The following is a 67122-nucleotide window of genomic DNA, read 5'->3' on the forward strand; positions in this document are numbered from 1 at the left end:
TTCTGTAGCAGAGCATCACCAAGATCTGAACCTGGATCTTCTTTTCTCCTTCTTTGATGCAGAAATTCCATAGTCTTCCATACTATGATTGAGATACCACTTGATGTGTGTGGGCACTACTCATCTCACAAGGATTTCGAAATTTCTCTCTTGATTTCGTGGCTTATAGTCCATGCAAGAGAAGAGAACAAGGTTGCTTTATATAGGGAAAAGGGAGAGCACAACTTTCCAAACAAAACAGTTTCCTTAATTACTGTGTAATCAATTAACTGCCTTATTTAGTTTGATCCACCACTTTCCTATTTTTGCTAGGCTTTGATTAGCAATTACATGGCAATTAAAAAATAAAAATAATAATTGGGAAACACAAAGGGAGTGCTCGGCCATAGAGAGAAATGGGCCTCACTTGGATTTTGCAGTTTCCTCAATTTTATTTCTATTTCTCCAAAAATGCCATTTTTCCAATTCTAATCATTTAAATGCCAAAACTAATTATTTAATAACTAAAATAGATTATTAAATAATATTGTCATTTAAAATAATTATTAATTAGACATACAAAGTCTCTTAATTAATAATTAAACCTAGAAACCCTTTTCTTTACGATTTCATCCTTAAACTGTGAGAATTCATAAAGTAGACATAGTCTAACTTTTAGAATTATAATTGATTAATTAAAATCAATTAACTGAGTCTTACAAGCAGTATGGTCTCAACTAGTATGGGGACCATGGGTCTATATAACCGAGCTTCCAATAAGTCGAACCGAATTTACCAAGTAAATTCCCTAACTTATTAATTCCTCATTGAATCCACACTTAGAACTTGGAATTGCACTCTCAGTCATATAGAAACGCTCTATATGTTCCACGATATAGACACGTCATTAGTTATCCATTGTTATAACCCTAATGTGATCAATGATCCTCTATATAGATGATTTACACTGTACAGGATTAAATTACCGTAACACCCTACAATGTATTTTATCCTTAAAACACTTAACCCTGTATAAATGATATTTCACCTAAGTGAAATGAGATCTCCACCATTTATCTTCGTTTGGTTAAGCTCGAAGGAAATCATCCTTTACTTCTATTTGCCAAATAGAAGCTATAGATTCCATATTTATGTTAGCGCTCCCCCACTCAATTGTATTACCGTGTTCCCAAAATGTACGTATTACCCTGATACAAAACTAGGCTTAACTAACAAATCAAAGAACACGAATAACACTCTTGAGATTGAGCCTAACCATATCTGGATTTCGATCATGTGATCTAGGATCAACTTATGATATTGAATTGAATAGATATTTACGGTAAGTTTCAAAATCTAATTCAAAGTTCAATATCGGTCCATTCCAATGTATACTCCATACATCCGATACTGGTAAACTTTGCCAATGTCCTGGAAAGGACATAACACTTTTCCAAGGTGTAAGAATACCTATCGCTGATTATACCATGTCAGTCTAAATCCAGTGTTCTGACAAATCAGGGAATCTACTTTTGAACATATAATAAAGATTATATTCCACTGTGCTGACAACACTATAATCTTTAAACCAACCCATATGTTCTGGACTTAAAAAGAATTCATACATTATATACACATATAATCATGAAATAAATCATGTGAACCATGCAACATAAAATGTTATTTCTGATCTTTATTAATAAGTAAATCTGATTATATGAAATGAGTTTTATTTAGGGCATAAAACCCAACACTATGTCACGACAAATAAATTTGATAAACGAGTTATCCATATTCCAAACAAACTCTAGCTCCATAACTGGACAAATTTCTAACTCTCCACTGGTTTAAAATAACTCAATCGTCATTAAAATATCCTATTCTTAGTTCTGGGAAACACCCCGAACAAAAACTGGTTTCGAAGCCTAAAACCAGGATTTCCCCTACTGGCAAAATCGGTTGACTGGTTTCACTATGCTTGTGAAACTGGTTAACCAGTTTTCCCTGCTGCAGAAACGGGAAAACTCTGGTTTGTTGCTCCAAAACTCCACCAATTCTTCACCAAACCTGCTCAAACCTTCCAGAGTAATTCCATATCATAAAAACATTGTAAGCAATCAATCAATACCCAGAAATTCATCAAAATAAACAAAACACCATGATTGAGCAAACTTAAGTTGTTAAACATCAATTCCTTCATTTCTAACTTTAACAGCCATGGTAATCATTCAATTCACAACTAAGCAAGCCTAATTTAAACCCAAAATCATGCTCTGAACTTAACTCAACACCACTGACCCGAAACCCCAAGAACCCTAACCAAAACTCAATTTAAACCTTGAAAATTCAAAGAGAAGGATCTTACCTCCAAGCTTGAACAACTTTTAGACCTCACTACTTCAGTCAAATTTTGTTTGAAATGGAGCTAAAATCCTTGGTTTATGCTGGGTTTCTAGGGCTGTCGAAAGAAGAAGGGAAGAAGAGAAAGTTATAGGCTTCCTTTTTAGGTTATCTCCTTATTTCTAAATAATTAACTAAATAAGGTAAAATAAAATAAATAATAAGAAACCTAATATTAATCTAGAATTCAGCCTAAATAAAAAAAAAAACACTAGAAGACAAAATAATTCAACATTACAAAATGACTAATCTGCCCCCTCCCTTAAAACTTAGACTATAATATCACCTAGAGGTATTTTGATCATTTTCTAACTAATCTCACCAAACCGACAATTTAGAATTCTAAACTAGTTCAGTATAATTCCAATACAATTCATCTTATATGGTCGTGACATTTCTAATCACTCTGTCGAGTTTCCACGGCCGCTGCACCTGAAAAATATTTTATTTTGAAAATGGTATCTACAATACCCCCATAATCTAATAAAATCTCTGTAATTCATAAATTATGCTTTATTTATTCGTTTATTCATATTTTACTAATTAACTCGTAATTAGCTTAAGTAAGATTATAATCCTACTCAAATGCCCACATAATCACATATTTAATAAAATATGTCATTATATTTTCAAGGATATTACACCTCTACCAGACTTTGAATTTTCCTTGCAAATTCTCTCCCTCGTTGTTCTTTCGCTAGTGAATGTAAGAAGAGTGTGAGCATTTGATTCAATTACTGCTAAATCTTTGCATGAGGCTTTTTCCAGATATAAAACCTCTTCAAATTGACCACCTGAACCCCTTGCCAAACGAAGGCTTCGACTTCCAGACTAGTTGAAATAGTTTAATTGACTGGGTTCGAAGGCTCCAGACGAGATTTTACAACAGCAATCCATCTTCTTTCTACTCAACACGTAAGTACTCTAACTCTTTGTTGAATTTTTATTATTTTGTATCTTTGATAGAAATTTCTTGTTCAAGCTAGGATTAGGACTTATTTACATGTTGAATAGTGAAAAAGACTTTGTGAAAATTTTTCATATCTTAGGGGTAGATCTGTCTGAGAATCGCCTTGCCATAAAAAAGGAGGCTAAAACTATCTGGGTGTTTTTTTGGTTACTTGAGGTTCATAGGTGCATGTATATATACCTTAGGGATTTGTCGATTGGAGTGCAACTCTGGCAATTTTTTCGTTTTGAGTTATTTGCTGGTTACTTCAAAAAGCTTGGTTTCTCTTAGTTTTTATGTTGGTAGAGATGGACCTGAACTAGGATTTTAAATTGGGCATCGTGAAAGCCATTGAAGGTGTGGTTGCTGGCCTTGTAGGGGAAGCACTCGTGGGAGGAATCGAAGCTCTGGTTCTTGCTAAAAGGTCCCAACAAGGGATGGTTCTTGAGACTATCCAACCCATCGTAGAGGAAGGACCCTCTGTGAAATCCAAAGAAAAAAGGAAGGCCAAGACCCCCTGCTGAACAGACCTTCAATGACTCCATCTGTGAGATGGATCGAAAGGCCAATTGCTTCCACTCCTATGGAATGTTGACAACATATGCTGATGGTGCTGGTCTTTACAATATTCTAGGATTGATGTGGCACAAGCTGTCTACCATGAGAGAGTCTACATCCACGAGTGTGGAGGGATTCAGTGCTTGGAGCTAGTTCCACATCTCTAATGGAGCACATCTTCGATTAAGGACCTATTTTGTGACTTTGATGGCTAAGATCAAGATAGCCCCTTTCCAGTTAATCCCCTCGTCGTATAGGCTCCTGGTTGGGTGGTGTGTTTTTTGGAAGATGAACAAGTTGGAAGTACCTTCCCCATAGGAGATTATTTACTTTTACAGTGTAAAGGCTAACCCTATGAGTACAAACAAAAAGAAGTTTGGCTTCTTTAGGTTAGACAAGTGTCCTGACTCTTACTACCAAATTAGCCACATTGATCGAACCCATGACCTCCGAGAGTACTGGTTCTTTTCCTCTAGATTCCATGTGAAAAGGGTGCCCTCACTCCAGCTACACTTCTAGTTGCCAGGTATTGTTGACACACATCCTTAATCTCCCATTCTTAAATTAACTTTGTTTTGGTTGTTTTACTGATGGTTTCCTTGTAAATGCTTGACTTTCGCCAGAACTTCCATCTCAGCGTATTAAAACTGTAGAGATAGCCATATAAGAGGTTCAGTACAAGGTCTTTACTTGAGGAGCAATTAAAGGTCAAGGAATTGGTCATGACCGATTACTTCGTAGGCCTGGCCTCATTGCAAAGTTTCAGAACATTGATCTTATTAACCTACGGGGGCAGTGCCAGGCTTTAAAAGAGGTGAAAGAAGCCATTGCAACTGACTTAGTTGTTTTCATAACTCAGGCGGCTAAAGAGAACAAACTCCTAGAGCTTGATTGGTTGGCCCGTCACTCAAATCCCTTATCTGATGAGGAGGAAATTTTAGAAAGATTCATTGTAGTGTACCCAAACGTGGGGACTCCGAGAGCTAGTACTTTGGGAAGAGGTAATAGACCCTTTTGCATCTTCCGTACCCCCAGCCTCTACTGCATGTCTTGGGAGGATCAAGGGGATTCGATAAATATTTTCTGAGCTTAGACCACCATAGATATGTGGGGTCATGTGCCCTAAATAAAACCCATTTCAATATAATCAGATTTACTAATTAATAAAGATCAGAAATCGTTTTTATGTTGCATGATTCACATAATTTATTTCATGATTATGTTTAATGTATAAATTCTATTAAGTCCAAAACATATATAAATATGTATATATTTTTTCATGCTTATACTATCGTCAGCATAGTGGAATATAATCATGATTATATGTTCAAAAGTTTAATTCCCATGATTTGTCAGTTCACTAGATTTAGACTGGCATAATAATCAGTGATAAAGTATACTTACACCTTGGGTAAGTGTTATGTCCTTTCCAGGATATTAGCAAAGTTTACCAATATCGAATGTATGGAGTATACATTGGAAGGGACCGAGATTGATCTTAGATAAGATATCATAAACTTACCGTTATATCTTTCTAAGTCAATATCAATGGTTCATCTTAGGTCTATGGATCTTAATCCCGATATGGTTAGGTTCAACTTAGTTGTATTATTTATGTTTTTCAATTTGTTCGTTAAAGTCGACCAATTGGATCTTCTCGTGACATACAGATTAAGGACATGGTAGTTCAATTGAGTGGGAGCGCTAAACATAGATATGGAATCTATAGCTTCTATAAGTATTTAGAAGTGAAACGATGATCTCCTTCGAGCTTGGTTGAATAGAGATAAATGATTGAGGCCTCATTTCAGTAATTATATTAGTTTACTAAAATATCATTTATAGGTTGCTAAGTGTTTTAAGGATAAAACACATTGAAGGGTAGAACGATAATTTTTTCCTTATTCAGTGTAGATCATCTATAGAGGATCCTTGACTATTAGGATTGTAACAATGGATAATCATAACGTATCTATATCATGGTACATATAGAGCATTCTATATAAGTGAGAGTGCTATTCAATTCCAAATCTATAGTGGTGCAATGCGGAATTAATAAGTTGTGAATTTACTTGGTGAATTCTAGATCTACTTATTGAAATCTCGGTTATATAGGCCCATGGTCCCCTCACTAGTTGAGATAATACTGCTTGCAGACTCAGTTAATTGATTTTAATTAATCAATTATAATTCTAAAATTAGACTATGTATTATTTATGAATTTTCACTAAGCAAGGGCTTAATTGTGAAGAAAAGAGGTTTTAGGGTCTATTATTAATTAAGAGACTTTGTATGGTCTAATTAATAAAGTACATAAATGATAATTTTATTTAGTGATTAATTATAATTATTAAAAAAATAATTTTGGCATTTATAGGATAGAATTGGAAAATATGGTATTATTGAAAGAAGAATAAGTGGTTGAAAAAAAAAGTGGCAAAATTCTAACTAGAAACTGGTCCATTATTGTGTACGGCCATAAGTGATTTTTGCCCAATATTTTATTCGTTTTAATCCATATAATTCAGCCCTAAGCACTAGTTAAAACACCATAAAAGGAATATGATGCTCTCACTCATCCACTTGATGCCTTCAACCAAATCAAACCTAGTTTTCTATGTCAGACAACTAGTTGATGAGAGAGTTCCTTCCTTAGTGATTTAAGCCTCCTTTATTGTTCTTCACATTCAAAACCTATAGTGAATGAGTGTCGTGCCCACACATAGCAAGTCAAGTACTCAATCATAGTGAGTAAGACAATGATAACCAAACCCGAAGGAGAGAAAGAGATCTAGGTTCTGATCTTGATAATGCTCTGCGACAGAAAGGAATCAAGGGCTAGAGATCTTGAACGGGAGGAGTCATTATATTCCCTGCAATCAATGTAAGGTTTTCTTAAACCCTTATGTGTTTATTTTCATTGTTTTAGAGAATTCATATTTAGGATGTTAATTCAACATACTTGTTAGTAAATCTAGATCTTGGTAAAAAACATTCCCAACAGTAGGAGCTATAACAACTTAATTGAATATGGAATTTGGGATACCAACTGTCAAACCTATGAGCTATGTGATCTATGCAATTCCAGATATAAAAGTTATACTGGCTATCCTTAAACCTAACTAACTTGGTAAGATTGGCTCTAAACATAGCAGGAGACCATCCGCAATTATTACCTCGAGATGCTTCTTCTTTAGCTTCTCGAGGGGATACTTTCTTCAAGTAGTGGATCTGTGCCACATAATCCCTGTCTTCCTCGTCAACAAGGACTGAAACCTATTGCCACTTGGAGTATTTTGGATTTTAATGTCACAAGTAGATTGCTAGCTGCCAAGGAGATTGCATGTCTTCAGGTTGGCCTCGTTTAGTAAAAAATTACTTGATCGTAGTCCGAACAGAAGACCTAAGAGAGTTCTGTGTCGTTCTTCCATCTCAGGAGTTGGGATAGGTCTTTTCGAAATTGATGTCAATACAATAAGAAAAATAAGCAAATGTCAACAGTTACTAAATTGAAAACTCAAAACCAAGTGTTGAGACAGAAATACTTACATATGATGCAAAATGCGGTTATATTAATTGGGGCGAGGCCAGACGTCTAGAAGAAATCATCTTTGAACTCAGTTTTGTTGGGCTGCCTCACTATGATCCTATGATCATTCGTGTGGGTCTCGAGATAATAAAATCCACATGCCCCTCGCTTCCTTGCGGGGTGGGCCTTTATTGAGTAGAAGTATAAAATTTCAAATGGAGTTGGGCACTCTCACCCCAAAATGTGGTATAAGACCTTCAGACATGCCAAAATTCTATAGGAGGTTGGAATTAATTGGACAGGGGCAATTTCAAGGTAATTGTAGAATTCCTTATAGTAATCTTTGAGAGGAAGTAATGCTCCAGCCTTTATATGCTCTACGCTCTAAGTGCCTATACTAGATGGTTCGCTGGTGCTACACCCTTCTTCTCGAATTATCCTTTCAGGGGGAAAACAACTAAATTCCCCTTTAGCAACGGACCTAACTCGGCATCCTCATTCATATTTGATGACACAAGATTTTAATACCTCCCCCACGTAAGCTCCTATTGACCTAACTTTGGATTCAATAAGTTCTGCCTCAAAGGTGACTGTGGGATTTTGAGGGGTCTTTGATTTTTCGAACTTGTGAAGTCATGATTTCGAAATCTAAGTCACCTGGTGAAAAATTAATAGTGACTCGAGGTAAAAGCAAAGGTCTCGCTAAAGGAATAGAAGATTAATTTTGGGGTTCAGGCCAAGCTGCATCTCGTAGAAAATGACGTTTACCCTCAGTTATTTTCTACAAAAATTTCCTTTAGCGACTTGAAGACTCATCCTGATTGGTTTTTATTAGATGATCCCTAATTTTGGCATCGTTTATCTCAAGAATGGTTTTAAGTACATAAGTTTGGATTCGAGTGGAAGGGCAAAATTTTTAGGACAATCAATTTCTAAGAAGTATGGGGTTTTAATTTCTCGAATAAATTGGGTCATACTTTTGAACAAGTGTAATCCCAATTTTCGGAATATTAAATACAACCTAACCCAAAAATCTATGAATCTAATAACCTAAGAATTTTCCTTAACCCTAAAATTGTCCAGACAAATAAAATAAAAATTACCTAAAAAATAATCAAACAAAGCAGATAAAGGAAACAATCAATCATGAAGATAAAACTACAAATACATAAAAGCGAAATAATGGGAAGGAGGGATTGAGCCACTTACTGTCTTGATGAAGATTTCTAGGCAATGAAGGACTTCGCAATTGAGATGTTGATGATTGAAATGATGGGTTCTAAAAGTTTTTGAGGTTGAAAATGTAATCTGATGAAATACGCAAGAAATAAGTCAATGACATTGAGGGCATGCAAGTTGAAATGGGAGATAATCGCAATTTGCAGAAGAAATTTGAAGATCTAAAGTGCAAAAATGGCAAAATGAACTGATACTTTTAATTTTTATACCCTGTTATAGATCAGCATTAGATCAAAAGAAATCTAATCTAATGGATGGAAACATTGCAAAAGAGAACAGTCAGAGCATTTAATGCTAATGATATGCCTCGGAGTTCCAAACCACTAAAAACCCAAAACATGCAATTTTTAAAAGATGGGTTAAGACAAAAATACCTTTGTAATCATTTAAAAAGTTCTGTTTATTTTTTTTTTAAAAAAAAAAAGTACTCTTTAAGGGGCAATTGTTATACCCAAAATTCGGCTATGCTTCAGAAGTTGACACGTGTCCTACAAAAGGAATATGAATCAACTCTAAAGATATAATAATGGTATATCAATAAATGCATATTAAATAACTCATTATTATTAAATACAAGTTTGATAGATAATATTCAAAACTCGCTTAGTCATGAGCGAGATAAGAATAATAACTATTAGACTGGGATTGACGAGACATATGCCTACCTCGAAATATACAGACAAGAAGGAGATATTCACCCACTCGAGCAGAATAAATGTAACAACATAACTACATCGCATTACACATAGCGAGAGGATCACCTCGCACTACTAATGCCAATAAATAATATGACGAGACAAACTACTTCTCAACACTTAGTATGTTTCCTTATTAAGATGGACAAGGAGGATAACTCATATCAAGCGAGATGTAACCTTCCAAGTCAACAATAAGTGTCTAAAGGATAAATACAAAGAGCAGTTGGGCAGTTATTAGGTACTATCCCACATGTGATTAAATGAAACGTGGAGATTATCTACGTTTCATGAACAGTTATATTTGAATCAATCCTAAAAAAGGGTAACTGCCAACCTATATTCCTATAAATAAGGGTAAATTCCATGGAAAAGGGATGACAAAATTGAGAGAGAAATATTATTATTCAAATCCTAATATTGTATTCTATACTCAATAAATATCCCTAATAAGGACTTGTGGAGTATGTAGATTTTAACTACAGAACAATATTTATTACGAATAGGTCATTTAATTTAGTTAAGGAAAATCTGCGTTAACAGAAACATATTCTCTCTCCTTGTGAGGCGTCGGCGATAGACCAGGAGCACCTTGCTCCGGCCCTCCCCTCTCACCTCAAGTGGACCTTGGGTCCCTTTTCCTGAAACCCAAAACCTCGAAAACCCTAAACCCACCCTCCACCTTTCCCTCTCGGACCTTAGTTCAAAAATAACCCCTTTTGAGGTATTTTGCCACTTGAATTATTGTATGAAGATCAAAACTCACCATTACAGGAAATTTGCCTAATGTTTTTGGGACCTTTCCAGATAAATGATTAAAAGAGAGATTTAGAGTAACCGTAAATGACATGATCTCGCCTATATCTTTTGGGATCAGACCTATTAACTTGTTCGAAGAGAGGTCGAGTTGGATAAATCTTCCATTCTTCACCAAATCCCCGACAGAATTTTACTAGAGATTTTGTTCCAGGTGAGTATCAGTCCAAGAAAACTTTTCCCAATTAGAGGAAATGCCAAACTAGTAGCAAGGTGTTGGGTCATCTGCGTTCTAGTTGAAGAAAGCTTCACTGATCGATTGTTGATCAAGGATGGATTTGAGGGAGAGAAGAGCGAGTTCGTCTAGGGTTAGAGAGAGAGTGAGTTTCAGAGGGTGTGAGATGGAGAAGAAAAAAAGAAAAAGAAAGGAAAAAAGAAAGAAAAAAGAAAAAAGAAAAAAGAGAAAACAAAAAACAGAAAAGAAAAAAACAATTAATTATTTTTCTAATTTTAATAATTTTTTATTTTTTAATTATTTTTTAAAATATTTAAATAATTAATGTATATTTGTGTACAATGACAGTCTACATTTATACTTAACAAATCAAAGTTGATGAAAAAGTGAAAACCAAAATGGTATTAAAATTCTCAGGGTTTTACCCTTAAAATTTGGAGTTGATTGTACAAACCCAAATGCTCAAATCGTCTAACCCTAAATTACTTATTTTTTAACGTATATCCCATCTTAATGTAAAGTAGGATATATAAAAGAAATTTTTACATGAAAAATCACTTTTGCACAATTTATTACCAAAATACTCACACACGCCTATATCAACTTATTTACTTACAATGTTGGTTTTATTACACAAATACCACTTAGTCATCATTCCATCCATCATCAATCAAATCCTACTCTCTTCCCTCTCTTTTTTTTATTTTCTATCAATCAATCCATCATTTCACTCTCTTTTTTTCTTCTTTTCTTTTTATTTTTAATTTTATTTCAGTTTTTAATTTTTTATTTTTAATTTTATTTCAGTTTTTAATTTTTTATTTTTAATTTTATTTTCAGTTTTTAATTTTTAATTTTTTTTCCATAACAATTCTTTTTTTTTATTATTTTTAATTTTTAATTGTAAAGCTAGTTTCTTATATATTGTTGCTTAGGTCTAGGATTGACTTCTATCAATCAATCCATCATTTCACTCTCTTTTTTTCTTCTTTTCTTTTTATTTTTAATTTTATTTCAGTTTTTAATTTTTAATTTTATTTCAGTTTTTAATTTTTAATTTTTTTACATAACAATTCTTCTTTTCTTTTTATTTTTAATTTTTAATTGTAAAGCTAGTTTCTTATATATTCTTACGATGAAACGGACCTTGATAACATATGGAGCTACTGTGTAGAGAATAAAGCCAGAAAGAGTATAGACAACAAAAGCTAATACCTGAAGACAAAATCAAATAATAAAGAATAGTCGAAGTCAAGGAATGTGTTCTGAGAAATGAAAAATATTTTCACTGGTTTTAGGCACAATCTTAGGAAATCATTGTGCTTCTTATGTATGTTTGCTCAACAAATAATGCAGAGATTTCATTGTCAACGTTTCTGGGAAAAAAGCTAATGTTGGTGCTGATGTTCGAACCGAGGTTTGTTTTCAGTTTCTTTTTGGTTTTCTTCCATATTTGAAATTTTACACCTTCTGTATGTATTTTTTTAATATGTTTTTTATCTAGTTGTTTCCTGTCCATTTTTATATCATCAATGGGTAACAATGAGATTTATCATGGATGTTGATGTTCAAAGAGTTTTCCCTGTATTTTAGTTTGTATACAGTTGTTTTGTAGTTTTATTATAGTTTTGCTACTTGCATATGTTATTTCACTATAAAATTAATATGCAACTATTTGCACAAAACTTACTATGTATAACTACTATTTCTTAGTCCCCATCAAATTAAATTCTTGCATAATATATAAACTATCATAAAACGTTAATGCAACTATAAGGCAACTATTTGCACTTGCATACAGTTGTTTTGTAGTTTTATTATAGTTTTGCTACTTGCATATGTTATTTCACTATAAAATTAATATGCAACTATTTTGCACAAAACTTACTATGTATAACTACTATTTCTTAGTCCCCATCAAATTAAATTCTTGCATAATATATAAACTATCATAAAACGATAATGCAACTATAAGGCAACCAAAACAAAAAATAAATCAAAATGTAACTGTATATAACGTAGATGTATTATTCATGAGGTTTTTTTAAAAAATTTCACATCATACATTGTTTTGAATTTGGTGGGAGGTCCAGATCTATTTGTTACAGATCTACATTTCATGAATCTGGATTTCGATATTAGGGGGAGTTGTTTTGATCGAATAAAACAGAAAACAAATGTGTAATTTCAGTTTCTTCACAGTTTTTCTGATTTTTTTTTTCGTCATTTTCAGTTTAGATCATTGCAGGTATTCTTTTCCAGTTGATTTTGCCAGAATTAATAGTTGTATTTTTCTCGTTTTGGTTTCATTTTGGTTGTTTTGCGGTTTTGAAACGAGCGCGTATTTTCATCTTCATGGTTCGCTCTGTACAGCTGAAGGCTTAGTGCATGTGGTATTTTTGTAAATATTTGTATGTGGACTATATAAATGTTTAATGGGCCGGCCCAAAGTATTTTTGTAATTTTTTTTCCTTTTTTGTATTTTTTTGTTTTTTTCCCTATATAAAATTTGTCAAATTTAATTAGAAACTTAATTTTGCTTTTATAAAAAAAAAATAATTACCGTGAAAATTTCAAATAATAATAAATTATATTATTTTAATTTAAAATAATATACTAATATTTATATCGAAAATTTTTATAAAATATGCAAAAACTCTCTACAAATTTCAAAAATAAAAAATTGTATATATTAATAAAAGAATGTTAATTATAATTTCCTATTACAATATTTTTTTAATCTCGCATTCAAAAATACATGTCAAAATATTTTTTTCTTATTTTTTTTTATTATCAATGTTCATTACACTTACAATAGTATCTCTATACATTTTTAAAAAATTCTAAATAATTTACAGCAATAAAAACATGAAGAAACTACATTAAATACCCATATTATTTTACTTGTTTTAATTTTTACCTCTATTTTTATATCCTTTAAGATGTACCCACTTTTATAGATGATGTCTCCATTAGACCCCTTAGGTTAATGTAAATTATAGGCTAGACTTAAGTAGAGAGTGGGAGTATATTGGACAACCCACTCAAAAAAATAGGTATATATAATAAAATATAATATGAGGATATTTTTGATTAAAGAATACTATAAATAGATATTTTTCAACTTATCCCTAAAAATATAGTTAAAGTTTTTTAAACACACTTGATAAACCAAAACATTAAGTACTTCGTTTTCCTGTAAATTATTAAAAAAAATAATTGTAATACTTCCAAATTTGATATTGTAACTAAAATATTTAAACTTCCATAAAAGTTGAAAAAAAAAAAGTTAAAATAAAGGCTACTCATATTAATAATAACACAATTGAGTTTAAATGCTACTTAGGGGCTCAAACTTTTCTTAATGACATCTGGTTTGTTCCCAAATGCAACCAAATCTGCTATATACTGCAGTAATATGCCTGATAGGGATCTAAAGAGAATTATTGCTGCTTCTGGCTTTTCCAAACAGGAGCTGCCTTTCACATACGTAGGGGTTCCCATTGGTGCTAAAAAGATCTCTAGTAAAGACTGTGCAATACTAGCTGAGAAGATGACAGGGAGAGTCGGAACCTAGAGTCAGGGGCGGACCCACATTGTAGCGAGGGGGGGCAGTCGCCCCCCCTGAAAAAAAAAATCGAGAAAAAAATGTATATGTATTTTAATTAGTTACAACATATATATGTATTAAAAGATGATATTTATTGACATAATAGTAACCTTGGTGTAATGGTTAAGGTGGTTAGTAAATAGGTTAGAGGGTAAAGGTTCAAACCCCACTAACTACACTTTATATTTTCTTTTTAAATTTATTTACGCCCCCCCTCACTTTAAATTCTGGGTTCGCCACTGCCTAGAGTACTTAACATCTCTCTTTTGCAGGAAGAGTAGTATTGATCAACTCAGTTCTAATGTCTATCCATTCTCATTGGAGCCAGGTGATGCTATTGCCTAGCAAAGTGATCAAGGAAATAGAATCTATATGCAGGGCTTTTCTATGGAAAGCGCAACACATGTTTCAGGGGCTGGTGCCATTGCTTGGGACACAGTGTGTCAAAGCAAGAAAGCTGGAGGTATTGGCTTTAAAAAAGTGAAAGAATGGAACATGGCGGCAATGGTGAAGTACATTTGGGCTGTAGCTAAAAAGGAAGAAAGCTTGTGGGTTAAATGGGTGCACACAGTCTATATCAAAGAAACAAATTGGTGGTCCTACTCAATTCCCATACATGGGAGCTGGTACTGGAGAAGAATAGTGGCACTGAAGAATCAAATTAGCTCTCTGGTGGACACTCATCAATTCGAGACAGGTACTTACAACATAGCAACTGGTTATGATTTATTTTGTCCTGCTCAGGAGAAGCTGAGGTGGAGTGAACTGGTTTGAGGTAGATTTAATCTACTTAAGCATAGTGTCATCCTATGGATTGCTATGCATGGAAAATTGAGATCTAAGAACAGGTTGCATAGATTTGGCATTATTGATAATGTCGATTGTGTTTTCTACTGCAATCATGAGGAATCAAAGGAGCATCTATTTTTTACTTGTAGCTGGGCATTCCAGTGTTTTACAGGTGTGGCACACTAGCTACAGTGGAGGAGTTCAACTCAAGAATTATCAAGTATAACCAGGTGGATTCAGAGGGTTCGAATGAGTAGATTCAGAAGGAGAGTGATGGCAGTTGCCCTTGCCAGTCTTGTTTACCATATTTGGAGAAGTAGGAATGAATTGATATGGCAAAATAAAACCCCGAATGTTGATCACGTGGTGAATCAAATCAAAAGAAATGTCAAACAAAAAATCCTTCTTATTTGACCAAGAAAAGTAAGCAAGGAAGATGTAATGTGGTTTAATACATTGTAATTTTGTATAGATACATACCGAGGCCTCCCTTATTGGATGTGGTGCTCTTAGTTTGTAAAGGAAATTGAGTTTGTGCAATGAATTTCTCAAAAAAAAAAAAAATAATAACACAATTCATAAATAATATATAAAACCATAAATTTATTTAGTGTCTCGGCAGTAGAAGTACTCCTGCAATGTTCCTCTACCCAATCTTTTTAAAGTCGATATATAATCATTTGAAAGAGTGATATAAATGTATACAACATAGCTTAAGATACGGATCTTCGTTAAACGAGTTTGTTCCATACAGGTTGGCTACAGGTGTGGATAAGAAGGAATGGCGAAACAAAAACATAACCTTAAATATGTTTCACTAATACCAAATTCATTACATATTAAAATTTATGCATTTGAGAAATTTCGACAGTTTGTCAGTAAGAATGGGAAGAAGTAGAAGAACCATCTACTAGATTTGATTTTTAAACAACGATTTGATTCAGAGCAAACTGCTTGCAATTGCAGCGTGGACGATTTCTGAATCATACAATATTTTGCATAAATATTTGGTTCGAGAACTCTCACCTGGTGCCAACTTAAGTATCCCAACATTTGATTTCCTTCATTTGCTTCCAAATTCATCTATCTGTGTTCCCTCTCAATGATGCATTCCCCTAAATTCATGCCCCACCATTCCCAGCGAGCAGGTAAAGATGCAAAAATTCCACAAGATAATTTAAACAAGAGAAAAGGAAGTATCGCATCTTATGACATAGAAGCATCCTCCCTCGACCAGCAACTTGATATCAGTATCCAGAACCACCTTCTTCGGGTGTAGAATCCATAGATGCAAGTGGCTCATCATCCTCTTCATCTTCTTCATATTCAGCAGCACCAGGTTGGCCATTAAGATCCACATTTACACCATTAACCTTCCTCACAAACTGGCCCCGAACACGAGGCCTTCTTTCAGCAAGACGTTTTCGATTAACATACCTTATCTTTTTATCAAAACAGCGCTCCTTCCTTTTTTGCCTAAATTTTATCAATGCAGCCTCTCTTCTATCAACCTTATTTAATTTCACTTCAGGGGAAGATGAATTTCCAAAAGAGGGCCATGAATGATTTGTAGGCATCTGACCCGGTTGTAAGCAAACACTGACTGGGTAATAGGGGAATGATGTCATCCCAGCAGCTAGATGAGGAGGACATTGTTGAAGATGATTGTACTGCGGCATCATTACTGTAGTAGCATGATTCTGCAACTCATGGGGATTTTTTTGACATATTTGAGCTGATGATGAAATCATAACTTGATTAACAACCCCTGACATACAATATGGATACGCAGCTTGAGCAGGTACGTTAGAGTCCTCGTGTCGAGGACCATTTCTTTGATGCATTTGTACTCCATTTTCATGATGCACTTGCACTCCATTTTCATGATGCACTTGCACTTTGGAAAATCTCTCTTTCAAAATGTTATTTTCATTTGGAAGTTCCATCTGCGTAGGGGGGGTACAAGATCTCTCCAATGAATGAGAATCGGGGAAACTAGTGCTGCTTGGCATGTCATCTCCCTGTGAATAACTCTCCCATGCTTCTCCATTTTCATGTGCTTGGGTATCAACTACCTCTGTGTTATCACACGCTTGACGTTTCTCCCCAAATCTCAATTGTTGGGCAGCATGGGCTTCAGCATGGGCAACTGCTTGAGAGTTGTTCTTGATTATGCTAGATTTCACATAGGTAAAAAAAGCAGATGACTCTCCAATCTTTAATTCGCTTTTCTTTGGGCCACCAGTTGAAAATTTCCCTGCAAGATATATTATCAAAACAACATTATAAATATAATGCACGTATTGTATGACATATAGGTAAACCTGCAAATTAATGAATACCAACAATTGAAAAACGTACACATAAATCATTTGAAGAACAGAAAAGAAAGTAATTATTTCTAAGACATTTTTTGAGCTACAATAGACGATGTCAAATGAGTGAAATTTTATATCTGTGCTCATGGTAGCTGATGTTAACCGCGGAAAATCTTCAATCAGGATGAATGTTTCAATTAGACTGTTAAGTAACGTTTGGTTGGAAGGAATGAAAATATATGAATAGGAATGAGAATTGGAATAAGAATGGAATAAAATTTAAAATACATAACAATATTGATAAAAAAAATTATTAAATTTTTTCAAATCTTGCATTGAAATAATCTTTCCTTCTATTTCAAAATAGAATAATCATTCCACCAAAATAGTAGAAAGGTCATTCCATTAGAATGATATTCCAATACCTTAAATTGCAACTAAACAAAAGAATGGAATGAACATTGTTTCCTTTCCTTTCCTTTCCTTTCCTTTCCATTCCCTTCTATTTCATTACCTCCAACCAAACATCACTCAAGTATAGCATAAACAAATATCAGCAATTCTCTACACGTATTCCAGTCACCAAGAGGGTGTGTTAATTTGGCAAGATATAAACAGAATGGAAAGGAAGTACATTTTCATTCCGTTCCATTCCTTTGTTTTGTTAGGATCTAAAGTTGGAACTATTCCATATTCCAAATAAAATGGCTTTATACTTTAGTTCAATGGGAATTCCTTTCAGAAATGGGAGGAAAAACAATTCTAATTCATAATAAAATATTATTATTATTATTATGAAAGAGAATAGGTAACATCTATATCTATATATAAAGGAAAACTTTCAAGAACTGATGTAGCATTCTCTCCTAATGTTCCACATTCTCTAATGTTTAGTTTTTCTAAATTTTCTTATTAACATTAATTAAAAAGAACAATTAATTAAAAAAGAAAAGAATCCTAATCACCATATTAGAATTTTTAAGAAAAAATAAGTGGCTTTTCATTTTATAACTCCAATTTAAAAATATATATTATTATGTGTGCATTAATGTTTTATTAATATTACTATAATCTCTTTATATTCCATAACGTTTTCTACAAAATAAATAAATAATTAAATATTTGAATTCTTATATTACCCATGTCTATATATACTAGCTATTGCCAAATTATTTTGAGTAACAAAAAACATATTATGGCTAGCTACGTTTAGAGTCATAGATTTTACTATTGAAAAGTTATACTCTAGCGACAGTGGCGGACCCAAGATTGAATTTTAGGGTGCGCTTAGTTATACATTTAATATAATCTAAAATAATAAATAACTAGCTAAATTTAAGTAGAATGATGGTTTAGCAGCATTCCCTTATTCTAGTGGTTTAATAAATAAAATGTAGATACACGTAGAAAAAAAATAAGCAAAAAAATTAAAAACATGGTCTTTCATGTAAATTTGAAGTATCTTAACCAATTGTTCTATTTAACTGCTATGTATATATAAAAATAACAATTATATATTAATATATTTTTAAATCTCAGGGTGGGCTTTAGCCCTCTCTGAAGACCCCTAGGTCTAGCGACTATTGTGATATGTTTCTCATATTTCTCCATTTCTAACCTCTGTTGCGATCTCCATCATCACCATCCGTTCAACTCAGTCTTTATAATGTAATCAAGTTGGTTTTTCTATTTATGTTTGAGTTTTTGTGGTTCATTAATACAGTCAAATGACACCTGTTACAAGATCAGTAACACCCAATTGAATAAACAGAAAGTATAATAAATGAAAATTATTAATCATCTTTTTTCCTATATTTTAAATTTTATTCCATTTTTAATTTTATTTCTATTTTCTATTATACACTCCATTTCCTTTGTTTCCATTAGTCTCAACCAAACAACACCTAACTAAATAAATAGGAAGTATAATGGAAATATAAGAAAAAGAAAAGGTCTAAGATATAATACTACAACATAAAGAAAACCACAATTTATTAGATATTGAAAGTTGAAGCAAGCTTGGCGGTTTTATAAGTTTCTTGAATCTCAGACTGGCCGGGTTATGAAAGGTCTTTCTAGCTTGTTTGATATTGCGAAGGAAGGCTCTACATCTATTTATTTGGAAGTGTTTTGTGGGGCAAGGAGCTTATTGATCAAGGTACTAGATAACTCATTGGGAATGGAGTGAACACTTCTACTTATGTGGATAAATGGTTTTTTTTTTTTTTTTTTTGGGGGGGGGGGGGGGGGGTGTTAAGAGTTTCTGCCCTAAAAGGACCTGATGGTCAATGGAATGTTTCAATTGATTTGTAACCACTTCATCCTTCAAAAAGCTGAAGCCATCTTGTTTGTCCCTGGGGGGACTGTTGACCATAAACTCATTAGGCACAGTTGATTCCCTATCCCCTTGGTGGAAAAAACTATGTAGTAAAGTTCCTCAAAAGAGTGAGGATTTTTCGTTGGAAAGCTTCCTTAGATTGGATCCCAACTGTTAAAAATCTTATAAGACATGGCACGAGCATTAATACTACTTGTTCTTTATGCAATATGGAAGAAGAATCGAGTCTCCATGCTTTGTGGAGTTGTAGTGCTCTTAAAGAGGTGTGTAAAGAGAGAGGAAGATGGTTTGGGGTGCGGGCTTCTAGTCATGATTCTTTCTAATTGTTCATGCTTCATATTATCTCGTGTCATTCCCATAAGGAATTTGACCAAATGGTGATTGTTTTGTGACGAATTTGGTTTACTAGGAATAAATTTATTCATGAACAAACTAAATCGAAAGTTGAGCTCATTGTTCAATGGGCTATTGATTATCAGGCTCAGTTTGGTAGTGCCTACGAGAAGCGGTTGAGTTCTTCGCCTCACATGAACACCCAATGTGGATGTTGCGTTAAAGACTGAGAGGAAGTATATGGGAGAATGGGGTGGTCCTTTGTGATCCTGACAGGGTGGTTCTCGCCTCTGGTTTGGTTTACTCCATGGTGGTCACTGAAATTGTTAACGCTGTTTTAATTCTCAAATGGATACAGCTGTGTAAGCGTTTGAGATATTTGAGTTTCAGTTTAGAGTCTGATTACTTTCTGCTTTTAATGCTTTGAAAGCTCATCGCTGTGATGATTCTCATCTAGGATCTACTGTTAGCTAAAGCTAGCTTTGGTGGAGGAAGAGCAAAAGGTGTGGTGGTCTAGCTACCCTCTAGAAAACATACGAGATGCCATACAGGACTAAAAAATTAAGAATGACACTACTTGTGAACATTAATGCTCGTGTACCTATTAAACATGCTAAACAAATCGAGGGGTGATTAGTGTTACAGATAAGAACCAGTTATAAAAGTGCAATTGAGAGTTATAATTCTGGAAAGGGCATTTAGCATCCCTAATCTCGTTTAACTCTAGCAATTAAACCACTACATGTGATTTTTCTTCTAATTGTTGATGGAAAAGCTGATGTAGCATCGCCAATATGACAATATGGAATTACATAAATGTAAAATCCATTGCTCCAACTAAATAACATCCGAAACTATCTCTTCTTACCCTCTTTCTTTCTCTAAAAAGCGAAAAAAAAAATACAAAGAAACTAAAATACTACTGTTTACAATATTCAGGACTATTGCTGTATTTTTAAGTTTAGGGACCACTTAGCAAAACAGCGAATAGTTCAGAGAGCTATCATGCTAAAAGCCCTTCTGGAAAAGAGCCAACACAAAGCTAACCAAGATGCTCAGCTTGGCCTCACCATAGAATTGACAACCAAAACACCCAATATACCCTCCTTAGAAATCTCTCTCTACATATTCCTTCACTCACACACACTGCCTAACAGAAACTAACCAAACCCCATGGGAAATGCCCTTATACATAAGGCAGCTACTGTCAAGCCCACTAATAGATCTCCAATCTGATTATTCGTAAAATATATATAGGTGAACACCTCTTCCTTGCCCAAAGTTGTCAGAAATATTCGTTATAAGATATTTGTCAAGAACTATTTCTCGATTAAGAAATTAGTATTCAACACAAAACCTCCAACTTCAATCCTTATTCTTGGAAAGAAATACGAACGGTAGTAGGACTAGCACTCAAGCATGTTATGCCTACTACTAACATCTCAACTACAAATTCTCGACTCTTTTTCAAAAAAGAAAAACTACAAATTCTCTTGACTCTTGCTCTTGGGGTTGCAATAGACATAACATCTCGTGGTGGAGCTCCTTCTTCAAGTGCAGCGGCATGTGAAAAGTGACTTGAACCATTATAAATCGTTGTAGCTGCCTACAGTATCCACTAATGTAGTTGATTTATTTAATGTGAGGTTGCTTAATTTCTAGAGCACGTTGTGTTCCTCATGCTTAAAGGTTGTCTTGAGACCTGCACAACTAAGAATACCTTACAGGGTTGTCACCACCTCACCATGAGTGATTTTATACATCTTCCAACATACATTAAGAATTCCAACCACTACATTCTAAATATGGCATCTAAGCTAAAAAGGTGCCAGGATAGAAATTTGATTAAGGCAATAACTTCAACTTCATTGTATGTGGGTTAGTCAAATAAACACAATTCATATTTGACTCTTGTCACTTTTAAAATATTTAACCTATATTACTCATTGTAAAGAATTAACCCTTTCATTATTTTTGCACCAGTGCCCCACTGTGTATTTTTTGTTGCAAGGATACCAAAGGCATTTCCCACTGCGCACCAACAACTTGGAATTCTACTTATTACCGAAATATCAATGTATTGACGCGCTGCCTAGGTGATTTTGAATTGGAAAGCCTAAGCATGGACCAACTATAATATAACTATTAGAATTTAGGAAGTGTATGGTTAAGGTGCGGGGTTCCATCTCAAAACCAATTGGCAATGAGAGTAGTTCATTCATCTTATATATGACATTTTATTTCCACGCATTAGTAATGGAGGACTAACTCTAATACACCCTCTTCACATTTGGACCTGGAAAGTGTGGGTATAACGAACGACCTTTAAGAGACCACAGGCCCAAACCTGACATTTGAAAGAATCCCACATGGCCAAATCGAGAATTTGTGGGTGTACACACCAAGAAATTTGTGGATTTTTGAAACAGGTCAAAGACCCCAACACTGGAAACTGGTACACATTGGTCGAAAGGTCCTAAATGGAGGTTTAAGGGGGAGACAGCAGAAGTTTTTTGTTTGGCTCTAATGCCATCTTAGAATTTAGGAAGAGTATGGTTAAGGTGCATAGAGTTCCATCTCAAAACCAATTGGCAATGAGAGGAGTAGCTCATTCATCTTATATATGACATTTTATTTCCACACATTAGCAATGTGAGACTAACTCTAATAATGACAAAGGAAAAAAAACTAAGAGGAAGGTAACTTTTTCTGTTGCTAGAACATGGACACACTGTGCCACTAGATTGTTGAAGGAGGAAGTTTATGTCCATATGATGAAACCCAACTGGCTTCATCGCACAATTCGACCCAAACTATTGTTCATAGCCCATTGATAAAAGTACGACCTAGGATATGTTTAAGAATTTCATTCTACAAAAAGGCTAATGTTACTAAGTAACAATGATATTCTTGAATATTAGCTTCCTAACCAAGAACTAAGAAATTTTCATGAAATCCTTGTTGAGAGAAAAAAAAACACGCCAAGAAGAGGTTCTTGAAATTGATAAATTCGAATTGGGTCGTGGCCATTTTCCCACTAAGGCATCATTATCCATGCTCACATTTTTCTCTTCATCCACCATGTTCAATAACAACATACCTCTCAACATAGAAAATTTTAATAGCCAAATTTCTCCACATCCAACATAAGTACATCGAGGTGTTTCCAAATCTCACTTCAATAAGTAGTCATTGTTATAAAGCATTTGGAAGGATCCTCCATGGGAATTGTCTGTTGATGCTATCCGTTGTCCATTGTGCCAAGAACATCTACTATAATCTTTTCCCCATAGTAATTGTTATAGCTTTCTTAGTATAGAATCCACATTCATTTCCAAAGTCATGATGCTCTTCAAATCATCCTTGATAATGTTGACTTTCATTCCATGTCCCACTAAATGACCAACATGCATTCATCAACCAAGTCTAAACTGGTGCCAATTTTATATTATTTTTAATACTGAGCCATGGTCAAAATCAGAGCTCTCATGAAATGGAGACTTGTATTAAATAGGATAACAGCAAATTCTAAGCCACATTTATGTGAATCATATAGGAAGCTTATCATACACATCACACAAATATAAAAAAATTCATGCTACATACTAACTCTCTTTTTTCCTTCTTAACACAAGCAAAGATAAACATAGTAACAATTGACTTACCTGTTTGGATGTTAGTAATTCCTTGAACATCGAATCGATATTCCAATATATTGGTGCGAGGCTCTATAGAAGCAGTAGCAGCAGTCTGGGAAAAAATAACATATCAATACATAAAGATTAAAGGAAAATGATGATTTCCTCAAAATATGCAACATGTAACAAAAAGAAAGAAAAATAATATTAATTATATAACCAATACAATTCCCCAGGTAGCTTTGGTAATCTACTTCTCATAACATAAAAAGTAAGACAAAAACAAAATAGACTTGAAATCAAGAGGAAAAGTAACAACTCAAAAACTACATAAACAGTAGGGCAATAGACCTACATAAAAACATGTTTACATGTGTCCAAAGATATTAAGATTTGTTTCCTTCCAAGAAACCACCTAAGAAGTGGTATACACTAAGTAATAATCAGATGACTAAGTAGATTAAGTGTGTGTAATGCATTACAATGCAAAGTCAGAGCTTATGTTATTCATGATCTAAGTAAACACAAATCAAACTTTAAACACATATATCACATATTTAAAATTAAAGAAACAATTCAATTCACGTATCCAGTGGTCAATTCATTAACAGAATTTTCAACAACAAACAGTATCAGGAAGGCCAATGATCCTGTGATGAATCAATTTGATACAATAGATTTGAATTAGGAGATCCTCTTTATTGTAAACTTACTTCTCCATCCTCCTGATGAGAAGATATTCCTATGTCTGCATTGGTGTTTTTGCGTGACTTGTCATCTGTGTCATCTGAGAACAAAGTAGTACTGTTGGTATTTGCATCACTAGGGTCTGATGCCACCAGATCAAATTCATAGCTCAAGATGTTTTTCTCAGCAAGTCCAAGCTGCCAAAGAATTATACAAGTATATCAATACTGATTCTACAAACAAAGGCTGTGGATAACAAGAAAACTCCATAGCTTAACACGTATTTTTATCAGATGATGGCACCTGTTGGAAGTTATGAACAAAAAATGTGAGATGGCGACCCCTAGAATTAGCAAGGACCACTTTAAGCTTCATGCTAAATAGATGTAGTACTACAAATCAGTAATATGAATTACAGTCCTCATAGTACCCACATGATAATATTCAGGGGATAAATACGGAATATTGGAGGTAAAACACATCTAATCCCACCACCTTTTGCAAGGATTGCTACTTCATCTTCCATGAATCAGTATGATGCATGTTTTGGATAAAAAACTAAAAGTACAATAAATAGAAGATATAATAACAGATTAAAAAAACCACATTAGATAACATAAACAGACCATGCGCCTTCGCCTCCACATGTGTGTCCACAAGTTCAAAAGTTCATTAGTTCGTAAAGGCTTTACAAGATAGTCTGCAGCTCCAAGCCTCAAGCACTTCACAACAACAGAGATCTCATCTTGTGCTGACATCACTAAAAGAAGCATAAAAGTACTATGTTGAGGATATATATACATGAAAAATATACGATGATGAAAGAAATTTCAATGAATCAAAAAGAGGATATGCTGAGAGCAAGATATCTTACTGATCACAGGAATGCGTCGCAAGTCTTTATCCCGAGTGATGTACTTCAGCATTTTCATGCCTTTAGCCATAGGAAGGTCGAGATCAGCAAGTATGATGTCTATATCAGGTCCCTCTGCATTCAGTGCATCAATTACCTGTCTAGCAGTCCTCACAGAAATCACTGTAGAGCAAACAATTAAAAGTTGTAATGTAATAGATAAATCATCTTAGAAAAGCATAACCAAAGAGGATAAAGATTGAAGTAAACGCAATCGTCAAAAACATTGCTATTGCAAATGTTACAAGACAAAATAATATATTTTCTTTGAACAGAACACAGATCTTTAACAATTCCATATTTTTAAAACAGAAAAAGAAAAGGGACCACTTGTCTTAGACTGATCCCCACTCGAATTTATTGAAAACCCTCACTTATGGCGGAGGAAAACCGTGGTAACAAAAGATAGGGCACAAACACAAGAAAACAAAACCGAAAACAGTTACAGCAAAACGACATCAATGTTTTCCACTCTCTACACAAATCTAAGAAAATATGCCAGCAATAACTATCTATTCGAGGATGAAACAAAAATACTAAGTATGCCAACAAAAATACTAAATATGCCACTCTTTAACAATTCCATATGCCAACAAATCAGTTGATTTTGCTAAAAAATAGAAAATAACCATACATAAATACGCTTGTATCTTTCAATAAGATGCAATTAGCTATAACTATCTATTCGAGGACGAAACAAAAATACTAAGTATGAGCCCTGCTAACAAGCATGACAAATATTTTCTTTCCCAATTTGAAAATAATAATCTATTAGCATCAATGATCCTCCACAGAAGGCAAACATATAGTAATTGCAACTAAATAAGTAGAGCTTGTCAATAATTTCCTACATAGATTCTAATAATTACAAATTTAATTTTCTTACTTCATAACGGCCAGGCAATCAAAGAGTAAACTTTTCTTGTTCAGAGAGAAGAAAAAAAAGAGTAAAATTGATATATACCCTGATAAGAGCATTTCAAAAGAAGTGGTAAGACCTCTTTTGAACTATTTGTCTCACTATCGCAAAGCAATATCCTCACTTTACTCCTATCGATAAATCCATCACCAGGGCCAGCACCACCACCGAGGCCATCGCCGCCGCCAACAACATCACAGTCTTTGTTCAAATTCAGCTGCTTACGCTCCATATCAACTCAATAAACAACACCAATACTGCTCCAATTCACACGATCAACAATATATAACTCTCCTCGATTGCAAACACTGAACTACGAACCAGAACCTCCATTAAAGATCCAAAATCCGTCTTCTCTTCCCGCTCTCATCATCTGTGGCCCTCCAACTCATGATTAGGGTTTTCAAAACTGAGCTACGAAACAGAACCTCCATTAAAGAAGACCAAATACGTCCTAGCACTCACTCACACTCCAAACCATTTCCAGCCCCATTAAGCTCCATGCTCACTCCCTTACCCCAATCCATTCGCCCTTCCAGTAAATGAAAAACTAAATATATTATTTATAGAGCAATTAAATAAACTCGAACTCCTCTATCGATCGAAACTGTCCACAAAAGAGAGACCTCAATCGAAGATTCGACGGCCGGAGACAGATCGCTCTCCGGCGAGCGGCGCAGGTTAGCAGTGAGCGAATCCCTCCGACACAGCGCAAAACATTCGGGCCATCCAACCAATCCTACGAAGTCTTTTCCTCCGAAGAAAATATATATGTACAAGCTTTACAAATATCAAGCAACCCGATGATAAAGTTAGTTGTTTATTGATATTTTGAGATATTTGTGTTTTGTTATTTTAAATAATTTTTATTTTTCTACGAGTAAATAAATGCGATACCGACCCTCGCTAATGTGCGCCTTGGAAAGGAGGGATGGTGATTGGATGAAGGGCATAGACAAAGAGGGTGCGTAGTGTTTCCGCAGTGCATTTTAGTAAAAGTGAAGAGGTGGTGGATGTGGTGAGGAGAGAACGGAGAAAAAGGCCATAAGGAGAGAGAAAAAGTGCAAGAGGGAAGAGAGAGAGGCGCTCTGGCTAGATTGTCTGGATAGTTTGGTATTGATGGGAAAAAGGCCACGTCACTCTGAGATCTTTTCTCATTAAGGAAAAACAAATGTGATCCAAATACCCCATTTGTAATTTTTATTTTTTAAATCATCAATAATAATATTAATATGTATTCAAATTTATACAAAGAAACAGAAAAAAAAAATCTCTTTTTTTCGACAAAAGAAAATAAAAATAAAAATCTTTTCAGTGTAGATTAGAAAGAGATGTAAACACCAAACGTGGCATGCCAGCTGGTCAAGTAATTAGACCAATAGATCTTTTTCTTTTTTTTTTATGGAATTGCACCAATAGATTAGGCACACATAACTTTAAAACAAAATAGATTAGGCACATATAGAAAAGTGATTATTCAGGAAAAAAAAAAATTTGGAAACTGACCAGACCAAACCAAACATCTTCTTTCATCCTTATTACTTTCAAACATAATTTATCATTATCTTACATAATAGAAATATTGGCGGCTAAACCACATGAATTTTACGGTTTATAACACTTAACCACTAAAACCAAAATTTTGGCGGCTAAACTACCTAAACTCTGGTTCCGTTTTGCTCTGCACACCTCCATCCAAAAATCACAATTAAGTACCACTGTGGACTGTCCACGTGTACACACTTGTACACGTAGCAAATTTTTAGTGGTCCACGTAATATTAATTTTAAAAAATAATTATAAATATTAAAAAAAATTAAAAAATGAGAAAAAATTAAAAATATTTTTTTTTACTTTTTTTTCTTTTTCTTTTTCCTTTTCTTTTCTTTTTTTTTTCTTCTTCGTTTTTCTACAGAACTCCCAGCCTGTTTTGAGATTCGACGAAACCAGTGGCGAGCCCGAATCGGTTGACGGCCAACTCAGTGCCAACGACCTCATCCGCTCTTAGATGTTCCTTCACAAACCGTTCTACAAAAATCATCGGCGTCTTGGTCACAACAACCCTCTTGTCGTAAGAACTTAACACTTTCCAAGCCTCCATGTCCAAGTCATCCATGTTAAACTTGGGCAAAACGGCTCTAGCCACCGACACAATCTCTGACTCCCTAACTCCAGCAACCGCCACGAATATCATTAGCTTAAGTCTCGCTTCGCCCATCCCCGTCACCTCCATCAACCGAATCAACGGCCATAGTAGCAGCAACAAGGCGAACCGGACCAAACCTGAGGCTTCAAACGCTACTAACATGAAGTAAGCAAAGGGATCCGGGTCTTTAAGAAGGGCTCGCCACTGGTTTCGTCGGATCTCAAAACGAGCTGGGAGTTCTGTAGAAAAACGAAGAAGAAAGAAGAAGAAAAAGAAAAAGAAAGGAAAAAGAAAAAAAAAAAAGTAAAAAAATATTTTTAATTTTTTTTTCTAATTTTTTAATTTTTATAATTATTTTTTAAAATTAATATTACGTGGAGCACTAAAAATTTGCCACGTGGACAGTCCACCGTGGCACTTAGTGGTGATTTTTGGACGGAGGTGTGCAGAGCAAAACGGAACCAAGGTTTAGGTAGTTTAGCCGCCAAAATTTCGGTTTTTGTGGTTAAGTGTTACAAACCGTAAAGTTCAGGTGGTTTAGTCGACAATATCCCTACATAATATAACTTTTATCCGATGAAATTATTTTCTTTAAAAAAAATTGTCTCGGATAACATTTTTCAGCAAGTCATGAAACTTACATACTTTAAGAAGGCACGAACATAACACCGAGCATAACAAAGTATGGAAAATATGAGCTTAAATTTAGCATAAAAAAAATAGGGGAATTACCTTATATACTAATTTTTTAACTTTTTTTTTAATTTACGGTTTGGGTTTCTAAAGTAGTTGCAGCACTAGTTGCAGTAGGGGTTTCTATATAATTTTTTGTTGCAATTTAGGTTGCAGTGCCCGTTGCAATATGGTTTTCTATGTAGAATTTCGTAAAAATGCAAAAAAAAAAAAATTGTTTTGAAGTATAAAAATGAAAAAGACCCAAAAAAATATAGATTTAGGCATGCTACAAAAAATATGAAAACACACCGTGACAAATATAAAAACTTGACAAGCACGCTACGAATGTAATAATATAAAAAACACTAATTAATTCCTAATATAACTTTGATTTTTAAATTATATATTTCTTTAAAAGATAAATTATTTTTAAATGTATTTGTCAATTTAATATATTATCATTTATGTTTTTCTAAACAAAATTTTTTTTTTAATAAATGAAATTTCATTGAAAAACAAAAGTACCATAAGAAACGCCTTGAAGCTACAATCAAAAAACTAATGTAGGATGCATGAAGATAGGCCAAGCCACCAAACTCTAGCTGAAGAGTTAGCTAACTTAATAAGGGAATGAGCAAGAGTATTCGCTAATCTATTACAATGCGCAATCGAAAGATTAGTTGAACTCTTGAGCAAGTGTGTTATGTCTTCCAACACAAGACCAAATCTGAAAAACTCCATTGCCTTGTTCTTAACAGCATCAGAATGACAAAAAGATACCATAACTGCATGCAAAGGAGAAGACCCTATCGAGCAGCTAAGGCTTCTGTCGCATGAGGTTGAGGTGTCAAATTAAAGGGGACCACTAAAAAGGCCAACACTATGCTCGAAGTGTCTCAAATGACTACCCCAACACACTTCTTAAAATAGGTTAAATTAATGCATGGATCAACATTAACGTTAAGCACACCAATCGGAGGTGGCTACTATTTCGAAGAGATAAGTGGAGAAATAAGATTCATGCATTGCACTTATAAGAGTCAAGATATCCCAAAGTACTACTAACCACATAAATTATCTAAAAAAAAATAAACCATAAAAAACAATATTATTTCTTCTATTCCAAATTTACCAACCGAGAGTAACAAACTTTTCCATTTCTTATTTTGACGAAACATCAACAATGTCAATAAGAAACTCATAAAAGGACATTGATGGATGGTACTTCATACCATTAAGTTTTGGGCAACCCTATAAGTCATAAATTGTCGTCTTTTCATTGGACTCACACGTCGAACAAGTCTTGTCAAGTTTCAAACTATGATCAGCAAGGTTATAAATCGTTGGAATCTAGATCAAAGAAACCTTCCACAAAAAAGGGCTTGATTTTTGGGGGTAAGCTGCAAGACCATAAAAATTTACACCATTCAAAAGGACCTGGAGAGGAAGAGGCTTGTCGAAGACCTTTGTTGCGCACCACAACCCAATAATCATTTCTAACTAAATACCTCCCGGTCTTATCCAAACACCAAATCAATTGATCATAAATTCTGTACAAGCCACTCGAGATAGAGTGGATAGATATTACCTCATCTGGACTGAAACATTACATCCCTCATCAAAAGTTCTAAGGCATATTATGTAATACCCTACTAGTTCAGGCGTGTTGACGTGATTTTTAACTTAATTGTGCAGCTCGTTGCTTATCAACGAGTTTATTAAAAATCGTGAGTAATTAAAACTTTAATAAACTAATTACAAATACCAAAATAACATACTTAGATTAAACTGGGATCCCGTTTACAAAAATATTTACAAAAGTTTTATTATGCATATTACAAAAGTTTGTCGCCCAGTGACTATACAAAATGAGCCCAGCTGCCCCAAAGACTATACGCTCCAGGCCTAATCGCTCCGACATGCACAATCTCCATCTGCTCGCTCTCACAGCTGCTCAACCTTAGCCTTGCCCTTACCTACACATGCAAACAATATCTGTGAGTCGACAGACTCGGTAAGAAAAGCATAAACAATAACATAGCAATAACTACAATTATAATTAGGTGCCCATGCACCCAACCATAACCCTATCTCCGTGTCCAATACAGTACTGAGTCTAGAACGTTCGTACGACATTACAATTGACCATAATGTCAGCCTATACTCAATATGTTGGTCATACTCCAGCCATACTAATGTGACAGCATCAATCAGTATCTGAGCCAAACATACATCTATCGGTATTCAATATATCTCTACGTATACTGATATATTGTATTTATTCAAAAGAGATCTTGTGGCTTGTTTAAATCAAAGATGATCAATCTCGTTCCTGACAATCACCTTAGAATATTAAGTTACTCTTATCTAGTCATATTATAATATTTGTGTGTCTATAGTTGATTGTACTCATTGTCTCGATCTATGTGTGCCAATTTTTGCACCTATTTACACCATTGATTATATAATTAACTAAAAGGAATACTATGTTATGAATATGTGTTTTGAGAAGTAGATTAATACAACCTCATGGACTAAAAAATAAATAAATGTTAAGTTACTATTACCTAGTAATATTACTATATATGTTAGTTTATACTTGTTGCCCTCATTTATTTGTGCAAATTCTTGCATTGCTTTACAACATGGTTCATTGTAGCACAAAAGATGAGTGATCAAGATCAGGAGATTTTAATTCAAAGTAAGATATCTGTTGGAAATATTTTACCAGGATCTAGATTTACTACCAAGTATGTTTCATTAACATCCTAATATGAATTCTAAAACAATGAAATAAACACATAAGAGTTTAAGAAAACCTTACATTGAGTGCAGCGGAATATTATGACTCCTTCCATTCAGATCTCTAGCCCTTGATTCCTTTCTGTAGCAGAGCATAATCAAGATCTGAATCTGGATCTCTTTCTCTCCTTCTTTGATGCTGATTTTGTTGAATTTTATGCCCTAAATAAAACTCATTTCAATATAATCAGATTTACTTATTAATATAAATCAGAAATAACATTTAATGTTGCATGGTTCACATGATTATTTCATGATTATATGTACATAATGTATAAATTCATCTGAAACCCATTTCACATACTTGATCATGTTTATTGTGTCGTCAACACATTGGAAAGTAAACATGACTATGTGAATAAAGTTTCCTAGATTTATCAGACATAGGGTTTTACTGATATGATAATCTACAACAGAGTTTACTTGCATTTGGAGAAGTGCTATGTTCTTTCCAGAGCATTGGTTAAAGTAAAGCTCAGGTTGGATGCATGGAGTATGCATCGGAAGGGACCGATATTGAACTTTGACTTAGATTTATTAAACTTACCGTACTATCTATTCAAGTCAATATTGCCTAGTTGATCCTAGATCAAATGATCTTAATCCTATTATGATTAGGCTCAATCTCGAGAGGCTATTCGTGTTCTTTGATTTGTTAGTTAAGCCTACTTTTGGGTCAGGGTGATACGTACATTTTGGGAACACGGTAGTGCAATTGAGTGGGAGCGCTAGCATAAACATGGAATCTATAGCTTCTATCTGGCGAATAGTAAGCAAAGGATGATCTCCTTCGAGCTTGACCAAACGAACATAAATGGTGGAGTACTCATTTCACATAAGCTGAAATATCATTTATACAGGGTCAAGTGTTTTAAGGAATGAATACATTGTTGGGTGGAACATATAGAGCATTCTATATACTGAGAGTGTAATTCTAAGTTCTATGCTTGGATTCAACGAAGAATTAATAAGTTAGTGAATTTTAGTAATAAATTCTTGATCTACTTATTGGAAGCTCGGTTATATAGACCCATGGTCCCCGCACTAGTTGAGATAATATTGCTTGTAAGACTCATATAATTGGTTTTGATTAATCAATTATAATTCTCAAATTAGACTATGTCTATTTGTGAATTTTTCACTAAGTAAGGGCGAAATTGTAAAGAAAGAGTTTATAGGGGCATATTTGTTAATTATGATACTTTGTATGGTTCAATTAATAAATATGATAAATGACAATATTATTTAATAATTATTTATAGTTATTAAATAATTAGAATTGGCATTTAAATGGTTGAATTAGAAAATTAGCATTTTTGAGAAAATTAGATGCAGAAAAGATAAAACTGCAAAATTGCAAAAAGTGAGGCCCAAATCCACTAAGCATGGCCAACCACTTTTGTAGGCAATTTAAACTGATATTTTCATTATTTTAATGCCAAATAATTCAAACCTAACCCTAGTGAAATGCTATAAATAGATAGTGAAGGCTTCAGGAAAATTACACTTTTCTTCTGACACTTCTGATTCAGAAAAACCTGAGCCTTCTCTCTCCCTATCTGGCCGACCACTCCCTCTCTCTTTCTTCCCTCTCAAATTTTGAAATTCTTAGTGTATGCGTAGTGCCCACACACAGCAAGTGATACCTCAACCATAGTGAGGAAGATCGTGAAGAAAGACTTTCAGCAAGAAGGAGTTTCAGCATCAAAGATTCAGAGAAAGAGATCCAGGTTCAGATATTGATAATGCTCTGCTACAGAAAGGAATCAAGGGCTAGATATCTGAACGGAAGGAGTCATATTATTTCGCTGCACCCAATGTAAGGTTTCCTAAACTTTATATGTGTTTATTTCATCGTTTTAGAAAGTTCATATTTAGGGTGTTAATAAACATACTTGTGAGTAGATCTAAGATCCTGGTAAAATAATTTCCAACAACTGGCCTCAGAGCCATGGTAATTGATTTACTTGCAAGAAATTTGGACTTTAAAATGATTGCCTGTTTGTTTTTGGATGGTATCATGTTGTATTGAGTGTTATTTGATGATTGATTGGTATTTGTGAATTTTCGTGAAAAATAATTGAATATCTGTTTCTGGAATTATTTTTATTGGATAGTATGGAAAAAATTAAGCAAGTTACTTTTTTATAGAACTCAATTTCAATTTAATTTGAATTAGTTATGATTTTTTGAAGTTTCGAAAAATATCGGGATGGTGTCACTGCCCCTCGCGCGCGAAAACTGTCCGTACAGCTCGCATTTTTTTCGTTTTTCTTCGATTTTTCATGCTTTTTCATGGATTTAACTTCCGATTTTTTGTGTAGTTCTGTATTTATACTATTACTATTCCTAATTCAATTCTAATTATCATTATGAATTAATTTAATATTTTTTAAATTTAATTCAAGATATTAGTGTAATTTGAATTTAAAAATAGTTAGTATCTATCTTTTTTGCTTAATTATCTATCTTATTTTTAAATTTGATTATATCTTATCTTATTTTCAAATTTAAGGTTAGATTTTAAATTTTTAAATTAATTTTTTTTTAAATAATTTGACCTTATTTAAATTTAAAATAAGATAACTATAATCATGTAATTTTAAATAGATGTAAGATATTTTGCTAACTTTTAAATTTTGTTATTTTATTTATTTAAATTACATTTAAAATCTGAAAAAGATATTTATTTATCTTTTTTAATTTTTTATTTAATTTTTATTTATAAAATAACATTTAAATTTTAAAAGTAGTTAGCAAATTTTGAAATGATATTTAGGTTGGTTGAAACCTAATTTTTTAAAATTGTAGGTTTAATTTTAAATTTAATTTTTTTTTTTAAATTTTCGATTTTTTTTTATTTTTTTTAAACTTTCGAAAATAAATATTTTATTTATTTAATTCATTATTTCGAAATTATTTATTTATTTAAAATTAAATAAATCCTACATCCAACTATCGAGCTAACCTTGTTGCAGGAGTATGTGTTTTAGCTTGTGTGTAAGTTTTCAAAACCTATTATTGCTTGATTGCAAATAGCCATGGTTAACTTGTTGACAGATCCAATGATCTGATTTTAACTCATGACTCCCTTGGTCAAGTTAATAATTTGTAACAGGTATATTTACAATCTTCTTTCATCTGTGTATGACCTAGCAACATGATAGGACCCATCCAAAGTGTGCCTGTGTGAGCCTATGTGTTTAATTTCATTATAGATGCATATAGGTTGTTGTTGCTAAATAAAATATCATAGTTCTTGATAGATTTTATTTAGGCCCATTTAGTTTTTGGGCCTATTCAATTAATATCAGTTGTTCATTTTAAGGTTAAATTCCTCTCTTTTGGGCCTTGTGTGAGAGTTGGGAGCCATAGTAGTGGGTACGACATACTGAACCCAGCACCCCCTCACATGAACCACCCCAATTGTAAAGGCCCATTTGCCTGATTTGAATAACTGTACTAGGTTAATTAAACTAGTTTAACCTAATAAAATTTATTAGCAACATAATTAATTTCATTTATTTTGAAATTAATTTAAGAAAATTATAGTTTAAAGAATTTTTTATTCTAAGCTAAACTATATGTATTTTCTTGTATTTAATTAAATATAGAATTATAACCATCTAGATTCTTTCTGAAGCTTAATTTAAATTTTTCATTAAATATTCCTATTTAAGGTTATATTTAGTTATCTACAACTAACCAACTTAAATCTGAATATCTTTTGGATTTAAAATTTCAAAATTAAGTTTAGGAATTTTAGACATTGGTTATTAAGATTCTTTAGATATTTTTTTTAGGTTAATATCTTTTCGAATATTAACCTAAAAAAAATATCTAAAGAATTTTAATAACCAATGCCTAAAATTCCTCAACTTAATTTTGAAATTTTAAATCCAAAAGATATTCAGATTTAAGTTGGTTAGTTGTAGATAACTAAATATCAACTTAAATGGGAATATTTAATGAAAAATTTAAATTAAGCTCCAGAAAGAATCTAGATGGTTATAATTCTATATTTAATTAAATACAAGAAAATACATATAGTTTAGCTTAGAATAAAAAATTCTTTAAACTATAATTTTCTTAAATTAATTTCAAAATAAATGAAATTAATTATGTTGCTAATCAATTTTATTAGGTTAAACTAGTTTAATTAACCTAGTACAATTATTCAAATCAGGCAAATGGGCCTTCACAATTGGGGTGGTTCATGTGAGGGGGTGCTGGGTTCAGTATGTCGTACCCACTACTATGACTTCCAACTCTCACACAAGGCCCAAAAGAGGGGAATTTAACCTTAATAAGAACAACTGTTATTAATTGAATAGGCCCAAAAACTAAATGGGCCTAAATAAATTCTATCAAGAACTATGATAATTTATTTAGCAACAACAACCTATATGCATCTATAATAAAATTAAACACATAGGCTCACACATGCACACTTTGGATGGGTCCTATCATGTTGCTAGGTCATACACAGATGAAAGAAGATTGTAAATTTACCTGTTACAAATTATTTACTTGACTAAGGGAGCCATCAGATCATTAGATCTGGCAAAAAGTAACCATGGCTATTTGCAATCAAGTAATAATAGGTTTTGAAAACTTGCACACAAGCTAAAACACATATCCTCCAACAAGGTTAGCTGGATAGTTGGATGTAGGATTTATTTAATTTTAAATTAAATAATTAATTTCGAAATTAAACTATTAATTAAAAAAAAATTTGAAAATTTCGAATTAAATTAAAATTTAAATTTAAAATTAAACCTACAATTTTTGAAAAATTAAGTTTCAACCAACCTAAATATCATTTCAAAATTTGCTAACTACTTTTAAAATTTAAATGTTATTTTATAAATAAAAATTAAATAAAAAATTAAAAAAGATAAATGGATATCTTTTTTCAGATTTTAAATGTAATTTAAATAAATAAAATAACAAAATTTAAAAGTTAGCAAAATATCTTATATCTATTTAAAATTACATGATTATAGTTATCTTATTTTAAATTTAAATAAGGTTAAATTATTTAAAAAAAGATTAATTTAAAATATTAAAATCTGACCTTAAATTTAAAAATAAGATAAGATATAATCAAATTTAAAAATAAGATAGATTATTAAGCAAAAAAGATAGATACTAACTATTTACAAATTCAAATTACACTAATATCTTGAATTAAATTTAAAAAATATTAAATTAATTTATTATGATAATTAGAATTGAATTAGGAATAGTAATAGTATAAATACAGAACTACACAAAAAATCGGAACTTAATTCCATGAAAAAGCATGAAAAAATGAAGAAAAACGAAAAAATTGTGAGCTGTACGGACAGTTTTCGCGATCGCAGGAAAATTTCAGCACAACTCCGATTTTTTCGAATCTTCAAAAAATCATAACTAATTCAAATGAAATCAAAATTGAGTTCTGTAAAAAAGTAACTTGCTTAATTTTTTCCATACTATTCAATTATTTTAAACGAAAATTTACAAACACCAACCAATCATCAAATAACACTCAATACAACATGATACCATCCAAAAACAAACAAACAATCGTTTTAAAGTCCAAATTTCTTGCAAGTAAATCAATTACCATGGCTCTGAGGCCAGTTGTTGGAAATTATTTTACCAGGATCTTAGATCTACTCACAAGTATGTTGATTAACACCCTAAATATGAACTTTCTAAAACGATGAAATAAACACGTATAAAGTTTAGGAAACCTTACATTGGGTGCAGCGGAATATAATGACTCCTTCCGTTCAGATATCTAGCCCTTGATTCCTTTTTGTAGCAGAGCATTATCAATATCTGAACCTGGATCTCTTTCTCTAAATCTTTGATGTTGAAACTCCTTCTTGCTGAAAGTCTTTCTTCACGATCTTCCTCACTATGGTTGAGGTATCACTTGCTGTGTGTGGGCACTACTCATACACTAAGGATTTTTGAAATTTAAGGAAGAAGAAAGAGAGAGTGGGTTCGGCCAAAGATAGGGAGAGAGAGAGGCTCAGTTTTTCTGAATCAGAAGTGTCAGAAGAAAAGTGTAATTTTCCTAAAGCCTTCACTATCTATTTATAGCATTCCACTAGGGTTAGGTTTGAATTATTTGGCATTAAAATAATGAAAATATCAGAGGGAAAACCCTACAAAAGTGGCCGGCCATGCAAGGTGGATTTGGGCCTCACTTTTTGCAATTTTGCAGTTTTATCTTTTCTGCATCTGATTTTCTAAAAAACGCCAATTTTCTAATTCAACCATTTAAATGCCAATTCTAACTATTTAATAACTATAAATAATTATTAAATAATATTTTCATTTATCATATTTATTAATTGAACCATACAAAGTATCATAATTAACAAATATGACCCTAAAACTCTTTCTTTACAATTTCGCCCTTACTTAGTGAAAAATTCACAAATAGACATAGTCTAATTTGAGAATTATAATTGATTAATCAAAACCAATTACATGAGTCTTACAAGCAATACTATCTCAACTAGTGCGGGGACCATGGGTCTATATAACCGAGCTTCCAATAAGTAGATCAAGAATTTATTACTAAAATTCACTAACTTATTAATTCTTCGTTGAATCCACGCATAGAACTTAGAATTGCACTCTCAGTATATAGAATGCTCTATATGTTCCACCATATAGACACATCATTAGTTATCCATTGTTATAATCCTAATTTGATCAATGATCCTCTATATGAATGATCTACATTGTATGAAACACCCTAACTAACATAGGCGTAGTACGTGATTTTTAAACATACCGTGCAGCTCGTTGCTAATCAACGAGGTTTATGGAAAACGTGATTAATTAAAATTTTTGCTTTTTTAATTAAACTTATAAAATAATATTACAAAAGACTCGGGATCCCGATTACAAAATCATTTACAAAAAGATTTAACTGTTTATACAAAATAATTGTCGCCTAGCGACTATTTACAAAATTAGCCTCGCTGTCCCGAGGATCGTACTCTCCAGGCCTAACCGCCCCGACATGTACAACCTTCATAAGCTCGCTCACGGTCCATCAGCTTTAGCCTTGCCTTTACCTACACATAAACATAGAACTGTGAGTCGACAGACTCAGTAAGAAAAGCATAATAATACTCATACATAAATCCCAGTCATGATCAGACGCCCATATTCCTGATCATAGCCCTAACTGGCGTGTCCAACACGATACTGAGTCCCACTACTGCCGTGTCCAACACGGTACTGAGTCACTACTGTCGTGTCCAACACGGTACTGAGTTCTGAACGTTCATAGGGACGGTACTATTGACACGTAACAGCCTGATCGGTCGAACCGGTCATACTCCGCCGTCGGTCATACTCCGGCTGTACCGACGTGTTACTATATCCACCGATCGGTCGAACCGGTCATACTCCGCCGCTGGTCATACTCCAGCCTGTACCGACGGGATACGTCAATAGTACGGAACCACCAACCAAGTGTCAGCCTGATCGGTCGAACCGGTCATACTCCGGCTGCTGGTCATACTCCAGCCTGTACCGACGTGACAGGGTTGGATGGTTCGAAGCCAACATACATAACTAATGTAATCTAACAGGCTTCCTACATGCACGCTAAACATGTAATCTACATATGCATACTAGGCCTGAACATAAAAACCGCTAAACCGTGGGAACCGCCTAACCCATTAGAATCCGCCCGTATGAAAACCGCCCATTAAAAACCCGCAAAAATTGGATTGGGTTAAATTTTAACCCGCTGTTTGGCGGGCGGGTACGGGTTAGCCTATAAACGGGCGGGTTCAACCCGTACCCGTAATATATTATTATTATTATTATTTTTAAAATAATTTAATTTATACCTGCCTAAAAGAAACTAAAACAAAAAAAAAACCTAAAACTAAATCCCTAAATCTTTCCCCCTTCTTCACAGTCGCACGCCAGCGTCCCCCTCCCCCTTATTCTCCGCTCGTCGTCGTTCCCCCCTTCTTCGTCGGACCGTCGACAGTCGCCGCCGCCACTTCCAGCCCGGGACGTTCACCCACCCAGCCCAGGTATACATTTTATAATCTCTTACTTTCTGAGAATGTTGAGTACTGTGATTGAGAATGTTGAGTTATATATAGCCATTTCATATTTGTGATTGTTTTGATTGATGCATAATATTATGATGTATCTTCTTTGTTTGTACTCGTTCTTATAATGTATTTATTTTCAATATTCCGTTCCCAACCCCCACTTCTTTTGCTGCTTTCGTTTTTTGCTTTTGTTTGGGGCCAATGATTAAAAAATTCATTTAGATAAGTATATGTCTGAAATTACTATGTAGATTAACTAATCTTCTCTATGAGGCATTTGTATTTATATTTTATTCATTGATATTCTTGGCGTTTGGCTTGTGTGAATCTGAGAAAAGTTCGCAATTATCAAATTGATGATTCATTGTGAATACATTATACCACTAATTCCTTCCCTCCGTATCTATGTTCTAATTTTTGTTTTGTTTTATTTATGGTCATATGATGATTTTGAATGCATAGACAATAGGTCAGGAGCTACCATTCTTTTCAACTACTTTTTCTCATATAACGGTATCTTTTTCAATATTTAAATTCATTTTTCTTTCATTCTGGGGTTTTCTACTTCTTGGCCTTTACTGCTAGTGTTCAACTTATTATATTTTAAAATATATATTTATATAATATTTGTTTGAAAGTAAGTAGTATATATATTTGCTACTGACATTGGCATGTGTTGATACTTGGATTCCAATCTAGTGTCCATAGTTGTAAATTACAGGTAGGAGGGGCTCTTCAACTTCAAATGTTCTCTCCTCTTTCTGTTTTTTTGCTAATAAATTGTCCACGTCTATTTTAGTTGGATATTACTATAGAGTTTTGATTTGGTGGTCATTTTTAGTACGTGTAATTATGTTAATTTTTTTTTTGTTGTTGAACGAATTAGGACAATTTATTGATGAGAGGGACTTTAAAAGAATGTCCATCAAATGGGTGAATTACTGTCTGGTAAATATATATAAATGGGCTGTATAATAACTCTGTTACTTAATAAATTCACAGAATGAGATACCACTAATTCCTTCCCTCCGTATCTATGTTCTAATTGCCATACAAGAATGTAAAACAATTCCACTCTTTGCTCTTCTGGTGTGTGTACATTTTGTGAAACAATTATGTGCATAGTATTATTCTTACTTGTTTTTTTCTTTTGTATTTGTTTGCTTGGTTTCAGAGTACGTAGTGGTATTGAGTGATACGTTTTATAGGTCATTATTTGTTTTGTTGAAGCAATTTGTAATCTAAATCTAAGGTATTATTTTATTTTTTTTTCTTAATTCGTTAGATGATGACAGTGTCAATTTTATTATCATGAAAATTAGAGGACATGCGTGGTAGAGTATTATAAACTTCATATATAAAAATTAGAAAATGAAGAAGGACAAGTACATGTTCTTCATTTTGCAAGGATGAAAATGATTGCTAATGTGTCACATATACAACCAATTGAGTATATTATGCTATGACAATAATAATAAGAGATTATTAAAAAAAAAAGAGAGACTAATAATAGAAAAAAAAAAAATAGCCATTAGTTATTCAAAGTGGAATGCGTGAAGGATTTTAAATCACACCAAATTATATAATATATATATATAAATAAATTTTCACAAAAAAAAAAGAAATAAATTTACAACAACATAAAAAAAAAGTTATGGATATTTTTGGCACTGTGTTCTTGTTTGTGGGAGCCTTTGGTCTACATGTTTTCTTAGGATTTGTGTTTTCTCTAATTAATTATATGAATTTGCTTTATATGTTCAATTGTAAACTTAAATATAAATAAAAATAGATTTTTGAATAACTGAAATTTTTGTTTTTATTTTTTATTTTTGATCGTGTTTGTTTTGATTATTTTTGTGTATGAAATTTATTTTGCCATAGTCTAAAATTAATTTAATTATTTAGGTGGAGTTATGGATATTAATATAGAAATACAAGATGTGGTTATAGAAGATAATGATATGCCTAATATTGAAGTGGAAGAGGAAGTAGAAAATGATAAAGAGGAAGTGGGGAATGAGAAAAATAAGAAGCCTAAGGGGAAGTCAGATATTTGGCAGTTTTTTACTAGAATTGTGGGTGGTAATCTTGAGGATCCTAGGGCAGCATGTAATTTTTGTGGGAAGGATTATGCTGCTCACCCTAAAAATTGCGGAACTAGTACTTTATGGAATCACTTGAATCGGTGTCCAAAGAATCCTAATAGGGTGAACAAACAAAAGATCTTGTGTTTCGAACCTAAGAAAGAGGGAGAGGGTGGTGTTACTGCGAACTTGATTGCAGTGCAATTTGATAAACAAAAGTGTAGGCAGTCTATTGCAAAATACATTTTGTTGGAGGAGTTGCCTTTTAGGCATGTGGAGAGTGAAGGGTTTAGGCAATTGATTCGTCAGTTAGAACCGAGACTTGAAACTATATCCCGTATGACAATTGCTAGAGACATTTATCAACTGTACTTGGATGAAAAAGAAGTGATTAGAGGTGTTTTGAAAAAAGTAAGGGTTTCTCTTACTACTGACACATGGACTTCTATCCAAAATATAAACTATATGTGTCTCACTGCACATTGGATTGATAGTGATTGGAAGTTACAAAAAAGGATCATTAACTTTTGTCAAATCACTGATCATAAAGGGGAGACAATAGGGACTGAGATTGAAAGTTGTCTTAATCAATGGGGGATTCATAAGATTTTCACAATTACAGTTGATAATGCTAGTACAAATAGCACTGCCATTGAGTATGTTTTGAGAAAATTCAAGAGCAAAAGGCATGCTATAATTTTGGATGGAGAGTTCTTGCATTTAAGATGTTGTGCACATATTGTCAATCTGATAGTAACTGATGGGCTAAAGGAGAAAAATGAGTCAATTGCTGCCATAAGAAATGCTGTGAAATATGTGAGATCATCACCATCAAGGTTGTTGGCATTTAAAGAATGTGTCAAAGTCAAGATATTGAGTGTAAGGGGCTATTGTGTTTAGATGTGCCTACAAGATGGAACTCTACTTATTTGATGTTAGAGTGTGCTCTTAAGTTCCAAAAGGCATTTGACAGGATAAAGACTGACAAAAATTATAGGTATTATTTCACTGAGGAGGATAATGGAAAGCGTAAGGAAGGACCACCTAATGAAGATGATTGGGAAAATGCAAGGATCTTTGTGAAGTTTTTAAAAACGTTTTATGAAGTCACTTTGAAATTTAGTGGGTCTTCTTATGTGACCTCTAACTTGTATTTTCAAGAGATCTGCGAAATTCAGAATGAGTTGATAACTTTGTCAGAGGCAAGAGATGGAATGCTATCCTCCATGGCTGCTAATATGAAGAGAAAATTTGATAAATATTGGGGAGAGTCAAAGGCAGCTAATGGTGCATTAATCATTGCTACTGTTCTTGATCCTAGGTACAAGTTACAATTTGTGGTTGACTGTTATGAAACTTTCTATGATATATCATTGCAGTCAAAGTTGATTAAGAAAATTGAAGAGAATTTGCGCAAGCTGTTTGATTTTTACAATGAGATGCACTTTGGTGTGGGCCCAAGTTCAACTATAAGTTCTAATTTACCAGTTTCTGTTGAAGGAGATACAACTAAACCTGGGGGACTTGTCTCCAAGTTTATGTCTAAAAAACGACAACATGATGGTGAAAGAAATAGAAATGAGATTGACAAATATTTGGCTGATGATACTGAAGATTTTGTTGTGGGTCAGCGTTTTGATATCTTGAAGTGGTGGACGGGACAATCGAATAGGTATCCGGTATTATCTTTGATTGCTCAAGATGTTTTGGCCATTCCTGTTACCACCGTGCCATCGAGTACGCATTTTCAATTGGGGCGTATTCTTGATCCATTTCGAAGCTCATTACTACCAAAGACAGTGGAGGGTCTAATATGTTTGAAGAATTGGTATAGTGAAAGCAACCAACCAATTATTGTCAAGGAATACATGGATGAAGAAGAATTACTAAATACTTCTGAACAACTTGAAAATGGTAAAATATACTATTTGATCTTGAAAACTCCTTATACATAAATTTTATTATTACTGTTACGCTAAAAAAAATTATCTTGTTATGATATATATTTCTTTCGTTTGCAGAGATTATTACTACTCCTAGCGAGCATCCTAAATGATATATAGCATTGTTGCAAGTTTGAAATGGTTTCATTAGAGATTAAGGTTGGTTATTATAATTATGTATTGTAATTTAATCAATATCAAGTTGTTATTTATATAGTAATTAAATTTTTTTATTATTTTGCAGAGTTGCATTTCATTTGGAGCCTACTTTTGAAGTCACTTTTGTGTTAATTATGGAGACTTTATGAATTATTATGAACTTAGATTGTGTTATGGACTTAAATTATGGACTTTTTTTTTGGATTGTTATGAACTTGTATGGACTTTTTAAGGACTTTTTCTAGATTGTTATGGAGTAGTACTATGGAATTTATAAGAATTGTTACGAAATTTTCATGATTATTATTATGCCTTGTTATGGAGTTTATAAAGATTGATATGAATTTCTTAAGGACTTTTATGCATTGTTATTAACAGGTATAAATTTTTAGTTATTTTTTTTTTCTTGTGACAATATACTTTGGAAGTTTTGATTTTTAAGCAACCCAACCGCCCAAAAAACCGCATAAAACCGCCCTCTAAAAAACCGCCCAACCCAAACTTTTATTGGGCAGGTATGGGTTGTGATTTTAAAAAACCGCCAAATAAAAAAACCGCCAAACCGCCCAAAAACCGCCCAACCCAACCCATGTGCAGGCCTAATGCATACTGTTATACTAATCTTACCTGGATTCCGAATTCAGGTGTGCCGGTCAACCTGACTGGAACTTTAACTGCGCGGCGGATTACAGGCTCCTAAACCATAAAAATCACAACACTATAAGTGACACGCTAAATCACTTCCCGGGGACTTAAACTAGGAACGAAAAGTTTCCCTATCGATAAAAAGCATGGCAATACCCCCTAAAACATAAAAACGAGGAAAACTAGGGTCCCTGAATTTTCCCCAACCGGTAGACCGGTTGCCCAACCGGAATTCCGGTTCTGGGAAAATTCAGAACCCCCATCCGGAATTCCGGATGCACAACCGGAATTCTGGTTCCTCGCAGGCAGCAACAATCAAAAATTCATATCTTCCTCAAATCAACTCCAAATCATCTCAAACCTTCCAGACCTATTCCATATAACCCCTAGAACATTTCTAAGGCATCAAAACCACCCAGATTGCACATAATCAAAAATCACCATTAGAGCTCAAGCTTTGAGTTCTAAACTCAAACTTGAGCAAACCTAGCTAACATGCAATCAAACCAGCTTGAATCTACTTAAACATGCTTAAAATAGCTTCTGAAATCAATAACAAACATCAACAACATCACAGCAACAGATTCAATCATTTCTCTTTGAAAACCATATTTTTCAGCTAAAAATTCCAAACTTGAGCAAAGCAATTAACATTCATTACAAACAACCTAAATAACTACAAATTAACATGCTTAAATCTCAGAAACAACAACAAGATCACAGCAGCAACAATATCAAAGTTTCATGCATGCATCAACTATTTTCATCATAAATTTCAAGAAAACAAGGTAAGAAACTAAACAAAGAAATACCTCAATGAGAATCACTTTGATCTTGCTAAAACCACTAGAATCAACCAAGAAAAACCCAGCCCTTTGCACAACCACAACCAGCCGAGAGAGAGAGAGGAAAAGAGAGAGAAAAGCTTTTCCAATTTTTTCTATTTTTAAACTTTGTAATTTTTTTGAATGAAATGAAAATAATAGTCATTACCCCCCATATAATCAGCCAACAAATAAATAAAATAAACACTTAATTTTTCAATTAATAAACTCACTAGAAGACAAAATACTAATGGGGCAAAAAGACCATTTTGCCCCTCCACACTAAAACCACATAAATCACACTAAAGGGGTATTTTTGGAAAATTCTAAATTCCCGGCCATTCCCGACATTCCCAATATCTAATAAACCGTCCCAAACTACTAACATACTAAGTTGTGATTTCTACTGAGCCAAACACCGAGTTCCAAAATATCGGGCACCGGAAATGCAAAATATGAAAACTACTGAATGACATAGCAATGCATTTCTGAATTCAATAATAACAACATAATAAATTATTTAAATAGCTATAAATAATTTTCATAAATAATCATGATTAACTGCTAATTTCCAAATTAAACTAAGCGGTCTTTACAACTATCCCCCCCTTAAAAGGATTTCGTCCCCGAAATCTAACCTGAATAACTCTGGATATTGAGCTCTCATATCTGACTCTAGCTCCAAGGTGGCTTCCTCCACCTTGCTGTTTCTCCAGAGAACTTTGACCAATGCTATGGTCTTATTCCGAAGGACTTTATCCTTTCTATCCAGGATCTGCACTGGTTGTTCTTCATAAGTCATATCTGGCTGCAGTTCTAGGCTCTCATAACTGAGTATATGAGAGGGATCTGAAACATATTTTCTCAACATCGAGACATGGAATACGTTATGAACTGCTGATAAAGCTGGAGGCAATGCTAACCGATATGCCACTTGACCTATCTTTTCGAGAATCTCGAAAGGTCCTGTAAATCTAGGGCATAACTTGCCTCTTTTCCCGAAACGTTTGATTCCCTTCATCGGAGATACCCGTAAAAACACATGGTCCCCTACTTGGAACTCAACATCTCTGCGTTTCGGATCTGCGTAACTCTTCTGTCTGCTCTGTGAGGCAAGCATTCTAGCTTTTATCTTCTCTATTGCCTCATTGGTCCGCTGTACTGACTCTGGACCTAGGTATTTCCTCTCCCCTGTCTCATCCCAGTGGATGGGAGATCTACACTTCCTATCGTATAACAGTTCATAGGGAGCCATCCCTATCGTACTCTGATAACTGTTGTTGTAAGAAAATTCTATCAACGGTAGATACTTATTCCATGAGCCTTCGAAATCCATAACACATGCTCGCAACATGTCCTCCAATATCTGAATTGTCCTTTCGGACTGACCATCTGTCTGAGGATGTAATGCTGTACTGAATTTCAGCTTTGTACCCATTGCTCGCTGCAAACTCTGCCAAAATTTGGAGGTGAACTTCGGATCCCTGTCTGAAACTATAGACTTCGGTACCCCGTGAAGTCTTACTATCTCTCTGACATACAACTCTGCCAACTGATCCACTGTAAATGTTGTTCTAACCGGCAGAAAATGAGCAGATTTCGTAAATCGATCCACCACTACCCAGATGGAGTCAAATAAACCCGTGGTCCTAGGCAATCCGACCACAAAATCCATCGTGACATCTTCCCACTTCCATTCTGGTAGGGTTAGAGGATGCAACAACCCTGCTGGTCTCTGATGTTCAGCCTTAATCTGCTGACAGGTGAGGCATCTCGATACGAATTCTACCAAATTCTTCTTCATACCTTTCCACCAGAAGTACGGTTTCAAATCTTGGTACATCTTAGTGGTGCCGGGATGCAGAGAATACGAGGTAGAATGAGCCTCCTCAAAGATCTCATTCCTGAGTTCCACACTATTCGGAACACAAATCCTAGCTTTATACAAAAGCATCCCGTTATCTGACACTGAAAAGTCCTTGGCTTGACCAGCTCACACCTCATCCCTGATCTTCACTAACTCTGGATCCGTCATCTGAGCGATATTTATTCTTTCCAACAGGTCAGATTGCAGCGTTAAGTTGTGAAGCTGACGTACCACAAACTCAATGCTGGATCTAACCATATCCTCTGCTAGCTGAGGTGAGATCTGAACCATACTAGCTACTTGCCCGGGACCTTTTCTGCTCAGGGCATCGGCCACTACATTGGCCTTTCCGGGGTGATAGAGGATTTCACAGTCGTAATCTTTCACTAATTCCAACCAACGCCTTTGTCTCATATTTAAATCTTTCTGAGTAAAGAAGTACTTGAGACTTTTATGGTCGGTATAGATTTCACACTTTTCCCCGTAAAGGTAATGCCGCCAAATCTTCAATGCGAAAACCACCGCGGCCAACTCTAGGTCATGAGTCGGGTATCGCTGTTCATAATCCTTTAACTGACGGGAGGCATAAGCGATAACTCGATCGACTTGCATCAATACACACCCCAAACCCTGTTTGGATGCGTCACAATAAACTATGAACTTCTCCTTGTTTGAAGGCAAAGCTAGCACTGGAGCGGTAATCAACCTCCGCTTTAGCTCCTGAAAACTAGCTTCGCACTTGTCTGACCAAATAAATCGCTGATTTTTCTTTGTAAGTTCGGTTAGGGGCATTGAAATTTTAGAGAACCCTTCGACGAACCTACGGTAGTACCCAGCTAAACCCAAGAAGCTTCTGATCTCTGTCACTGTCTTCGGTCTCGGCCAATCCCTGACGGATTCGATCTTCCCGGGATGCACCTTGATCCCATCTTTGCTCACAATGTGCCCTAGGAAAGACACCTGAGATAGCCAGAACTCACATTTCTTGAACTTGGCATAAAGCTTATGTTCTCGAAGCCGTTGCAGTACCATCTGAAGATGTAATTCATGCTCCTCTTCTGATTGAGAGTACACAAGGATGTCGTCGATAAACACAATCACACAGATATCGAGGAAATCCTTGAATACTCTATTCATCCAGTCCATGAATGCTGCAGGAGCATTGGTTAGTCTGAATGACATAACCAGAAACTCGTAATGTCCATACCTAGTGCGGAAGCCATCTTCGGAATGTCCTCCTCTCGGATTCTCAACTGATGATAACCCGAATGGAGATCAATCTTAGAAAAGACCGTCTTCCCTTGAAGCTGATCGAACAAATCATCGATCCTAGGTAATGGATATTTATTCTTCACCGTCAGCTTGTTCAATTCTCTGTAGTCGATGCACATTCTCATAGATCCATCTTTCTTCTTGACAAATAAAACCGGGGCTCCCCAGGGTGACACACTGGGCCGAATAAACCCTATGTCAAGCAACCCTTGGAGCTAAATCTTTAATTCCTTAAGTTCAGCTGGAGCCGTTCTATACGGGGCTTTGGAAACTGGTTCCACCCCTGGTGCCAAATCTATCACGAAGTCAATCTCCCGCTGAGGTGGTAACCCTGGAAGTTCTTCGGGAAAAACATCCAAAAATTCCCGAACCACTTTGATGTCCTCTGGCCGAATGGTATCTGGCCGAGTGGTGTCCACCACCATGGCTAGAAACCCTAAACAACCGCCGTGCAACAACTCCCTAGCTGACATGGCTGAAATCACCGGGATCCGGGATCCCTGAACTGAACCAACAAACACAAATGGTTCTTCACTTTCCGGTTGGAAGATCACCATCTTCCTTTTACAATCTATACTCGCCGAATATTTAGATAGGAAATCCATTCCTAAAATAATATCGAACTCTACTAAACTCATCTCTATCAAGTCAGCACTTAACTCTCTACCATCTATCCTGATCGGCATAGACCTAATCCACCTGTTGGAGATAACCAACTCTCCGGCAGGTAATAGGGTTCCAAACCCCGATTCATATCTATCGTACGGTCTATCCAATTTACTAAAGACTCTGGCTGCCACATAAGAATGTGTAGCCCTAGAATCAAACAGCACTGAGTAAAGCGAGTTATTAACAGAAAGCTGACCTGTGACAACTGATGGGCTGGCATCTGCATCAGCCTGAGCGATGTCGAACACCATGGCTGGAGTGGGTATCGCCGGAGCTCTCGCTGCCTCTGAGCGGAGCTGGGGACAGTCCCTCTTGAAGTGTCCGGGCATGCCACAGTGAAAGCAGCCCTGACCCTTGCACTCACCCCGATAGTGCCTTTTGCAGCTAGGGCACTCGGGATAGGAGAATCGGGTCTCTGTACTACCAGGACGACTCCCTCTATTCTGGTTCCCCCGGAACCTCTTGTTCTGACTCGAGCCACCGGAACAGTGGGTGCTCTCTTCCTCTGATCAATGGCCGAACCACTACTCCCCCTGCTAAAGCCTGATGCAGGAGGGGTAGGAGCCCCGCCACTCACCGGAGTACTAGCTGACTCCGACATACACCCAACTGCGCCCTCAGCTCGCAGTGCCTTCTCCACCATCTGAGCATAGGTGGTGTTGTCGTCCGTGGTGATCATCAAATCGTGTTTGATCTTCGCATTCAACCCATCAAGATACTTCTCTTTCTTGCTGAAGTCGGTTGGCACAATTCCCGAGGCTAACCTCGCCAACCGGTCAAACTGAGTAGCATACTCGGTGACGCTCATATTCTCACGGTGGGTCAGGTGAGCGAGCTCTTTCCTCTTGGCGCTTCTGACCGCCTCATTATAGTACTTCGCGTTGAAGAGTTCCTGGAACCTTTCCCAGGTCATGGTGGTGATATCGTGAATCTGAGACACCATGTCCCACCAGACCAGAGCGTCTTCCTGGAACTGGAAAGTGGCACACACCACTCTGTCATTACTGGTGACACCCATGAAGTTCAGGATCTTGGTAATCACCGTCAGCCACTGCTCGGCTTTCATCACGTCCGGACCTCTCAGGAAAACCGGAGGTGCTTGCTTCCGGAACCGTTCATACAGAGGTTCCAATCTATTGGCCGCCACCACTATCTCGGCACGGCGGCACAGGGCGAGGTGTGCCACCGGAACTACGCACCTTTGGGAACCTGCGGGAGCACCGCCTGTCTCAACCTCTACGAATCTCGAGGTATTGCTCTTCAATCCGGGCTTGCATCTCAGCAAACCGAACCTCCCAATTCTGGGCTCCCTGATCGGCTGGGGGAGCCTGGGCAGCCTGTGGCGGGTTCTCATCACCCCGACCACGAGCCCTGCCTCGGGGACCTCTACCTCGGCCCCTAACTGATGGGGGAAACTGAGCTCCTTGTCCTTGGTTCGACCCCACTGAGTTGCCCTGACTCCTGGTGGTCCGCCTGGCGTCCATCTAGTTAGAACCGCCTGCGAAACCAAGAGTTGGCATATCAGGTCGTATTCAAGGAGAGCTTACTAATGCCGCTTAATTTGGAAATTAAAAACGAAACATGCACCTATTCTACTATCAGGCTACTAACATGCTTCCTAACAGGCTTTTCTTTTTCATAACTGAATAAAATAAACTACTAAAGCAATAAAGGCTTACTGAACCGTGAAACGAGCTAACTGCTGATGATGATTGTACATGTCGTGACGATCTTCGGAAGACAACACAGCGGCTACGATACCAAATTGTAACACCCTAACTAACATAGGCGTATTACGTGATTTTTAAACATACCGTGCAGCTCGTTGCTAATCAACGAGGTTTATGGAAAACGTGATTAATTAAAATTTTTGCTTTTTTAATTAAACTTATAAAATAATATTACAAAAGACTCGGGATCCCGATTACAAAATCATTTACAAAAAGATTTAACTGTTTATACAAAATAATTGTCGCCTAGCGACTTGTTACAAAATCAGCCTCGCTGTCCCGAGGATCGTACTCTCCAGGCCTAGCCGCCCCGACATGTACAACCTTCATAAGCTCGCTCACGGTCCATCAGCTTTAGCCTTGCCTTTACCTACACATAAACGTAGAACTGTGAGTCGACAGACTCAGTAAGAAAAGCATAATAATACTCATACATAAATTCCGGTCATGATCAGACGCCCATACCCCTGATCATAACCCTAACTGCCGTGTCCAACACGATACTGAGTCCCACTACTGCCGTGTCCAACACGATACTGAGTCACTACTGCCGTGTCCAACACGGTACTGAGTTCTGAACGTTCATAGGGACGGTACTATTGACACGTAACGACGATCGGTCGAGCCGGTCATACTCCGCCGCCGGTCATACTCCACTGTACCGACGTGTTACTATATCCACCGATCGGTCGAACCGGTCATACTCCGCCGTGGTCATACTCCAGCCTGTACCGACGGGATACGTCAATAGTACGGAACCACCAACCAAGTGTCAGCCTGATCGGTCGAACCAGTCATACTCCGGCTGCTGGTCATACTCCAGCCTGTACCGACGTGACAGGGTTGGATGGTTCGAAGCCAACATACATAACTAATGTAATCTAACAGGTTTCCTACATGCACGCTAAACATGTAATCTACATATGCATACTGTTATACTAATCTTACCTGGATTCCGAATTCAGGTGTGCTTGGCCAACCCGACCGGAACTTTAAGCTAACGCGGCGGATTACAGGCTCCTAAACCATAAAAATCACAACACTATAAGTGACACGCTAAATCACTTCCCGGGGACTTAAACTAGGAACGAAAAGTTTCCCTATCGATAAAAAGCATGGCAATACCCCCTAAAACATAAAAACGAGGAAAACTAGGGTCCCTGAATTTTCCCCAACCAGGTGAGCCAGGTTGCCCAACCGGAATTCCGGTTCTGGGAAAATTCAGAACCCCCATCCGGAATTCCGGATGCACAACCGGAATTCTGGTTCCTCGCAGGCAGCAACAATCAAAAATTCATATCTTCCTCAAATCAACTCCAAATCATCTCAAACCTTCCAGACCTATTCCATATAACCCCTAGAACATTTCTAAGGCATCAAAACCACCCAGATTGCACATAATCAAAAATCACCATTAGAGCTCAAGCTTTGAGTTCTAAACTCAAACTTGAGCAAACCTAGCTAACATGCAATCAAACCAGCTTGAATCTACTTAAACATGCTTAAAATAGCTTCTGAAATCAATAACAAACATCAACAACATCACAGCAACAGATTCAATCATTTCTCTTTGAAAACCATATTTTTCAGCTAAAAATTCCAAACTTGAGCAAAGTAATTAACATTCATTACTAACAACCTAAATAACTACAAATTAACATGCTTAAATCTCAGAAACAACAACAAGATCACAGCAGCAACAATATCAAAGTTTCATGCATGCATCAACTATTTTCATCATAAATTTCAAGAAAACAAGGTAAGAAACTAAACAAAGAAATACCTCAATGAGAATCACTTTGATCTTGCTAAAACCACTAGAATCAACCAAGAAAAACCCAGCCCTTTGCACAGCCACAACCAGCCGAGAGAGAGAGAGGAAAAGAGAGAGAAAAACTTTTCCAATTTTTTCTATTTTTAAACTTTGTAATTTTTTTGAATGAAATGAAAATAATAGTCATTACCCCCCATATAATCAGCCAACAAATAAATAAAATAAACACTTAATTTTTCAATTAATAAACTCACTAGAAGACAAAATACTAATGGGGCAAAAAGACCATTTTGCCCCTCCACACTAAAACCACATAAATCACACTAAAGGGGTATTTTTGGGAAATTCTAAATTCCCGGCCATTCCCGACATTCCCAATGTCTAATAAACCGTCCCAAACTACTAACATACTAAGTTGTGATTTCTACTGAGCCAAACACCGAGTTCCAAAATACCGGGCACCGAAAATGCAAAATATGAAAACTACTGAATGACATAGCAATGCATTTTTGAATTCAATAATAACAACATAATAAATTATTTAAATAGCTATAAATAATTTTCATAAATAATCATGATTAACTGCTAATTTCCAAATTAAACTAAGCGGTATTTACACTGTAAAGGATTAGATTACCGTTACACCCTACAATGTATTTATTCCTTAAAACACTTGACCCCGTATAAATGATATTTCAGTTTATGTGAAATGAGTACTCCACCATTTATGTTCGTTTGGTCAAGCTCGAAGGAGATCATCCTTTGCTTACTATCGCCAGATAGAAGCTATAGATTCCATGTTTATGATAGTGCTCCCACTCAATTGTACTACCGTGTTCCCAAAATGTACATATCACCCTAACCTAAAAGTAGGCTTAACTAACAAATCAAAGAACACGAATAGCCTTTCAAGATTGAGCCTAATCATAACAGGATTAAGATCATTTGATCTAGGATCAACTAGGCGATATTGACTTGAATAGATATTACGGTAAGTTTAATAAATCTAAGTCAAAGTTCAATATCGGTCCCTTTCGATGCATACTCCATGCATCCAACCTGAGCTTTACTTTAACCAATGCTCTGGAAGAACATAGCACTTCTCCAAATGCAAGTAAACTCTGTTGTAGATTATCATATCAGTAAAACCCTGTGTCTGATAAATCTAGGAAACTTTATTCACATAGTCATGTTTACTTTCCAATGTGTTGACATCACAATAAACATGATCAAGTATGTGAAAAGGGTTTCAGATGAATTTATACATTATGTACATATAATCATGAAATAAGTCATGTGAACCATGCAACATTAAATGTTATTTCTAATCTATATTAATAAGTAAATCTGATTATATTGAAATGAGTTTTATTTAGGGCATAAAACCCAACATTAATAATTTCTGAATTGTGTATGAATTTATATTGAACCATGTTAATTTCTGTTATTAAATTGTAGTATAATTTCGAATCTTCATTGTTGGTCTAACATGTTTGTTTATCTAATGAGATAAATCCCTAATGGATTTTCACCATTAGACATACATAATAGTGTTAGATCTCGAAAGATAAATATTGTATATGCGACATCTAGCTGTTCATCAATTGATGACACCTTAGACTAGTATTTTTACGATATGAAACAAGAAGATTGTATAAATAAGATTACTTTGACATTCGCTAATCGAAGCATCGTTAGATTCTTATTTATAAACGAAATTATCCTAATTTCTCTTAGCTTATTCATTTCGAATTAGCTTCAAAACATTTCATTGGATGAATGGTTTATAAATCATTTCATGTCATTCTATATTTTCTTTTAAGAAATTAAATGACACATATGATTATAATCCCGAAATTCTATTCCGAATTGATATAAATCCTCAATCTTAGAAATCTCCTACTTGTATAAGCAAATCAGACTTAGAGTTCTATTAGTAGTGGTGGTCCAAGATAGAATTACTCATTATATTTAGTTGAATTTAAGTCTTTGACTTTAATTTTAGAATCCAAACAGAAAATTTCTTATATTTCTATTTCCAGGAAGCAATACAGTTACACCTTTCAAGGGTTTAATATCCATCTTCTATTAATGGATTCAAACTGTATGGAATATGAGTTAGGTATTCTGTGACCAGGATCCACTTGCACTATTCTAAGAATTCTTTGATGTAACTAAACCTAAGTCATCAAAAGACACTACCACATTTTTTTAATCTATGGCATTTGCATCTTGTTCATAGTGGATTTGACAAGATCAATCTCTGCAAAGAGTTAATATGCCTATATCTACTGAAAGTAGTTCATCTCATTCGCAGATGGATGTACATTCAGGGGTGGATATGAGTTTTTCATTGTATTCCTAAAACGTAACTCTAGATTATACCTTATGCAAAGAAATTTGAAATGTTTGAAAAATTTCATTAATTTCTAGCAATGGTTACTACCATTAAGGTAAGTGGTTAAAGATCTTGCGAACTGATAGGGGTGGAGAAATAGTCAGCAGATATGCAGTTCAAAGATCATTAAATTGATTTTTGAATTATATCCAAACTTACCTCCCCAGAAATTTCGAGTTGCATGTTGATGATTAGTTACTAGTCGTTGCCTAATTCCTTCTATGGTAATACAATTTCAGAATGATGTAATGGTTGTATACTTAATGTAAATCATTACTAGATTCATGGATGACCTAATATAATCTTAAGAAAAGCTAGAACTGTTAACCATGGTTTGTTAGCTATTCTAAGTGATTAGGGGTGGACCATCCCATTGTCAATAGATAAGAAAGTGTTTGTTCAAACAAATACTACTTTTCTAAGATAATGACTAAGTCTGAAAACAAGTAGCAAATAAAGGAGATGTTTTTTTTTTGATTCCAAAAGTGTTCTATCATCATATATAACATATGATGATCCCACTGCCTTTGTTGTCTTGTCACAACCGAAGAGATCAATACCATTTAGTTTCTTCGACATAATTCACGGTACCTTGTCGTAGTGGGAGAGTTTTTAGGAACTCACCTTCTTATGACTTGGGAGACACTAGTGATTAAAATCCATTGTGAGTTTAAACAAGTAATGGATTGTCAAGATGAGAAACTAAGAAGAAAAGCTAATAGAACTATGGTTTAATCCATTCACATGGAGTAACCTAAAGTTTTCTATTACAAGGACGTAAAAGGAAATTTTCGTTTATAAGTCTATTCAATGGACTTAACAAACTTCCTGTTCCTAATATTATAGGTTTGAGTTTATCTTAACCTATGGCTTGTGGTATACCTGGTAATTACTTACTCTAATGCAAGCAACTTACTTTAGTAAGATGCTTAAGCATTTTCTTTCTAATGGCAATCTATAGAAGCTTCACACCTTCTTAGGTATAGATTTTATTTATCTAAGGAAAAGTCTTAACTATTCCAGAAAAGATAAAGCCATGAAAGAATTACTTAAATCAACAGTGAGAGGTCTTAGATATGCTTTTGTATGCCTTAGACCAGACACCTGCTGTTGAGTGGGAGTAATGAGTAGGTATCAGATTAATCCAGGAGAAGAACATTGGAAGACAATCAAGTAAATCCTAAGATTAAAAAGAGGAACTATATGTTAGTCTATAAGGGTGTGTTTAAAACTCTTAGACTACACCATATTAGATTTCGAAATTTGCCTTTGTGCTAGTAAATCTTTTTGATAAGATGGTGATTACTCTGGGGTGGAATAGTGATTTTGGAGAAGTGTAAAAACCTATTTGAAGTCTCTAGCTTTACCAGATAGGTACTGAATGTTAAAGTTGCAGGAAAGGTACTTATTCAGTCTAAGGAAAGTTCTATACATTTTTGGCACCATTCTAAATTGCCTAAACTACTAGTGTTATTTCCTGATTAACCAAAAGTAGTTGCCAAAGGTATAGAATCCAGTATCCCCAGAGAGTAGACATATAGAAAGGAATTTCACATTATCAATGATTTTGTGATTAAGGAAGAGTAATGGTGGAGAAAAGGTTGTGGTTAATTCAACCTTTCAGATCCTATTACAAGGAGTTTACTACTACTACACTTGATTTGTATATCGAGGTGTTGAGATTATTTGAAACGCACTTTTTGTTTTATATTAGTGCAAGTGGGAGTTTGTTGGGTTTTATGCCCTAAATAAAACTCATTTCAATATAATCAGATTTACTTATTAATATAGATCAGAAATAACATTTAATGTTGCATGGTTCACATGATTTATTTCATGATTATATGTACATAATGTATAAATTCATCTGAAACCCTTTTCACATACTTGATCCTGTTTATTGTGTCGTCAACACATTGGAAAGTAAACATGACTATGTGAATAAAGTTTCCTAGATTTATCAGACATAGGGTTTTACTGATATGATAATCTACAACAGAGTTTACTTGCATTTGGAGAAGTGCTATGTTCTTTCCAGAGCATTGGTTAAAATAAAGCTCAGGTTGGATGCATAGAGTATGCATCGGAAGGGGCCGATATTGAACTTTGACTTAGATTTATTAAACTTACCGTAATATCTATTCAAGTCAATATCGCCTAGTTGATCCTAGATCAAATGTTCTTAATCCTGTTATGATTAGGCTCAATCTTGAAAGGCTATTCGTGTTCTTTGATTTGTTAGTTAAGCCTACTTTTAGGTCAGAGTGATACGTACATTTTGGGAACACGGTAGTGCAATTGAGTGGGAGCGCTAGCATAAACATGGAATCTATAGCTTCTATCTGGAGAATAGTAAGCAAAGGATGATCTCCTTCGAGCTTGACCAAACGAACATAAATGGTGGAGTACTCATTTCACATAAGCTGAAATATCATTTATATGGGGTCAAGTGTTTTAAGGAATAAATACATTGTTAGGTGTAACGGTAATCTAATCCCTTTACAGTGTAGATCATTCATATAGAGGATCATTGATCACATTAGGATTATAACAATGGATAACTAATGATGCGTCTATATGGTGGAACATATAGAGCATTCTATATACTGAGAGTGCAATTCTAAGTTCTATGCGTGGATTCAATGAAGAATTAATAAGTTAGTGAATTTTAGTAATAAATTCTTGATCTACTTATTGGAAGCTCGGTTATATAGACCCATGGTCCCCGCACTAGTTGAGATAATATTGCTTGTAAGACTCATATAATTGGTTTTGATTAATCAATTATAATTCTCAAATTAGACTATGTCTATTTGTGAATTTTTCACTAAGTAAGGGCAAAATTGTAAAGAAAGAGTTTATAGGGGCATATTTGTTAATTATGATACTTTGTATGGTTCAATTAATAAATATGATAAATGACAATATTATTTAATAATTATTTATAGTTATTAAATAATTAGAATTGGCATTTAAATGGTTGAATTAGAAAATTAGCGTTTTTGAGAAAATCAGATGCAGAAAAGATAAAACTGCAAAATTGCAAAAAGTGAGACCCAAATCCACTAAGCATGGCCAACCACTTTTGTAGGTAATTTAAACTGATATTTTCATTATTTTAATGCCAAATAATTCAAACCTAACCCTAGTGGAATGCTATAAATAGATAGTGAAGGCTTCAGGAAAATTACACTTTTCTTCTGACACTTCTGATTCAGAAAAACCCGAGCCTTCTCTCTCCCTATCTGGCCGACCACTCCCTCTCTCTTTCTTCCCTCTCAAATTTCAAAATTCTTAGTGTATGAGTAGTGCCCACACACAGCAAGTTATACCTCAACCATAGTGAGGAAGATCGTGAAGAAAGACTTTCAGGAAGGAGTTTCAACATCAAAGATTCAGAGAAAGAGATCCAGGTTCAGATATTGATAATGCTCTGCTACAGAAAGGAATCAAGGGCTAGATATCTGAACAGAAGGAGTCATATTATTCCGCTGCACCCAATGTAAGGTTTCCTAAACTTTATATGTGTTTATTTCATCGTGTTAGAAAGTTCATATTTAGGGTGTTAATAAACATACTTGTGAGTAGATCTAAGATCCTGGTAAAATAATTTCCAACAGATTTTCCATAGTCTTACATACTATGATTGAGGTACCACTTGATGTGTGTGGGCACTACTCTATCACTCAAGGGAAATTCGAAATTAGAAGAGAAGAAAAGTGAGAGAAGGGGCGGCTTGGCTTTTCTCTAAAGGAAACAATGTGCAAAGTTATGAGTTTCTTGAAGCCAACACTTTCTATTTATAGAATGCCATCTAGGTTTAGGTTAGAGTTGTGTGGCATTAAAATAATGGAAAAAATAAAATGGTAAAAGCCTATGCATAGTGAGCGGCCCATATAAGGAAATTGGGCCTCACTTTGGAAGTTTCTCATTTTGTTATTTCTCATTCCCATTTTCTCAAAAATACCAATTTTCCAATTTAATCATTCAAATGCCAATTCTAATTATTTATTAACTTAAAAAAAATTATTAAATAATATTGTCATTTAATATATTTATTAATTTAGACATATAAAGTATCTTGATTAATAAATAATCCTAGAATCTCTTTTCTTTACAACTCCGCCCTTGCTTAGTGAAAATTCATAAAGTAGACATAGTCTAACTTTAGAATTATAATTGATTAATTAAAATCAATTAACTGAGTCTTACAAGCAGTATGGTCTCAACTAGTATGGGGACCATGGGTCTATATAACCGAGCTTCCAATAAGTCGTACCGAATTCACCAAGTAAATTCCCTAACTTATTAATTCCTTATTGAATCCACTCTTAGAACTTGGAATTGCACTCTTAGTCATATAGAACGCTCTATATGTTCCACGATACAGATACGTCATTAGTTATCCATTGTTATAATCCTAATTTGATCAATGATCCTCTATATAGATGATTTACACTGTAAAGAGATTAAATTACCGTAACACCCTACAATGTATTTTATCCTTAAAACAATTAACCCTATATAAATGATATTTTAGCTAAGTGAAATGAGTACTCCACCATTTATTTTCGTTTGGTTAAGCTCGAAGGAAATCATCCTTTACTTTCTATTCGCCAGATAGAAGCTATAGATTTCATATTTATGTTAGCGCTCCCACTCAATTTCACTACCGTGTTCCCAAAATGTACGTATCACCCTGACCCAAAAGTAGGCTTAACTAACAAATCAAAGAACACGAATAACACTCTTGAGATTGAACCTAATCATATCACGATTAAGATCATTTGATCTAGGATCAACAGGTGATATTGAATTGAATAGATATTACGGTAAATTCTAATATATCTAATCAAAGTTCAATATGGGTCCCTTCCGATGTATACTCCATACATCCGATACTGGTAAACTTTGCCAATGTCGTGGAAAGGACATAACACTTTTCCAAGGTGTAAGAATACCTATCGCTGATTATACCATGTCAGTCTAAATCCAGTGTTCTGACAAATTAGGGAATAAACTTTCGAACATATAATTAAGATTATATTCCACTGTGCTGACAACACTATAATCATTAACAAATTCATATGTTCTGGACTTAAATAGAATTCATACATTATATATATAATCATGAAATAAATCATGGGAACTATGCAACATAAAATGTTATTTCTGATCTTTATTAATAAGTAAATTTGATTATATGAAATGAGTTTTATTTAGGGCATAAAACCCAACAATATCTTCATGTATGAATGGAGAGAAAATGAAAGTGAAATTCTTGAAAGCTATTCGGGTTAGGGCTTTTTTTAGTTTTAAAAAAAAAAAAGTAATAATATTATAAAAATACTTTTAATTGGCCAAATAAACAAATATACAGCCTAAAAAAATACACAAATACCACTTACACACACCTTCAACCCAGGATCCATGCTTCTTGGGTAACTATCACGCAACTACACAGCAACCCAATGTAACCAAAATAAAAATTCAACTAGAAAGAGAACCACCATTAATTCCGGCGACTTCATCTGCGAAGACGACCAAAATAATCAAAACAGAGGCTGTTTCGAATTCATAAAAAAAAAAGTGTAGAAACACTACTACGAAACTAAAATTCAACTAGAAATCCAGTTTAATTTGCATAAAACTAATGTCTTGACTTCAATTTTTAGATCCATGAAAGGCATATCTCAAAAAATTGAACTGGAGTTCCCAAATAATCTAACTCAAGTATAATCCAAAAAAATACATCAATACTATAGTAAAATGTTTATCCTGGTGTATATTTGTTGTTTTCCAAATTTCTAATGGTGAATTTGTTCATATTAAATCATAAAGAGACATGTAGATAGAGTTACGTGCATGGAAACATTGTTCTAATTTTTAATGTTTCACAACAGTTGCATTACAGTTGCATAAACATTTTGCTAACAGTTATTTCGTCTGATTGAAACCTTTGTTTGATGCAACCTTCGGCCAACCACCCAACAACCACCCAGAAACTTTCATCTAATTGAAACCTTTGTCTGATAAAACCTTCGGCCAACTACCTAGCAACCACCCTACAACCATCGTCTAATTGAAACCTTCGTCTGATGCAACCACCACGCAACCACCCTGCAACCATCGTCTGATTGTGTAAGTGATAGTGTAAGTGGTATTTTGGTAATTAAAATCACATAAAAGGTATAAATTGTTGGGAATAGTTTATCATGATCTCTAAAACAATAAAAATAAACACATAAGGGTTTAAGAAAACCTTACATTGATCGCAACGGAATATAATGACTCCTTCCGTTCAAGATCTCTAGCCACTACTACAAAAACCCCCTTTAGAGGTGGTTTTTTTTAGCCATTTCAGCGTCGGTTTTGGCAAAATTCGCTACCGACGTTGATCAGGGTGAAGCTAAAGGGTTTTAAAAAACCGATGCCGTATATACCCCTATGGCGTCGGTTATTAGCTTGGAACCGACACCATATGGGTACATATGGCGTCGGCTAATAACCATATATAGCGTAGGAACCGACGCCATGTATCAGCGTTTTTTAGTTTTTTTAATTTTATATAATTTATTTAAATTATATATTTATTAATTTATATATTATTTTATTTAATTTAAATTTAAATTACAAATTTATTTTTTAAAAGGTAAATTAAATATTATTTAAATTAATTTTAAAATTGGCTAGAATACATAATTTCATTTCATAGAAGTAATTAAATATTACACAAACATTGTAAAATTAGTCCAAGTATTAACAAGTTAATAAATCTAACTACAAGTTAACCTAAAAAAATAACATAGGGAAGAAAAATTCTTGGGCCTTTCAGCCTCAATCGTCATCGTGAATCACCGCCATCAACCGTTCTATCCACTGTCGCTGTATTGGTAACAATTCGGTTTTTGGATTGTATTGCCGCTTACCCCCAAATTGTTAAAAAAAGTAAAAATTTATATTAGTTTATAGGGTAAATGGCGGCAAAACCCCCCAATACTTTGGTTTTGGTTTCACTAAACCCCTAAAACCCAAATTTGTGCGGGTAAACCCCCAAAACCACTATTCAATTAGCAAAAACAGACCTCCGTCCCCCTGACCCCGTTATTTGCCTATGTGGCTCAGTCCTAGTAAGCAGCAGCTTGCCAGGTCATAAATTATTATGACGTGGAAATTAAAAAAAAAATTAATGTTTTTTTTTTTTGTTTAACTAATGGCTAATTAGAAAAAATAAAAGACAAAAAATTAAAAGAAAAAAAAAACAGAGATTTAAATTAAAAGACAAATTTAATTATCCAAAAGACAAATTAAATTCAAATAGTAACGGTACAAAAATTAAAAATAAGTTATACTGTAAATCAAAACCAAAAACGCAAACTTTCCAGAGAAATCGAAGGAACCCCAAAACAGTGAACCCAGAAATTACCACCATTGTCGTGAGAAATCGAAGAAAACCCAGGCAAAAAATCGTGGTAGAGAAAGCACGCAGGAGGTGTTGGAAATTATTTTACCAGGATCTTAGATCTACTCACAAGTATGTTGATTAACACCCTAAATATGAACTTTCTAAAATGATGAAATAAACACATATAAAGTTTAGTAAACCTTACATTGGGTGCAGCGGAATATAATGACTCCTTCCGTTCAGATATCTAGCCCTTGATTCCTTTCTGTAGCAGAGCATTATCAATATCTGAACCTGGATCTCTTTCTCTGATTCTTTAGTGCTGAAACTCCTTCTTGCTGAAAGTCTTTCTTCACGATCTTCCTCACTATGATTGAGGTATGACTTGCTGTGTGTGGGCACTACTCTAATCACTAAGTGTTTCAAAATCTTAAGGAAGAAGAGAGAGAGAGAGTGGTCGGCCAAGGTATAGAGAGAGAGGCTCAGGTTTTTCTGAATAAAAAGTGTGTTATTTTCCCGAAGCCTTCACTATCTATTTATAGCATTCTACTAGGGTTAGGTTTGAATTATTTGGCATTAAAATAAAAAAAATATCAGAGGATAATTCCTATAAAAGTGGCCGGCCATGGAAGTATGGATTCGGGCCTCACTTTTTGCACTTTTGCAGTTTTATCACTTTTGCATCTGATTTTCTCAAAACGCCAATTTTCTAATTCAACCATTTAAATGCCAATTCTAACTATTTAATAACTATAAATAATTATTAAATAATATTGTCATTTATCATATTTATTAATTGAACCATACAAAGTATCATAATTAACAAATATGCCCCTAAAACTCTTTCTTTACAATATCGCCCTTACTTAGTGAAAAATTCACAAATGGACATAGTCTAATTTGAGAATTATATTTGATTAATCAAAACCAATTATATCAGTCTTACAAGTAATATTATCTCAACTAGTGGGGGGACCATGGGTCTATATAACCGAGCTTCCAATAAGCAGATCAAGAATTTATAACCTAAATTCACTGACTTATTAATTCTTCGTTGAATCCACGCATAGAACTTAGAATTGCACTCTCAGTATATAGAATGCTCTATATGTTCCACCATATAGACACATCATTATTGTTATAATCCTAATTTGATCAATGATCCTCTATATGAATGATCTACACTGTAAAGGGATTAGATTACCGTTACACCCTACAATGTATTTTATCCTTAAAACACTTAACCCCGTATAAATGATATTTCAGCTTATGTGAAATGAGTACTCCACCATTTATTTTCATTTGGTCAAGCTCGAAGGAGATCATCCTTTACTTACTATTCGCCAGATAGAAGCTATAGATTCCATGTTTATGTTAGCGCTCCCACTCAATTTCACTACCGTGTTCCCAAATGTACGTATCACCCTGACCCAAAAGTAGGCTTAACTAACAAATCAAAGAACACGAATAGCCTCTCGAGATCGAGCCTAATCATAACAGGATTAAGATCATTTGATCTAGGATCAACTAGGCGATATTGACTTGAATAGATATTACGGTAAGTTTAATAAATCTAAGTCAAAGTTTAATATCGGTCCCTTCTGATGCATACTCCATGCATCCAACCTGAGCTTTAATTTAACCAATGCTCTGGAAAGAACATAGCATTTCTCCAAATGCAAGTAAACTCTATTGTAGATTATCATATCAGGATCAAGTATGTGAAAAGGATTTCAGATGAATTTATACATTATGTACATATAATCATGAAATAAATCATGTGAACCATGCAACATTAAATGTTATTTCTGATCTATATTAATAAGTAAATCTGATTATATTGAAATGAGTTTTATTTAGGGCATAAAACCCAACAAACTCCCACTTGCACTAATATAAAAAAAAAAATGTGCATTTCAAATAATCTCAGCACCTTGATATACAAATCAAGTGTAGTAGTAGTAAACTCCTCGTAATAGGATCTGAAAGGTTGAATTAAACATAACCTTTTCTCCACCATTACTCTTCCTTAATCACAAAATCATTAATAATGTGAAATTCCTCTCTATATGTCTACTCTTCTTGGGAAACTGGATTCTATACCTTTGGCAACTACTTCTTGGTTATTCAGGAAGTAACACTAGTAGTTTAGGCAATTTGGAATGGTGCCAAAAATGTATAGAACTTTCCTTAGACTGAATAAGTACCTTTCCTGCAACTTTAACATTCAGTCCCTTTCTGGTAGACCTAGAGACTTCAGATAGGTTTTTACACTTCTCCAAAATCACTATTCCACCCCCAGAGTAATCACCATCTTATTAGAAAGATTTTCTAGCACAAAGGCAAATCTCGAAATCTAATGTGGTGTAGTCTAAGAGTTTTAAACACACTCTTATTGACTAACATATAGTTCCTCTTCTTAATCTTAAGATTTACTTGATTGTCTTCCAATGTTCTTCTCCTGGATTAATTTGATACCTACTCATTACTCCCACTCAATAGCAGGTGTCTGGTCTAAGGCATACAAAAGCATATCTGAGACCTCTCATTGTTGATATAAGAAATTCTTTCATGGCTTTATCTTTTCTGGAATAGTTGAGACTTTTCCTTAGATAAGTAAAATTTATGCCTAGAAGTCGAGAAGCTTCTATAGATTGCCATTAGAGAGAAAATGCTTCAGCATCTTACTAAAGTAAGTTGCTTGCATTAGAGTAAGTAATTACCAGGTATACCATAAGCCATAGGTTTAGATAAACTCAAACCTATAATACTAGGAACAAGATGTCTTGTTAAGTCCATTGAATAGACTTATACACGAAATTTCCTTTTATGTCCTTGTAATAGAAAGTTTAGGTTGCTCCATGTGAATGGATTAAACCATAGTTCTATTGGCTTTTCTTTTTAGTTTCTTATCTTGACAATCCATTACTTGTTTAAACTCACAATGGATTTTAATCACTAGTGTCTTCCAAGTCATAAGAAGGTGAAGTTCCTAGAAACTCTCCCACTACAACAAGCAACCGTGAATTATGTCTACGAAAACTAAGTGGTATTGACCTCTTCGGTTGTGACAAGACAACAGAGGCAGTGGGATCATCATATGTCAAATAAAATGATAGAACACTTTTGGAATCAAGAATAAAATATCTCCTTTATTTTTTACTTTATTTTTAGACTTAGTCATTTTCTTAGAAAAGTAGTATTTGTTTAAACAAACACTTTCTTATCTATTGACTATGGGATGGTCCACCCCTAATCACTTAGAATAGCTAACAAACATGCAAACCATGGTTAGAAGTTCTAGCTTTTCTTAAGATTTTGATTAGGTCATCCATGAATCTAGTAATGATTTACATTAAGTATACAACCATTACATCATTCTGAAATTGTATTACCATAGAAGGTCTTAGGCAACAACTAGTAACTAATCATCAATATGCAAATCGAAATTTCTGGGGAGGTAAGTTTGGATATAATTCAAAAAATAATTTAATGATCTTTGAACTGCATATCTACTAACTATTTCTCCATCCCTATTAGTTCGCAAGATCTTTAACCACTTACCTTAATGGTTTTTCACCATTCAAACATTTCAAATTTCTTTGCATAAGGTATAATCTAGAGTGATCGTTTTAAGAATACAACGAAAAACTCATATCCACCCCTGAATGTACATCCATCTGTGAATGAGATGAACAACTTTCAGTGGATATAGGCATATTTGTTGGGTTTTATGCCCTAAATAAAACTCATTTCAATATAATCAGATTTACTTATTAATATAGATCAGAAATAACATTTAATGTTGCATGGTTCACATGATTTATTTCATGATTATATGTACATAATGTATAAATTCATCTGAAACCCTTTTCACATACTTGATCCTGTTTATTGTGCCGTCAACACATTGGAAAGTAAACATGACTATGTGAATAAAGTTTCCTAGATTTATCAAACACAGGGTTTTACTGATATGATAATCTACAACAGAGTTTACTTGTATTTGGAGAAATACTATGTTCTTTCCAGAGCATTGGTTAAAGTAAAGCTCAGGTTGGATGCATGGAGTATGCATCGGAAGGGACCGATATTGAACTTTGACTTAGATTTAATTAAACTTACCGTAATATCTATTCAAGTCAATATCGCCTAGTTGATCCTAGATCAAATGTTCTTAATCCTGTTATGATTAGGCTCAATCTGGAAAGGCTATTCGTGTTCTTTGATTTGTTAGTTAAGCCTACTTTTAGGTCAGGGTGATACGTACATTTTGGGAACACGGTAGTGCAATTGAGTGGGAGCGCTAGCATAAACATGGAATCTATAGCTTCTATCTGGCGAATAGATAAGCAAAGGATGATCTCCTTCGAGCTTGACCAAACGAAAATAAATGGTGGAGATCTCATTTCACATAAGTTGAAATATCATTTATGCGGGGTCAAGTGTTTTAAGGATAAAATACATAGTAGGGTGTTACGGTAATTTAATCCCTTTACTGTGTAGATCATTCATATAGAGGATAATTGATCACATTAGGATTATAACAATGGATAACTAATGATGTGTCTATATGGTGGAACATATAGAGCATTCTATATACTGAGAGTGCAATTCTAAGTTCTATGCGTGGATTCAACGAAGAATTAATAAGTTAGTGAATTTTAGTGCTAAATTCTTGATCTACTTATTGGAAGCTCGGTTATATAGACCCATGGTCCCCGCACTAGTTGAGATAATATTGCTTGTAAGAC

The 67122-nt window shown here is 34.5% G+C and overlaps 1 protein-coding gene and 1 long non-coding RNA gene across 2 annotated transcripts; one reads left to right on the forward strand and one right to left on the reverse strand.

Annotated features, from left to right (window-relative positions):
- Positions 1–15395: 15395 nt before the first annotated feature.
- On the reverse strand, positions 15396–27039 carry LOC115711591 (two-component response regulator-like APRR1). Its single transcript, XM_030639956.2, has 6 exons — positions 25931–27039; positions 24928–25089; positions 24680–24813; positions 24080–24250; positions 23394–23478; positions 15396–16996 (listed from the first exon to the last, which is right to left on the reverse strand). Exons 1-6 carry the CDS (start codon positions 26115–26117, stop codon positions 15987–15989), a joined length of 1749 nt encoding a protein of 582 aa, XP_030495816.2. The 5' UTR covers positions 26118–27039; the 3' UTR covers positions 15396–15986.
- A 16411-nt stretch (positions 27040–43450) lies between these two features.
- LOC133035833 (uncharacterized) lies at positions 43451–44562 on the forward strand. The gene is made up of 3 exons (XR_009686955.1): positions 43451–43596; positions 43704–43784; positions 43870–44562. It is a non-coding gene; the product is annotated as an uncharacterized LOC133035833 (long non-coding RNA).
- The last annotated feature ends 22560 nt before the right edge of the window (positions 44563–67122 follow it).

Source organism: Cannabis sativa, chromosome 3 (genome assembly GCF_029168945.1).
Source record: "Cannabis sativa cultivar Pink pepper isolate KNU-18-1 chromosome 3, ASM2916894v1, whole genome shotgun sequence".
In the NCBI taxonomy this organism is placed as follows: domain Eukaryota; kingdom Viridiplantae; phylum Streptophyta; class Magnoliopsida; order Rosales; family Cannabaceae; genus Cannabis; species Cannabis sativa.

Coding starts and splice junctions, on each gene's coding strand:
- LOC115711591 (XM_030639956.2), bottom strand. CDS start 26,117: ATGGAGCGTAAGCAGCTGAATTTGAACAAAGACTGTGATGTTGTTGGC. Junction 24,814..24,927: donor GCGACGCATTCCTGTGATCA/GTAAGATATCTT, acceptor TGCTTCTTTTAG/TGATGTCAGCACAAGATGAG. Junction 16,997..23,393: donor AATTACTAACATCCAAACAG/GTAAGTCAATTG, acceptor TATATCTTGCAG/GGAAATTTTCAACTGGTGGC.